A 70,778-nucleotide genomic window follows, 5' to 3' on the forward strand; every position below is an offset into this window, starting at 1 on the left:
GCTCCGTGCCCAGGCCGATTGCTCCATTGAGTTAGGAAGCTTCTCCGGCACATCCACGACCTCGAGAGCAGGGGATGGCGTCTGTTCCTCCCCCAGGGCTCTCAGGGGTGCAGGGGGCTCCTCCAGGATGGAGCAGTGAGCTAGAGCAGTGACCACTATCTGCAGGGGCTTCGCCTCCCCAGTGGGCACCTCAGCGCGGGCTGAGCCCTCAGCCCCAGCAGCCAGGATGGCCTCGATCCCCGCAGGCCCCGACGGGGCAGCAGGCCCCACGGTCGGAGCTGGGGCGCGCTCCTGAGCTGCTTCAGGGTGTTTTCCTCGGGCCAAAGCTGTAGCTCCAAGAAGACAAAGTATCACCATCAGGACGGACTGTCCACATCCCTCCCAAGTCAAGGCCACTCTTCCCACCGCTCCACGTGTGTGAGGGCAAGAGCCCTGAGAAGTGTCCCCAGGCTGCAGCCCGTGGGGTGGGGTGTGAGCCCACCCCCTGCTACCGACCCAGCTGAACAGAAGCTGGATCTGCGGGCCCCCCCCCATCCTCAACTTGGCCACCCCCAGACCTCCTCACTCCCAGCCTCTGGCTCCGCTGCATGGAGGCGTCTGAATTGCTGGAGGTAACGCAGGGCACAGAGTTCCATGTCTGAGCCTGGCATGTGCTGCCTTAGGAATTGCAGAAGTTTTATAAGGGAGGGAAATTCTGGGAGCTGACAAAAGTCATCCCGGTAATAATCCAGCCATATTTCCAGCATGCAGGAGATGGCCCTGGGGAGGGACAAGCAGGCACAGGCATCAGAAGACAGGGCGCCCTCACTCACAGATGTCCTGAGGGAAGCCCTGCAGAACCCGGGGCCCCGGCCTTCCTTGCGGATGTTGGAGGCAAGTCCTGTCCTTGTCCCCCTGCCACCTGGTGGTCCTGCCTGCCACAGGCCTGCTCCCTGAAGAGGGGCTGGGATGCAGCCTCTGTTCTGGGGAGCCCATGCCCAGTGGGGTGACCATCACCGTCTCTCCTGGGGAAGTGGGGCTCCCTCCTCAGCCTGGTCCCTGCCCACCTGCCCCTTGAGTCCACCGGCAGGCGTCCGGAGACGGGGGGTGTCTGGCCTGTCATTGCTCTCACTGCACACACTGTCGCTCTGGGAAGCTCCAAGGCAGGAGGGCTCGGGCTCTGTGTCCTGCCAGGCCTTGCCAGGAGCCGCCTGGGACTGCCACCTTCCCTCCTATGGCTCTGCGCTGCCTCCCTCACGAGGGCCCCCAGGGGTGTCCTTCCACTGACTCTAATATCCCATCTCTCACCGGGCGGGGCTGCCTGGTCCGGGAGCCCTCACCGGCCCTCCTGAGCACCTGCTGTGCCCCCGGGTCAAGGTGCCACCAGATTGGGGAATGCGATGTTCCCGACCCCCACTGATCTGGGCCCCTGGTGTGGGGCAGAGAGAGGGTTGGGGGGCATAGAGAAGGTCTCCTTAGGGGTCCCAGTCCCTCCCACCAAGCCCGCACCCCATCCTGGCTCTCCTGCCCTCTTTTCCAGAAGGGGCCTTAGACCTTTACCCTGTCACAGGAATTGCAGATGTGTGGGGTGACGGTGCAGCCCCCCCACCCCACAGCCCCCTCGCTGCCCTCCTGGAGAGGGAAGGCCCTCCTGCAGGAGCCGGAGTCACTCACAGTTTCTAGCACTGCAGGACCACGTCATTGTTACCCCACGCATCTACGATGCACCCATACCTAGGGGAGGGCGGGTGACATCCCATGAATAATCTTCTGGACGCCAACTCTCATCATGGGGGCTGTCACCGTCTGACCCCTGACTAGCCCGGAGCCCCGGGGGCTGTCAGCTCTGTGCGTGTGGCCACGGGCAGCTCCCAGAGAAGCGCCCGCACCTGCTGGGTCCTCCTGAAAGCTTGAGCATGAAAGGGCTCTGGCCAGGCCCATGGCACACTATCCGAGTGGGCCCGGGGCACCCCGGGGTCCCCCTGTCTTGTTGCCCCAGGACACAGACCCCCAATGGACTCTTAAAACTCCCTTTCAGTGGGGAAACAGGCTGCTCAGGACACTGGTGACGGGGGGGAGGAGGCACAGGTCTGGTCACGGGGAGGAGGACGGCTGCTGAGCACAGGCACAGCCCCTCTGGCTGACCCGCCACAGGCCAGGCCCCGGGGCTGCCCTCCAGGACCCCGCTATGCCCTGGGTGACCCTGCTTCAGGCGGGGGAGCAGCCCGAGGCCGGGAAGCTCACACCATCCCCAGCCTCCCCAGCAGCAGGTGGCCCAGCCCTGGGCTGCGGAGGGGCAGGTGCTCACTCAGTGAACAGGAGGTCCAGCACCTCGTCCGTGGTGGCGAATCCATGATAGTCGTCTAAGAAGCTGCAAATGGAGATGATGTCCCTGCACTGCAAGGCGAGCAGCAGTTGTCGGACTTTGTGCTCCAGCAGCTCCGTCCGGCTGGACTTCATCGGGGCGATCCGATGCCCCTTCCCGGCTGAGGCCCCTGCACCCTGAGGACACAGGGGACGTGCAGCCTGCAGGGAGCCACCGGGACCCCTGAGAATCTATTTGCAGAAGAGAAAATTGACATTCCACATGGAAGAGTAGCCTTTGCCACAGTGCATGGATTTCCCTAAGAAACGTGCAAGGTATGTTTTGGGGGTGGGTCCCTGGCCCCAGGGGCATGAGAGGCAGCTCGCTGTGGACCCGAGAATTCCCATTCAAAACAGCTGAGCAAGTGCTGATTCCCCACATGAGTCCAGGGGGGGCCACGTCCTCAGGTCCGCAGTCACCCCGTCAGGGTGCAGTGGGGTGGAGGACAAGGGTCCAAGGCCAGAAGCTGGCTCATTTGCTCTCACTGTCTTCTGAGGATGAGGACACCTGTAGGTCACCGTGGAGGACACTCCAGGGGTCACAGACACAGGCTCCGTCCGACAGGTGGGGGGCAGGAGGGCCCTGAGCAGGGCCTGGCTTCCCGGGAGGAAGGAATGAGGGAGCTGCAAGGAACCGGGAGCTCCAGCAGCTTCTGTCCAATCTGGTGAAAACCATTCTCAGGGGCTGAGTGGGGGCCCGCGCAGAGGGCGGCCGTGGGGGCTCGGTGCACCGCTGCTGCATCTCCAGGTGAGGTGTGGCAGGTGTGGGCTGGGGGCCCTTGCTTGGACGGAGGGCAGGTGTCTTCCTGGTCTGCGGAAGCGCGGCTGTGCATCCACGGGCATGTCTGCTTCCTGGAGGACACAGACTCCCCAAAATCCCCACATGGGCTTCCTCAATGCCTTGAGTTGTGCTGGGAGGGCCTCCATTGCGGTTTCTTTTGGAGGTTCAGGGTCCTCTCTAGGGGCATCGGGGCACATTTCTTGCCTGGAGTCTGGAGGGGCATTTGGGAATTGTCTGCCAATGCGTTGCTGACAGTGGGACGGGTGTTCTCCTCAGGATACTTGGGTGGTGCCTGGGTGTGTCCCAGCCCATGGCCCTTGGAGCCAGCCTGGGGACCCTCAAGGGAGATTCTGCAGGGCCTCTTGGCTCTCTGCTGCACACCCAAGCTGTCAGCCCTGACACAGGGTTGGCGAGCCAGCTGAGGGGTGTTAGCGATCGGCACTTCCTGGGCACCAAGAGGTCCACCAGGTGGGCTGAGGCTAACTTTAGGGCTACTCAGAGGAGATGTGGAATGGGACTGGACAGTCTCATCGGGGGTCTCAGTACGTGCCTTCATTGGCAGGGAAGGCTCAGGGATTAAAACTTTCAGGTAAAAATGGAGATATCATATCGAGATTCCTACACAAGTTTTTATTGAACTCCATGGGTACAGAATCAATATCCTAAAACATGGTGGCTTCAGAGATGACACTTTTATTCTCTTAGTGTCCAGGGACGACAAGTGAACATCAAGAATTCAGCAGGGCCCAAGGGCTTGTGAAGCCCAGTCACTGACCAAGGCCTGGCAAAATGTTCCTGTTTCTCTTGGCCTCTGGTCAGTAAAGAAGACACATAGACTTAGGTTTCAACCTTTCCTAAGACTTATACGATTTCCTAAACTTCATTATTCTTCACTATTCTATCCTGCACAAAGATGCCTCCTTTCCCAATGCAAAGGATCATGGTCACAAGTAGGAATTAATTGTCGTGTCGACTCAAAAATGTTTCAGCAGACACTACCAATTCTGTGGGCGGAAGAAGCCACAACGACACTTTCAAACCACAAGCTAACCAGGTGCCTTCCTACCTGCATCTACACCTGCCAAGCCCACAATGTGGAAAAAGGCACAAGCCTACAACATATTCCAACTGAATCAAGAGAATATAAAGGATATTGTGGTGGAATTCCCCGAGGAACAGTTAAAATGAGGCATATAAACACTGGATTGAGGATATAGACTCTTGTAGGAAAGGGAGTTTCAAAGGAATGTTTCCCAAAAGCATAAAACCAGCCAGAGAATTTCTCTTGTGGTGGACCCGGACCACACCTAGGCAGAAACTGGTATTCATCAAAACCTTCACAATCTTTGTAGATTGGGATCATAGTCCAGAGAGATGGAAGTGTAGAAGCCAAGCAATGGATGCCATATTCCCAAATGATTGGTTACAGCTACAAACATTCTGGCTGGTGAGGAGAACCTGTTCCTATGTGATACCTGTGCTCCTTTGGGAGAGTGATCTTCCCTGTCCTAGAGCACTGACATCTAACACTCCTTGGCTTGCTTGAGGTTACTGAGGAAGAAAAAGGACATTCATAGAGATATATCCATTGAACATAGAAACTGATCAAATTCGGTTCAGAAATGAGCAGGGGCAGTTAGGGAGGTTGAGAAAGACCTGAAGGTGCTGTCTGATGAGAGAGTCAAGATTAGGACCTGGGCTGGCCTAAAAGGTCTCTATGAGAAAGGGACCACACCCAAATCCCTTAATCCAATCAAGCGATTATAGCCGATTGGAAGATCTTGCTCTTTACATTTCAGTTTTTAACTGAAAGTTAGTTGACAAAATGGATATAACATCTTGAATAACCCCAAACCCTGACCCCATTTTTAATACCATTAGGTTTAAATTCAGCAGAAGTGTTGGTAAAATACCAATAGTTCAGGAAACATGAGTCCTGAGGTTAATTCCCACGCTAAAATGTACCAATATAATTTCACTTGCAGAAATTTCAATCTCCACCAAATCCACATGGACTCACACCTCCATTCACAGAGACACACACACACAGGCACACACACGGAGTCATAGAAATCGCTCTCATGAGGGCATCATTAGCCTGTTGAAGCTGCTGAGTGGCTCAATCCCTGCAGCAGCTAAGAGGATTAGGTGGATGTCTTTCAAGTGGCTGAAACGTCACGTGACCTTGGGGCAGTATAAAAGTCCGGGAGCAACGGAAGTGGCCATTCCTGACCATCCCTCTCTCCCACGGGACACCCAGTCTCCTGCAGTGGAGTGTCCAGGACCTTTCTCAGCCTCTCCTGATGGGCGTGAGGACCACAATCGCACTTCAGGTGAGTTTTCGGGCCACTGGTCCGACCTTCCCTGTCTGAGCAATGAGACAGTGAGGAAATGATGGAGGGATTGACCCTTCCTCCACGGGTTAAGGACTCTTTCTGGTCTAACATGTTCTGAGAACAGAGACTGAGCCAAGGCATGGCTGTGAATGCCCTGGACACCCGGAGGTTCCATGCCAGTGGAATGGGGCCTCAGGTGTCACATTGGTGTGGGGTGGTGGACGAGCAGGGACAGAAGGCCCCTAAATGTCTCAGTGGGCCCTGCAGGCCTAGAGAAGACACAGGATCAGGGTGCCTGGGCAGCTCCATTGTTTCAGGGACTCACTTGGGTCGGGTCATGATCTCAGGCTCTGGAGATGGATCCAGGCCCTCACTGGGTTTCTGATAACTGAGTGTCTCCATCTCCCTCTGTCCTTCCTACAGCTCAGGTGATCACATTCCCTCATACACACACACACACTCTCTCTCCCATAAATAATTGGCCTTTTTTTCAATAGAAGAATCACCTGGTTCCCAAGGTGAAAAGAAATTCACCTCCCAAACCTTCGATGGCAGTTAATTGGGGGCACTGCCACGAACACATGGAATGGAAGTGTTCAGATGGGCAGCTTCCCATCGAGAAGAGGAGAATGTGTTTTCCCAATGAATTTGGACTTAACTATGGCTTCCTCTGCTGTCACAAGGGGCATTCAGATATGAGAGAGGGAAGCCGACTTTCCTGACGTTTTTGCCCTTTGCGTGCTCCATGGTGCATCCCACTGGACCTCAATCGGGAGAGGTCCCGTCCCTGGTTTTGCTCCCACAGGGCATTTGGAGAGACTTTTTTTTTTTTTGATAGTCACACAGAGAGAAAGGGAGAGAGGCAGAGACATAGGCAGAGGGAGAGGCAGGCTCCATGCACCAGGAGCCTGATGTGGGATTCGATCCCGGGTCTCCAGGATCGTGCCCTGGGCCAAAGGCAGGCGCCAAACCGCTGCGCCACCCAGGGATCCCGGATTTGGAGAGACTTAATGATAGTGTCAACAAGATTCTTTCCTTAAGGGCGGCCTTCCTCAGAGCGGGGATGTGGCTTGGCTAAGAGAGCGAGGCAGGAAGGAGGAAAGAGAAGTGACAGGGGAAATGTGTGTTTCTCTGGCAGAACTGTCCTGAAGCTCGCTAAGACCTCCTTGGGAAGACGGAACAGGGAGGATGCCTAGGTCAGGATGAATAGGACTCTCTTGTTTCTTTTCCCTCAGGCTACCAGAAACCCATCCCTGAAGCAGACTTACTTGTCCCTCCAGAACGTGGGACTGTTGGCGGCCAGTCATGCCCAGCTTGGGCCCGACAGTCCCTTGAGACCCTAGAAAGACAAGAGGCCTCAGAAAGCAGGACTGGCCCTCAGAGTTCCCAGACTAGAGGAGGAGGATCCCAGGGTGAGTGGGGAGGCTGGCATGGGTTTTGAAGCAGGAGCTCTGCCAGGAGTCTTGAGACAGTCTAGGCTCCCGGAAGATCGTGGCCCGGACTCAGTTGTCCATCGTGACATGGGCAGGAAATCCCCCCAGGCTACACACTGGGACACTCAGAGGCTCTGAGCATCAGCCCCAGGGCACCATAAGATCTGATCGAGCCTTTTGTTTGTCCCCAGTCTTAATGATGTTTCCACCTGTCCTCAACCTGACACCTCCAATCCCTCTTGCCCTTTCCTCCCTTCCACGGGATGGGGAGTAAGCATCCAGAGGTCTTCACTATACTGACACCTCACTAGCCAGATAGGATGTCCCCTGTCGTCATCCGATGTGCCACTCCATGAGGATGGCCTCCCATTCGTGTGCTTGGCAGGTTCACTGGCATTTGATTGGATGCACTGACCCCTGCCCCTTCCTCCCCCAGGTAAAGTGCAAGGACTGTGGGGCCTTTGGACACAAGGCATCAAGCACCAGATGCCCCATAAAACACTGGGGCATGACCCTCGTTCCCATGGCTTTGGGCTCCAGGAGGCTGAAGGAGAATGTGGAGCCGGGGAGTCAGCAGGACCCAAGACACCAGGCTGGGTTTTTGGACCAGGCTGAGAGGGAGAAGGCAGGGAGACGAAGGTGAGGAATGGGGCTTGTGACGCGAACGCCAGGGCTGACACGACAGACCCCGAATCCGTGTGCATGCACAGTGTGCAGGGCGGCTGCGGGCAGAGCCAGGCTGGGCGAGGCAGGCAGAGGAGCTCCCAGGCTAACAGGGTCCACATTTGGGTGATGGAGCTGTCCCTGCTGATTTGGTGTGGGGTTTGTGGCTGGACAAGTGTCCCTGCACCAGTGAATGTATGGAGCTTGGCACATGCCAAGGCAGACCCTTTCAGACTCTGCATGCAAGAAACTGCCTGGACGACCTGTTCAGCTCCCTGTAGTTAGGATGAGGGGAAGATATGGGCGTAGAGTGGCTGAGGACGGAAAGGACCAGGTTGGCCCAAGCCCCAAGCAGGTGTCCGGCTGGAAGCCAGGGAAGGGAGTTCCTTCTCCTTTCTATGCCTTGATTTCTGGTGCAGGCAAGAAGCCGAGCAGAGGAAGGGCCCTGCTCCACAGGTTCCCCAGGAGACCCCGGGAGGGGCAGAAGCGCACCTGGAAGGAAGACACGGAATCTGGTGACTATGTGAGGGTGAGTGTGCGCTGCATCCCGGGCTGTGCCCTTGGGGACTCGCTGGGCTCCATGGGCCTCCTGGGGGAGGCGGGGCTCCACTTCCTCTCTGACCAGTGGCAGTTGAGTAGCGTGGTCTTTGCACCCTTTTTTCCCTTGGTGCCCATGATGTTGCCTTATGCCTCGTATGTGTGTGAACAGTGGCTGGTTGGCGTGTGAAGGTCATTGGTGGGCACTCCTGGAGCACATACCATCCTCAGAGAACAGGCCTCTGTCCTTCATGACACGTTACCCCACTGCCCATCCCCACTCAGGAGCTCCCACCATGACTCTCCAGCAGCAGGACTCCTATCGCCTCATGAGCAGAGAGGATGGAAGAGCTGGTCCAATGGAGAAAGCATCGCTGTGAGGCAGGACTTTCCTTGTCCCCCCACCATGTTAAAGGGCATCAACAACATCCTGTCATTCTCTGGGAGGATCCAAACATCCTTTGTTCCAGAGCAGCCCTGCAGCTGCATTCCCTACTCCTAGGTCAACAGATTCCATCTCTTTCTTTCCCTGTTTCGGAGCAGGAGGTGGTTACTAAGGTCGTGGGCATTTATTGGTTTCTTTCTTTCCTGAATGTTCATTTTGCCTTGGTGCTGAGGCCAAACTCATGGTGCTGTGTCTTTTCTTTTCCCACAGCGTCCACACATGCTGATGCCCGTCATCCCTCCTAGCGGTCTCTGCTAGCCTTGGACGGAGATGGTGTGCTTCTGGTTCAATCTACTCCCTCCCCCTTAATTTCTCATACAAACATCTTCCTGGTCAGAGCTCTCATAATTGAAGAGACCCTGAAGAATAATGTCCCTATGTCCCATTGCATTTCCTCTTAAATGGCTGCTGGCGCTTCCCCTATATTGAGCCAGTGAGTAGGAGTGAGATATTCCCATGGGGGGAGGATATGAATTTGAGCTGCAGGTGACCTAGAGGTGGCTGTGGAATTCCACTCAGGGGAAGCAGGCAAAGAAGCCTCTGTGAGGAGCCAGCCTGGAAATAAAACAACTGTTTCAAGGTTCTGAAATACTGGGGAGAAAAAGCCTGCACACCAAATCATATGTGGGAATTTTTTATTAAGAATAAAAAACCACACAACTTCGTAATAACATTTTAGAGCAAAAACAAACAAAGCAGATGCAATATTCTGCATAACAATTTCAGAGAAATAATATCAACAAGCACAGAAAATGTCTTCTAGGAGAAAACATGGTGTAATTTGCAGAACTCTGGATGGGATCTTTTTCTAAATCAGAAATTCAGACATTTATAAAACAATTTCAGATTAACTTGTTAATTTCTGTTTACAACCAAGTTACAAATTGCCAGGATGATTTCCCTACATTTGTTAGAAAATGGATTTCACTAAGACAAATTTGACATCCGGATTGGGAAGCACGCTTTCACATTCCTATAGATTTACCTAAAGAAAAACTGTAGCATCTGTGTAGTGGGGGGAGTGTATGTGTAGGCGCACAAAAGCAGGACACCCAGCACGTTGTGGACTTGACCGTTTCCATCCAGTTCAGTGGAGGAATTGCTGGTTCACCACAACAGTCCAGGTGGAGACATATCCTCATTCCCACAGACACCTCCTCAGGGTCCTCTGCTGTGGAGGACAAGTCCCCGAGTCCATGAGCTGTCTCATTCCCTATGACAGTCTTCAGAGGACGGGGATACCTGCAGGTCCTCTTAGGGAACTCTTGGCAAGACATGCACACAAGTTCCCTCACTTTTTATGACACAGTAAACTGTATTGGCCAAAAGAAACACAATTTCCAGACATGAAAGAAACCCTGACACTTTATATCTCTAATCTGTTTTTGGTACATGAAAATCTAAAAAAAAGCGTGATTTCTTCTGCACAGATCCTATTGTCCCTTACTCTCCAGTAAGGGTGCATGTCCAAGTTTGGATACAGAGTGAAAATAACATTATGATGTGATGTTACAACTGCACATCTACGGTCACACTCAGAGGCGTTTGCTGGTCATGCAATAATTTCCATTCTATAAAGAACTTGTCAAACTCCTCTGTAAGAAATGAAATGATAACACGAACACCTATAACCTGACCTCAAAAAGCTTTTGCTAGTTTCATGAACTTGGCACTGTTTTCCAGAGGTATCAACCCAGGTCCAAATTTGAATTTGAACTGGTCTGAAATCCAGAGTCCACTGCTTCTGGGTCAGGAGGTGCCACAGAGCAGATGGTAGCAAAATAGTCATAAAAAGTTATGTTCAGTGGGAGGCTGGGCATTTCCCTTTGGAATAAGAGTCCTTGTTAGTTTGCTTCTCTTCAGTCTTAATGTGGGAGAGAGTGAAGGGAACATAATAAAATCACTGTGGTTCAATCAGGTCTGGATGCAGTTATTGCCCCAAATGCAAGCACTTAATTTCCTTCCTACAATTTCCAAGCATTGACCAAGACACATCGCTAGCAACACCCAATACATACTTATGTGTTCAGACAAAATTTTTTCAATATAAATAGAAGAAAAGCATTGGGAAGTGGGGAGCATGAGGAGAGGGTCAAACATACTGACTTCAACCCCAGGTCCTCAGCATCATATCCACTCTCAACCCTGACTGCTCACTGCCTCTCACCTGCAAGTGGCCCCCACTCTCCCCAAGGCTGAAGGAGAGGCAGGTTCCTCGATACACCCCATATGAAATCCACACGATCCCAATATAAGATCATGACAAAGACCCAGGTTTAAATATCAGTGTCCTCTAGGTTCAGTTGAAGGCCATATCCCATGAACACACCAGATAGATGGTTCTTCCATACATACAGAACACACACTTCTCACAACACAAAATATTTCCAGTATGGGACTGTGTTCGGGTTTGGAGTGAGTGAGTGACGCTGTGTGTGTGGGTGTGTGCGCCCATGTGCACCAAAGTTAGGAGACACATCCCTGGACTGCTTCCCCAGACCTCTGTCCCTTCTTGCTCATCCTCTTGGTAGGTCTGGCTCTCCCTGGCACACGTGGGACCTTGGCCACGTCCCCGGCCACCTGAGGTGGGAGCATCCCAGCTGCAGTGGTGAGCAGGTCGACGGTCTGCTGAGGATGATTCTTCGGCATCTCAGGTCTGTATTTGGAGTGGTGAAGGATGACTGCGTTCGCAGGAAGAGCAATTTCTCTTCTCCTGACATTGAGTTCAGGCTTAGGGCGGTTGCATTCTTGGAGGCATCTCCACTGGTCTAATGTCATTTGTTGCCTTGAGGTCTCTTCCCCACGCTCCTCCAACTCAGGAAGGTTCACGGAGGGATCCGTTGCCGGCTCTCCTGAGGCCTCACCCACCACTGTGGGGTCTGCCTCGGGAGATGCGAGTCCTCCCTCCTTGACTGACTCCCTCCCAAGGTCTCTCTCCAGATCAGTCTTCTGCATATAAAAGAGGACATAGGCAGGTTGGCGCAGTACACAAGTCACATCACAGGCGCTGACCTTAGCATCATCCATTTTATACCACTGGCCATTTCCTGCCTTTACAAAACAGAAGTAATGTCCGCTGTGGCAACTCCTCCCAGCGTGCACCAGCACGGCATAGAGCACATAAACCAAGGGTCCTGCCCTCTGCTCAGACAGGTAGTGTTGCATGTCAAGGCGCTCAGGATATTGCACCTCCTTAGTCATTTTGTTGCCTGTCAAGTCTGAGAATCGTCTCAAGACCAGGATGAGGACCTTCGGGGAAGTGTGCAAAGTCAACACCTTGGACGCAGGCACCTTCTCCAGACACTTACTACAATGGTAGGCATTTTCACCTTCCAGCAGTTCGGGCTTCACCAACTGCTCCAAAGCTTGGTTGACGCTGTGAGCAGCCCCGATGTCCAGGCTGATGTCCAGGTAAGGTTCCAGAGTGCTCGAAATGCCTTGGCAGTGGAGACACTGGATTTGAGACCTCCAGTACCCCCCAAAGAGTTGCTGGATGAGGGTGCTGTCCTGAGGATGCTCAGGGTCTGAGGGCTTGTCCTCAGGCAAGCATGCTTGCTGCATTGCATCCAGAATGAACATGAGATACTCATGGGCATCTTCCTGCTTGTGTCTGTGGAAGGCGACGAGCAGGAGTGGCAGGGGCCAGAGCACACGTCCAGGATGGCAGAGAACCCGCGTCAGGTGAGCCTGCAGGGTACACAGCATGCAGGATGTCTGCCTCCTACAGGTGGTCCCGTGCTGCTGGGACAGCATGTAGCTGGCGAGGGGCTCTGTGTAGGTCAGACACTGTAGGGTCGCATTCACATAGCAAGTGTTGCCCATGTTCTGAAGCCCGGCTCCCATCTGGGAAAGGCTCTTCCAACTCAGAGGCGTCTTGGTGGGAGGCGGCCCTGCTGATGCGGGAGCCAACGGGTCAGTCGGGGAGGAGAGAGTCTTTGATGCAGGGGATGTCGTCTCGGGCACAGAGGGTCCTCCGTGGACTTCAGCACCGCCTCTCCTTGACCAGTATGACTGGGGTTTGGGAGAGGCGCTGAACTGAGGCTCCTCTGAGGGGTGGAGGTGGGCAGCCTCCATGTCTGCAGAAACAGTGTCCACAAGATACATTCAACCAGGAGCTTCGGGTCGCAAAGGGATGCTCCTCTCACTGAGCCGTTTTCAAATGGCAGATAGTGATTCTCACCTCCACCTTTATGGCTTTTGGGCCCTGGGATAAGGCACAAAGTCCTCTAATCCACTCTAATTGCTTGATTGGATTACGGGATTTGGGTGTGGACCCTCCCTGACAGAGACCATTCAGGTCAGCCCAGCTCCTATTCTTGCCTCCCACAACATGCAACTTTCAGATTATTCTCAACCACCTCAACTGTCCCTGCACCTTTCTCAACAGAATTTGTTCAGAGTTTCTATGTTCAGAGGAAACCTTTTTGAATGTCCTTTCCTTTGAGTAACCCCAAGGGAGCCAAGGAGTGTTAGACGTTAGTGCTCTAGGACAGGGAAGATCACTCTCCCAAAGGAGCTCAGGTATCACATAGGAACTCGTTCTCCTCACCAGCAGAATGTTTGTAGCTGAAACCAATTATTTGGGAATATGGCATCCATTGCTTGGCTTCTCCACTTCTATCTCTCTGGACTATGATTCCAATCTACAAAGATTGTGAATGTTTTGATGAATACCAGTTCCTGCCTTGGTGTGGCCCAGGTCCACACAACAGGAATTCTCTCACTGGTTTAATGTTTTTGGGAAACATTCCTTTGAAACTCCCTTTCCTACAAGAGTCTATATCCTAAATCCAGTGTTTATATGCCTCATTTTACCTGTCCAAGACCGCGGGACCTTGAACACAAGGCACCAAGCACCAGATGCCCGGTAACACACTGGGGTGCAACCTTCCTTCCCCTTGCCTTGGGCTCCAGGAGGCTGAAGGAGAATGTGGAGCCGGGGAGTCAGCGGGACCAGCGGCACCAGGCTGGGCTGTTGAACCAGGCTGAGAGGGAGAAGGCAGGGAGACGAAGGTGAGGAATGGGGCTTGTGACCCAAACGCCAGGGCTGATACGACAGACCCCGAGTCCGTGTGCATGCACAGTGTGCAGGGCGGCTGCGGGCAGAGCCAGGCAGGGCGAGGCAGCCAGAGGAGCTCCCAGGCTAAGGGGGGCCACATTTGGGTGATGGAGCTGTCCCTGCTGATTTGGTGTGGGGTTTGTGGCTGGAGCAGTGTCCCTGCACCAGTGAATGTATGGAGCTTGGCACATGCCAAGGCAGACCATTTCAGACTCTGTATGTAAGAAACTGCCTGGACGACCTGTTCAGCTCCCTGTAGTTAGGACGAGGGGCAGAGGTGGGCGTAGATTGGCTGAGGACGGAAAGGACCAGGTTGGCCCAAGCCCCAAGCAGGTGTCCGGCTATAAGCCAGGGAAGGGAGTTCCTTCTCCTTTCTATGCCTTGATTTCTGGTGCAGGCAAGAAGCCGAGCAGAGGAAGGCCCTGCTCCACAGGTTCCCCAGGAGACCCCGGGAGGGGCAGAAGCGCACCTGAAAGGAAGACACGGAATCTTGTGACTATGTGAGGGTGAGTGTGCGCTGCTTCCCGGGCTGTGCCCTTGGGGACTCCCTGGGCTCCATGGGCCTCCTGGTGGAAGCGGGGCTCCACTTCCTCTCTGACCAGTGGCAGTTGAGTAGGGTGGATTTGCACCCAGTTTTCCCTTGGTGCCCATGATGTTGCCTCCCACCTTCTATGTGTGTGAACACTGACTGTTTGACGTGTGAAGGTCATTGGCGGGCACTCCTGGAGCACATACCAACCTCAGAGAAGAACAGGCCGCTGTCCTTTGTGACACATCATCCCACACTGCCCATCCCCACTCAGGAGCTCCCACCATGACTCTCCAGCAGCAGGACTCCTATCGCCTCTTGAGCAGAGAGGATGGAAGCGCTGGTCCAATGGAGGAAGCATCGCTGTGAGGCAGGACTTTGCGTGTCCCCCCCATGTCTCAAGGGCATCAACAGCATCCTGTCAGGCCTTTGTTCTGGACGAGCCCTGCAGCCAGATTCCCTACTCCTAGGTCAACAGATCCCAACTCTTTCTTTCCCTGTTCCGGGGGAGGGGGTGGTTACTAGGGTCCTGGCCATTTGTTGGTTTCTTTCTTTCTTTCCTGAATGTTCATTTTGCCTTGGTGCCGGGGCCAAACTCATGGAGTCCTGTGTGTTCTCTTTTCCCACAGTGTCCACACATGCCGATGCCCGTCTACACCACCAGGAGGCCTTCTATCCCTGAGCCTGCCCTGCTGATGGAACCACGTACTCAGCCCCCTGACATAAGACTCCCGTCCCATTCCACCTCTCATCTCAGAAGCCCTAAATTTAGCCTCAGCCCACCTGGTGGACCTCCAGGTGCCCAGCAAGTGCCGATCACTGACACCCCTCTGCCGGCTCGCCAACCCTGTGTCAGGGCTGACAGCCTGGTTGTGCAGCAGAGAGCCAAGAGGCCCTGCAGAGTCTCCCTTGAGGGTCCCCAGGCTGGCTCCAAGGGCCATGGGCTGGGACACACCCAGGCACCACCCAAGTATCCTGAGGAGAACACCCGTCCCGCTGTCAGGAACGAATTGGCAGACAATTCCCAAATGCCCCTCCAGACTCCAGGCAAGAAATGTGCCCAGATGCCCCTAGACAGGTCCCAGAACTCCCGAAAAAAACCGGGATGGAGGCCCTCCCAGCACACCTGCAGGATCATTGAGGAAGCCCCTCTAGGGATATTGGGGAGTCTGTGTCCTCCAGGAAGCAGACGTGCCCATGGATGCACAGCCGGGCCCCCGCAGACCAGGAAGACACCTGCCCTCCATCCAAGCAAGGGCCCCCAGCCCACACCTGCCACACCTCACCTGGGAACGCTGCAGCCGTGCACCGAGCCCCCACGGCCGCCCTCTGTGCGGGCCCCCACTCAGCCCCTGAGAATGGTCTTCACCAGATTGAACAGAAGCTGCTGGAGCTCCGGGTTCCTCGCAGCTCCCTCATTCCTTCCTCCCAAGAAGCCACGCCCTGCTCAGGGCCCTCCTGCCCCCCACCTGTCAGACGGAGCCTGTGTCTGTGGCCCCTGGAGTGTCCTCCACGGTGACCTACAGGTGTCCTCATCCTCAGAAGACACTGAGAGCGAATTAGCCAGCTCCTGGCCTCGGACATTATCCTCCACCCCAAGCACCCTGAGGGGGTGACTGCGGACCTGAGGACGTGGCCCCTCCTGGACTGATATGGGGAATCAGCACTTGCTCAGCTCCTTTGCATGGGAATCCTGGGTCCACAGCCTGCTGCCTCTCATGCTCCTTGATAGGTTCAGGGGATACGTAGACATTGAGGGTCTCCTGCACACCCAGTGTTCTGTGTGAAGTACTAGCCAGGCAATGTGGATCCCTGAGCATCCAGTATGGGTGCCATGTGCTCCACATGGGGCCGCGGTCGCACATGGTCTGTAATGGGATGAGTTGACAGTTTCATTCTTTATATATCCTGAAACCCACTTCAAAGTTGGGTAATGATGCTTCCTTTCAGAGGCCTGAGCATGGAGATTTATCTCTCTCCAGATGATTTCCTAAGAAGGCAAAGTTTGACTAGTGGGCATGTAATGGTCCAAATAGCACAGGACCCAGGACTGGGTAGTTCCCTCTGCCTGTCTGTCTTTCTCTCTCTGTCCCTCGTTCTCAGGCATATCTCTGAAGTGGGCCAATGGAAACAATACAACACCATGTGATACCAAACCAAATGAAACTCAGCAAAACCAAACCAACCCAAACGAAACCAAACCAAAGCACATCCATAGTTGTGTCGTGAGGATTTGTTTTTTAGGAAAAACAACTGACTGCTCTTTCCTCACTCCAGAGCTCCTGTTCAAGGGTGTTCCCTCTCTCTGTGCATATGGAGGGTAGAGGAGCTCCTCGATGTGCACACTAGGCTTTTAAAAGTCAGAGGGCAGTAGAGAAGCCACGGTGTGGGATCCTTCTCCCACCCTCAAGCCCTAAGTAACTCCCATTCATGCAATCATTATGTGACCCGGGTCAGATTCTGGTCCCTGGAGCCTCAGGCCCCTGTCTCATTCCATGAAAGCTGCCCTATTGCTGCCTCATAGCTTCAGAGGAAAATGCAGCTTCCTGGGCACTCAAGGGATGCATGCCACAACAGAAATATTCCCTACTTTCTGGAAGCCTATGAGGATCCCAGTGGTCCAAGGGTAGGAAGGCCTATCCTCACAGGGGATGTTGGGATTGGAGCTAGTGAAGTAGCCTAAGGATCCTTGGACCTGCAGGTGTATAGGGCACAGGGGTGAGGATGCAGGCAGGCTTGAGCAAAGGGCCTTCAGGCTGGGCTCTCCAGCAGAACTGGCACTTCATGTGCTTGAAGGGGATTTGGTCCATGTGCCCAGGGAGACCAGGGAGAAAGGCTAGCGGAAGAAGGTCTGAGCAGGCCTGTGATCTCCCCTCTAGTCACCTCACGTGTCTTTTCTTCCCTGCCTTCAAAACACCAAACCAAAGCAAACCAGACCAAATCTATCTTCCCAATGGAAAATCCACTCTCATCCAGATATGGAGGAAGACAGAGTTATCTGGACAAGCTGGCATAGGTTATGGATATACCATGACCCTGAGACACTAAATCTCAAATTGTCAAGAGGCAAAACTTATATATAGAGAACAATAAAATTCATTCCAGTGACAAGAACCAAACATAAAGAATGTATCTATAAAATATGAGTGTAAAAAATTGAAGTTACCAAATGTCTTAAAATCAAAGAGTTGAGAAAACACGAAACCAGTGGAAAAGGGGAAAAAGACAAAAAAGCATCACGGAATTTTAAACTGCAGATATAGGAATCATTAGATGAACAGTCAAATTCTCTATACTGTGTTGTCCCACACCTGGAATATGCAGCCCTTTGATGTCCATACACATGGTGTTCATGGCATCTTGTGAGCTGATCTCCTGGGGTAGGGGCCTGCTGCACTGATGCTCAGGGTCTGTTCCTGGTCCGGCTTACACGTCCCCTTGCCTCGGGGCTGGGCTCACTGTGAGCTCTTTCTGGTTTTCCTGCGTGGCTTTGTTCCCTGAAAGCCCCCTGTGCCTCTTTAGGAGACCAACACCAAATGGCTGGAATCTGATCTCCAGCCTCAGAGCAGAAAGATCAGGGTCCCGCTCTTCAGTAAGCACTCAGGGCCAAGCAGGAGTCACTGGGGTGTGCCAGATGCTGCAGACGCCTGTGGTGGGCGCCCAGACCAGTCTGCCAGAAGAGAGAGGGTTGCCCTGTTACTGTTCCTTCCAGGGTCTCTGCACTGAGACCTGTCCTCCGGTGGTGCACCTACACTCTCTGCCTATCCCAGGGGAAGGGGCAGGGTCCCCACTTCCCTGTCCTTTGCAGGATTCCCATGTGGAGAGTGGTCAGCTGATTAGGCAAAGTGGTTCCAGTTTTAGGGCCAACTGAGCTGTGAGGCACCTTGCACTCTTGTTGGCCATGACCAGTGTCCACACCCCAAGGCTTGGGAACTCCACCCCCGTGGGCACCCCCATTCTTTCTGGGACTCTGAGAATTCTGAGACACTGTGTCCAGAGTAGTGTCTGCCCATTTCACCACCTGAGCTCATTTCAGGCAAGGTTGTGTCTCACCGGATCAGATTGCTAAGGCAGATTGAAATGTGGGCTCTGTGGCCCTTCCCTTTCCCGATTCTGGGGTGCGTAAACTGCCCGCCCTGCCATTCACCTTCTGATATATCACTTTGGATTCACGTCTCGCATCTCCCACCTTGCAGAGGGTGGTCGCTTTTCTACTGAAGAGTTCCAGCAATTCTTTTATTAAACGTCAGGTGGGATTCCTACCTTTTCACAACGATCGGATAGCATCTACCTACCATCAAGGATCCAGCTGAGCGGAGGTCCCCAGTTTTCGACAATCTTGCCCCTTCACTATCTTATTTCTTTGCAATTGTAATTTTGCCAGTGTTTTACACAGTTGAGCTCACTGAATTTTTAAATATATTTATTCTTGCGATAACAATAATCAATTATCTCAGGTTCCTCGGGGAGTTGGTACATACACAAAGCCTAATATATTCAGTAAGTAATTATGAAAATACAAGTATTGTGATGAATCAATTTTGAGTTTATGATGTGCATAGGAACAGGGTTAGAGGATGACATACCTTATTTCAAATCCAACAGTAGATACAGATGCATTTATGGGAAGCCGGAACGCCCACCGTCCTCCTAATTTCTGTTAAATGCACCGAATCCTATTTGGGAATTTTCAAATCGGATATAGAATACGCTTCTTGCTCAACTGTTGTTTAACTGATGTAGCAGGATCTGATGACTCTACCTTTGCTTATTTAATAGAGGATGCTCAGGCATAGCTGGTGGTTTTCCTATCCTGAGGAATCCACACACATGTAGAGAAAGTATCCTCTTCTTTTTTATAACGTAAAATAAATATGTGTCACTTGCTTCAAAAAGTTAAAATACATTGACACCAGACCTAATGAGGTATGAATACATGTGGAAAACCATTTGACTTTCTAAGACAGCATTTATAATCATTCCTTTATGTATGAATGTGTGTATTCTTTGAGTATCTGTGTGTGTTGGGGGTTTGTTTCAGGAAAGAGGGTCTACCTGGAGGAAGAGCAGACCTTGCCCATCCCACACCCCTGTCCTCCAAAGCCCCAACTACCTTGAAAATTCTAGTGATGAGTGACCTGTCACTCTTCCTGAAATTTTCTCTCTCCGACAACAATCATGTCTAAGTCGAGTTGTGACTCTGAGGCTGGGCTGTGGATCTCCTCCTAAATAGTTTCCTCTGTGCCCTGAAATCCTGTGTCTGTCATTCTGGCCGGAGCCGCTTTGGAAAACCAACCATCCTCTACAGCCCTGGATCCAGGAATTCTAGATGAATGAAGACTGACAAGTATTTTTGGAATTAAAGGGTTTAAATTCACAAAGTGGAGTTAGATTTTGAATGACTACATCCAATGAAGTGTCTTTTATTGTTGATTTGATCTGAACTGACAGGAATCTTAAGTGAAATGGCAATAGGGCAGGACACATGAATGATGAAGGAAAAAGCCACAGAAAAATCCACATACGCAAGTCAATGTGTATAAATTTCTGTATCCAAACCTCTGCTGGATTAACATCTGCATTCAGACACACACACACACACACACGCTCACACACCCACACTATGAAAACCCACAGAATCATCCATTCAGCTCCCTGCACGCTGTGGCCAGCACCTCCTGGATGACCTTCTCCCACCTGTGCTATCCACACCTGAGCAAGTCCACCCACCTATTCCCATTGCATAGGGGAGGTCACAGGAAGGAGCCTTGCACCGTGAGCTCAGACCAGCAGAGGGCGACGCTGGCCAGCCCAAGTTGTTCCTAGGCTTCCAGAGGACCCCACTTTGTGCAGCTGCTCAGGCTGGCAGGTGTGCAGCTCCACACTTTGTGCTGCAGCGTGTGCATTTGCTAGAGCTGCAGAGGCATGATGAGTATTGACAGAAGGTCTGGGGACGTGGTTCCCACCTTGCAACTCTAATGTTGCCACAGCTGGACACTGCCTGCTGAGGAAAGGAGAAAAATCTTTCCTGTGTTGTGCTTCCAATGCTCCGCAGTCCTTGCTCATCCCCTGTGCAGCCCCTGCACCTGGGGAAACCATGGCTTTCATTGGAAGCCTGGAGGCCCTCCTGGGAGGTCAATATTGGTTTGGAAAAGAGTAGATCAGGTTGTGACCCTGTAAGTGCCAGGAAGTTTCTGATAATATTGCCCTGCGAGTAATGGGTCCTCCTGCTTCACCCCTGGCCAGGACTTTCCAAGCAGGGAAGGAAGGCTGAGGAATAGCTCTCAAGAGCAATGTTACTCCCTATCTATTTCTCCATCGACTGTGTGTCCATCTATCGCTGACGAGCCTCCCTGTCATCCATCTCTCCTCCATCATCTCTCCATCATACACCTAGAAATTTCTCATTCCTCACAATGCACATATTCACTTTCACATAATAGGAGATGAGATGACTTTCCTGCCGCTCTGCACCTGATTTCACAGAAACTACTAAGGCAGGACTGTCTTGGCCCAGTACATGGTAGTTTTTAAACGTAACTGTCTTGTGTTTTCAAATGACTTAGCCTGTGAATAAATCCATTGAAAATGACATTGGCACAGGCATGTTGACTCCTCTCTTTCCTAGAAAGTCCTGCCTGCAAGGCTGCTGCTTCCTGGTGAATAGCTCCATGTCCAAGAGAAGAGAAAAAGGAAACACAGGAGCCCCCGTTTGGACAAACACCACAATGTCCTCCATTAACCTGGTCATGAACATGTCTGCACGTGGCCTGGCCCAGAGCCTGATCCTTTGTCCTCCTGAGCGCTTGCCCCATGGCCCATAGCCTTCCCCATCGCTGTGACAGTCAGCACACACTAGCTGCCCTGGAGCTTCAGTTCTGTGAAAGCAAGCGTTCCAGAAGACAGGACAACCACCCCCTTCTGGACTATTCTAAATAGCACATGAGATAGTGAACATGCATGTCAGCATAGATATCATTAAATTTGGAATAATTTGTGTGGAGTCAGTCTTCTTGGATGTGTAACTCATGAATCGAAGGTTGAGGAATAGATCGGTTTTCTGAAATAGCTGCAGTTTTGAACACCTGACCCAGGGTCACAGGGCACAGAGGGTCCCATTCGGGAGCAAATCCACAACCCGAGACTCAGAATCACAACAGGAGACCAGACGACACCTTCTGCAGGGTTTGCCTTGGATTCAGGAGCCTAGGATCCTGGGAAGCTGTTGCCCATCCCTGCCCAAGGGGACTGTCACCTTCTGGGCCTCCAGAATGAGGGTACCGGTGCCCACGTGTGTGTACAGAGGACCTCGTGGACCTGGACGCATGTACACACCAAGGAAGAACGTGTGGGTGGAGGTATGTCCTGCAGGTGACACCCGCCTCCAAGGTCATAGATATGAGGCCACAGTGGCCTGGGGACATCTGGGGGAAGCACCCGCTAGGATACTCTCTGTCCCACAGTCAAGACGCCGACCATCCCCATGGGCACAACGGCTTATTGGTGTCAAACCGGGGAAGACTGGACAGTCATGTCTGAACCCAGGCGTGTGTCCAGGCTGGGGTCCTGGGTGCACACAGTCCTTCCCTGGGGCCTGTGGACAGGGCTGCGGTCGTGTCCCTGTGTGCACAGGCCATCGTCTGCAGGGAGGGGGGAAGCATTGGCAGCACGAGCACTGCCCCTGCAGCTTCCTCCAGGAGTGGGTCAGGGAGGGGGTCCCAGGGAGTGAGGTCACTGCCGTGTCACAGAGCCCAATAGAACTGGAACCCCCGTAACCAGGCACCCGCATCCAGTGCAGCCCCAGCTCAGGCTCACTTGGCTGGAGACATCTGCTACTGGAGGATGTTCTCTTGCTGCCGGCCCACCTCTCGGGGCTCTGGCTCCCAGGAACCCCGGGGGAGCCGCTTGTTCCAATGCTGTAGGCATTGGCTCCTGAATAGATACCAAGGCGTCAGGGCGGTGATCCGGAGGCGCCGTCAGGTAACACAGCGCAGGCCAGGCCAGGCCCCCTGTGCCACCATCCTGGGAGCCTCATCCCCTCCTCCTCAGTTTCAGGGTACCAGGAATGTGTGGGCAGGTCCCATGCAGGCTGGGGGACGCTGCAGGGCGGCACATTCCCCGGGGATCCCTTCAGGGTCACCCTGATGTCACAGTGGGCAGGGGGGAAACAGGGTTCCTGAGGTCCTCTACCCCCCCCGGAGTCACCCCGAGGCCCTGCAGCCACATCCCTTTCCTCTCTCCAGGGGCGGTGGGTGCTGCCTGCGCTGTGGTGTGTCTGGGTGGAGGCTGCTGGGGGTGCGGCCCAGCCGAGGGGGCCAGACCAGGCGCTGAGGCCTCCTGCCTGGCTGCCGGGCACTGTCTCCACAGAGCTCCACCCGGGACGTGGGGCGCAAGCGGGAGGAAGGGGTCTTCTGCCCCACCGCTTCCAGGAGCAGGGAGGTGCCCTGCGCAGCTAACAGAGGCCAGCGCGGGCTCAGGGTGAGTGCAGGGGCTGGGACCCCCGACACCCAGGCCCTGATGTGGCAGGAAGGGCACCGGGTCCCAGAAGCCAGCCTGCTACCCCCTGGGCCCCCCGACACTCCTGCTCCCACATGAGTCTGGATCCCCTCCTACCCATACCTGCCCCCATGGCCCTGCCCCTGCCTGGGCCAGATGCAGAGTCTCTGCGCACAGATGTGTGGGAACATCAGAATAGAGCCCTCAGGGGAGGCCTGGTCGCCCGGCGGTTAGCGCCTGCCTTCCGCCAGGCCTGATCTCCGAGGCCCAGGATCGATCCCCGCCTGGGCTCCCTGCACGTGCTGCTTCTCCCTCCGTCTGTGTGGCTGCCTCTCTCGGTCTCTCTCTCTGTGTCTCTTGAGGTCCTCGTATTGATCCAAATATTTTGAACATTTATCCTCTGTGATTGTTTCTTTATTGCATAGTTGGTCCTGTTTGTGTAAGAGACAGGCAGGGAGCTTGAGCGGGAGAGGGAGCCCCAGCTCCTCAAGCCCACAGGGCCCCAGCGCAGGGCCTGCCGGGGCGGGATCCCAGGCCTCCTGGCGGCTCCCTGCAGGCTGCACGTCCCCTCTGTCCCACCTCAGGGTGCTGGGGCCGCGGCCGGGAAGGGGCATCAGATTGTCCCGAAGAAGCTCAGCCGGACGGAGCTGCTGGGGCACGAAGGCCGACATCTGTTGCTCGCCTTGAAGCGCAGGGACGTCATCTCCATTTGCAGCTTCTTAGACGACTATCGTGGATTCGCCACCACGGAGGAGGTGCTGGACCTGCTGTTCACCGAGTGAGCACCTGCCCCTCCGCAGCCCAGGGCTGTGCCACCTGCTGCTGGGGAGGCTGGGGATGGTGTGAGCTTCCCGGCCTCAGGCTGCTCCCCCGCCTGGAGCAGGGTCCCCCAGGGCCTAGCGGGGTCCTGGAGGGCAGCCCCGGGGCCTGGCCTGTGGCGGGTCAGCCAGAGGGGCTGTGCCTGTGCTCAGCAGCCGTCCTCCTCCCCCGTCACTAGGCCTGGGCCTCCTCCCCCCCATCACCAGGGTCCTGAGCGGCCTGTTTCCCATTTGAAAGGGAGGTTTGAGAGTCTATCGGGGGTCTGTGTCCTCGGGCAACCAGACCGGGGGACCCCGGGGCACCCCGGGCCCACTCGGTTATGGGCCATGGGCCTCGCCGAGCCCTTTCATGCTCAAGCCTTCAGGAGGCCCCAGCAGGTGCGGGCACTTCTCCGGGAGCTGCCCGTGGCCCCACGCACAGCGCTGACGGCCCCCGGGGCTCCGGCCTAGTCAGGGGTCAGAGGGTGACAGCTCCCATTATGAGAGGTCACGTCCACAGGACGATTCATGGGATGCCCCCGCCCTCCTCTAGATATGGGTACATCGTAGCTGCATGTGGTGACGACGACACGGTCCAGCGTTGGAAACTGTGAGTGACTCCGGCTCCTGCAGGAGGGCCTTCCCTCTCCAGGAGGGCAGCGAAGGGGCTGTGGGGCGGGGGGGCGGCTGCACCCTCACCTCACACATCTGCAATTCCTGTGACAGAGTAAAGGTCTAAGGCCCCTTCTGGAAAAGAGGGCAGGAGAGCCAGGATGGGGTGCGGTCTTGGTGGGAGACACTGGGACCCCTAAGGAGAACTTCTCCATGCCCCCCAACCCTCTCTCTGCCCCACACCTGGGGCCCAGAGCAGAGGGGGTGGGGAGCATCGCACTCCCCAATCTGGTGGCACCTGGACCAGGGGGCACAGCAGGTGCTCAGGAGGGCTGGTGAGGCCTCCAGACCAGGCGGCCCCCACCCTGTGGGAGATGAGAGATTAGAGTCAGTGGAAGGACACCCCCGGGGGCCCCTCTGGAGGGAGGCAGGCCAGAGCCACAGGAGGGAAGGTGGTGGTCCCGGGCGGCTCCTGGCAAGGCCTGGCAGGACACAGAGCCCGAGCCCTCCTGCCTTGGAGCTTCCCAGAGCGACAGTGTGTGCAGTGAGGGCAATGACAGGCCAGACGCCCCCAGTCCCCGGAGGCCTGCCGGTGGACTCAAGGGGCAGGTGGGCAGGGACCAGGCTGAGGAGGGAGTCCCGCTTCCCCAGGAGAGACGCTGATGGTCACCCCGCTGGGCGTGGGCTCCCCAGAACAGAGGCTGCATATCAGCCCCTCCTCAGGGAGTAGGCCTGTGGCAGGCAGGACCGCCAGGTGGCAGGGGCACAAGGAGCAGGACTGGCCTCTGACACCCCGCACGGGAGGCCGGGTCCCCGGGTCCTGCACGGCTTCCCCGGGACACCTGCATGTGACAGAGCCCTGTCTTCTGACACCTGTGCCCGCCTGTCCCTCCACAGGGCCATCTCCTGCATGCTGGAAATATGGCTGGATTATTATGGGGACGACTTTTGTCAGCTCCCCGAATTTCCCTCCCTTATGAAAATTCTGCAATTCGTAAGACAGCACATGCCAGGTTCAGACGTGGAACTCCGTGCCCGGCGTAACCTCCAGCAATTCAGACGCCTCCATACAGTGGAGCCAGAGGCTGGGGGTGAGGAGGCCTGGGGGTGACTGAGCTGGGGACAGGGTGGGCCCCGCCGATCCAGCCTCCATGCAGCTGGGCTGGGAGCAGGGGGTGGGCTCACACTTCACCCCACGGGCTGCAGCCTGGGGACACCTCCCAGGGCTCATGCCCTCACGCACGTGGAGCAGTGGGAAGAGTGGTCTTGACTTGGGAGGCACGTGGAACGTCCGTCCTAATGGGGATACTTTGCCTTCCTGGAGCTACAGCTTCAGCCCAAGGAAAACACCCTGAAGCAGCTCAGGAGCAAGTCCCAGCTCTGACCATGGGGACTGCTGCCCCGTCGGGGCCTGCGGGGATCCAGGCCGTCCCGGCTGCTGGGGCTGAGGGCTCGGCCGGCGCTGAAGCGCCCGCTGGGGAGGTGAAGCCCCTGCAGATAGTGGTCACTGCTCTAGTTCACTGCTCAGCCCTGGAGGAGCCCCCTGCACCCGCGGCCACCCCAGAGGAGGAGCAGGCCCCGGCACCTGCAATCGGGGTCCCCAGAGTGCCAGAGCCGCCACCTGCATCTGGAACAACTGGCTTCGACCCCTGAGCTCGCCCCAGCTCCCAACGCAGGGCTCGTGGTAGCTGCAGCCCAACGGAGGCTTGCCCTCCCCTGGCATTTCACTGTTTCTATATTTTCCATTTTTCTTTAACCTTTAACCTGTATAATGGCTTATGAGTTTTATTGTAATAAAGGATAAGTTAACTTCACACAAAATTGACTCTGATGGTTTTAAATGCTACATTGTACTTAGGTCCTTCACAGTGTGGCAGGCTCGGAGCCCAGGGCACCGGGGGACACAGCCCAGGATCCGGTGCTCCCCTGGGAAAGGCAGAGGACGGGAGGACACAGGACATCAGGTCACTCCTGCCGCCGGGCCGCGGCAAAATTTTGAGGGTACTCAGGCCCCTGCTAATTTGTTTTCCAGTATTTTTGGATTGCAAGAGCAGTTGCAGGGCACCCAAATGACATTAGAAATTTTATGCGGGCTCTAGTGAGGCAAGGAGGGTTGTGTGACTCTCCCAGGTCTACAGGGAATGGTGCTGATCTCTGGACGGAACGTGTACATTTTTCTAGGATCTGCCAACCTGGGGACATTATCCACTTGGCTTCCCTGCCCTCATGGAGGGTATATGCCTCAGGAGAGGAATGTGGAACATGCTGAGAGGGTTTCCGCATGAAAGGAAACCAAGCAGTGGAGTGGGAGAACTGTAGCCTTGTTGTGTAAAAGTCTTCTGGGGAACAATCAGAAATGGTCTCCAAATATCAGACCCTCCTCTTGAATAGAAAATGTAGTCAGTGTTTTATAACAACCACCCATGAACAATCCATAATAAGAGACATAATAGTAAAAGTAATAATCAAGAGCAATGTAATGATTGGAGGACGATCACAGTGACTTTAACGCTATTAAAGCAATTAATACTGCCAAGTCTCCTACAACAAACCTAAGAAGTTGGGAGATTCCGGTACATATTTCTCAAATTCCTTGTCAAATCACAAGATATCAGGAACATCTTCCTGGGGTATCTCAGGCTCTGAGCCCCATGTTCTGTTCAAGAAAATTATTTCATAAGGCCAAAACAGGTAGCCTGTGGCATAGAAAGTCATACCAACTAGGTCCAAGTAATGGGGGATCGTGGGAATTTGTGTGCATATCCCAGTGGGGGAGCTTTAAAGAATGGAGGTGGAAGGGGGGAGCACCGGATCTTGGGTTGTGTCCCCCGGTGCCGTGGGCTCCGGGCCTGCCACACTGTGAAGGACCTAAGTACAACAATGTAGCATTTAAAAGCATCAGAGTCAATTTTGTGTGAAGTTAACTTATCCTTTATTACAATAAAACTCATAAGCCATTATACAGGTTAAAGGTTAAAGAAAAATGGAAAATATAGAAAACAGTGAAATGCCAGGGGAGGGCAAGCTTCCATTGGGCTGCAGCCACCATGAGCCACCCACATGATACCCATCAGATTTCAAGTATTTGGCCAGCCCAGGGTGCATGCAGAGAAGGCAGGAGCCAGACTCACAGCCAGGGTGCATGAACCATGCTATGACTCCCAATAAACCCCAGCATTTTCTTAGCCTTAGCATCCCATTGCCCTTCTTCCACCTCTTCCATCCAACCACTGGAGGTCCAGGTAACCATATTTGCATATAGAGGCTCTGGGCTGTTGGAGTGTGAGCCTCTGTCAACCAGACCAGCAGGGGTGACAAAGGCCAGCATAGGAGTTTCATACTGCTTTTGGGTGAAACCAGGAAGTGCTGAAGTTGCTGGAGTAGGTGGGCAGTCACCACCCGGTGCCTTCAAAGGCAAGTTCCCCTTTTTTGGAACAAGGAGAGGACTTTAAATATTTAAACATTTCCAGGGACTCAGGCTGGCTGAGATTGCCCAATGGTGGTTCCCTGACGCTGAGCTGAAGTACAAAATTCTAAGGATATTTGGGCAGGTGTCAAATGAAACCTCTCCAGGAAGACAAGAGCTGCTCCTTGGTTCCCAAGTAGACTCAAATCATTTGACGACTCTGGCCATCCAAGAACAAAATCCCTATGTCTTCCCGCTCATCACAGGAGGTATCTGGACCTACAGGAGCTCTCATAAAGTTTTATTAGAGATTCAGTTAGGTCATGGGAAGCCTGGTTGGATTTCAAGTTTTGACACTATCGGTTCTCAGGGTCTGAGCTGAAGCAGATAATTCTGAGGATGCTTCAGTTCAGGATAACTTTCTCCATCGTCTTCAGGGAGGCGAGTGATCCCTGGGCCCCCAAGTGTTCTTTAAAAACTTTGTGGAGGTTCTGGTGGACCAAGGATGCCCGGAAATGGCCGCAGCTTGCTATGTGGAGAGGGTTTCTAGGAGGCGTTCAGAGGGAAAACCAGGCATAGCCCAGTTAACTCCCTGAAATGAGGATGGAGTAGAGATGGAGCAGATAAAAAGAGAAGGGAGAGCTACTTGGGGAGGGAACCTGAGCTCCATGAATAGGGACCACCAACCCCAACTGTCAGAGTAGACAAGCACATCTCCCCACCCCTCACCCCTGCCCCCAGCCTTATCCCCTGGGTGTTCAGGCACAGCCGCGGTCAGTGCTTGCTTTGGAAGTGGTGCTGTTTAGAGAGCGCTACAGAGTTCCTGTCCTGCTCGACGTGACATTCTCCCCAGGGCTCATTCTTTTCTCTTTTTTAATATATCTGATTTTGTTTCCCCCTTTTCTGTGTTTCAATCCTAAGCTCTCTGCCTATTGTTCGACCCTCTTAAAAAGTTCAGTCTGATCAGGTATGTCCATCAATCTCATCATCTTGTAGAACTCTGTCTCAGAGATTTCTGAGGTGTCACAACCAATATTGTTGCCAGCTGTGCATGTTGCTCCCTGTCGCATGGAGATGTCTCTTGGCTCTCATCCTGGGATTCCCACCAGAGTGTTCTCTTGAGTTTTCCACTACTTTCCTATTGTCACTGTAATGAATTACCATACACTTAGTAACTAAAAACAACAGAAAATATTTCTTTTTTTTTTATTACAGGTTTGGAGGCCTAAAACCTACAATGAGTCATTTTAATAGTCGTATGGTGGTATTTCACTGGAGAAACCCCTATGGATTCTCTATGTTTCTTGCATACTTCATTGTCTCATTTGATGAAAATACTTTGCTGCAGTTTTCACAATTGGCCTTGGTTCTTTAAAAGCAAATAACTTTGCTGAGTAAAATTATATATGGAGAAAATATAGAAGTGATGTATACAGAATTGTTTCATTGAAGATCTAGTAGGTTCCTTGAGACTAGAGAGTGTGCCCCATTTGTCCATAAGTCTGCAATGTGTGTTAAGAAAAAACTCCAGGACCACCGTCATCATTACTCTTCCCCCATTTTGAGTTACTACCATTGTTAATTAAGCACTGTTGTCACCTCTGTGTCTACTTCTTACATTTCAGCAAACCCTAGGTTTCTGTTCATCAAAACAAATGAATAAATATCCTACCTCAAGTGTAATAATATCGCCTATTCCTCCTTGAATATACTTGGCCAGGACTTTTAGATACTGGCTGTTCTCTTTTATACTTCCAGTTCTTTCCTTGATCAAAAGCAGGGAGTCTGATGCAGGCTATGGTAAGGAATGGCTGGACAGGATGGTTAAGAACTCTAATTCCTGTTTCTACCCTAAATGTAAAAGGGCACATTCGGTTTGGGAGTCAGCTGGAATCTCAGGAGGAATCCATTTGAGAAGACCAGAGTTGAAAGGTAACAGGGGGAGCCAAGGGTGACTTAAGCCCCATAAAAATGACTTAAGCCCCAAAGATCAGTTGTATGGAGCTAATGTTCTTAGACTCAGTTTTCCTATAAGTAGATCCTTATCATTTCCCATTGCCTGGGCCCCCGAGCTGTATCATGGCTCTGCCATGCTATTATCTGAAAGTCACTAACTCTTAGAGAATATAAGCAGAGGAGGTTTGGAGACAAAAAACACTGTTAGGAAAATGCCCCATTTTCTGTTACCCATATCCTGTTCTGTTTCACTGATGAAGCACAGATGGTTCTAAACACCTGGAAAGCCCCTGACTGCAGTTCATCCAAGTCCATCTTACCAGACCTAGGATGTGATGCACACAATCAGGAGGGAGCATTCAGGTACCAGGGAACTATGGTTCTCTCAAACACTGACTATCCCATAGGATGTAGTGGGATGTAGGTAGTATAGGTCGTGGAGACTTTGGCCTATGTGTAGGATTCTCTCAAGTGCTCAGTTTCTCAAACTGAATAAGTCTTTTATAAATTTGTTTTGTTACCTGAGGAGACTTGTTCAAAAAAGAATAGATTTTCACGAAGATAGTAATGGTTCTCATGGGTGAAGGTGTCCATACAGACAGGTGGAAAATGACTTCATTTCAGTCCGCACTCACCAGGACTAGTAGAATGTCTCTGCATCATGAGGACATTTCAATACCTCCCTACAGGTGTCTGGGGACAGGGGTGTCCTATGATAGCAGAACGGCCTTCAAGGGAGGACAGAGAGTCCTTGTTATTTTGGATGCTAATGGAAGTGGGCAGTTGTAAATGGAAGTAATACTCAAATGGGAACATAAACTACGGACACTTTGGCAAAAGAATGGAACAGCAATCTTTCAGGTCAGTTAAAGTGATTTTGACTAGATTGACAAGAAGGTTTGAACGAGGACAGGGTATTTTGTCTGAGAACTTGTTTCAGACTCTGCTAACTACAGTCAAACTCAGTCATTCTGTTCTGAGCTCCCACAGGCTTCCCATCAGGCTGTGGAAACTGCCATGTTCTATGTTGTTTGCTGGACATGTATCTTCCAATGAAAGTCTTAGCTTCTAGGGCACCTGGTGACTCAAGTGGTTAAACATCTGCGTTTGGCTCAGGTCATGATCCTGGAGTCCAGGGATCCAGCACTGCTTTGCTCAGCAGGGAGTCTGCTTCTCCCTCTGCCCCTGACTTCCCACTTGTGTTTTCCAGCTCTCTCTCAATTGAAAAATAAATAAATAAATAAATAAATAAATAAATAAATAAATAAATAAATCTATCTTTAAAGTCTGAACTTCTGTTCCCCGAACAAGGAGGTGAGCCATTTGTTCAGTTCCTCTCAATATCTCCTTTTCAAAAGTGTAGGACAGTGAAATACCACTGGGCTCAATGGCAGAACTTCTAGATTTTAGTTCTGAAGCTCCACTCTGGCTTCTAACTGGAAGTGTGGGACACAGAACCAGGGCACTATCAAATCTCAGATGCTCCTCTGGTCAGTGAGCTATAGTTGCCAAACATCACTATGCAGGAGATTTGATTGGACATGTCGTTTTAAAAATTCAGATTCTTAACTTAAAATTCCGAATATGAAAGTGTGAGAGTCGGGAACAGACCTCTGATTTTCAAAAATATTCTAGGTGACTAGAATCAACTTTCTAAAAAAGATTTTTTTTATTTATTCATGATAGACACCGAGAGAGATGCAGAGACACAGGCAGAGGGGGAAGCAGGCTTCCTCTGGGGAGCCCGATGTGGAACTCGATCCCAGGACCCTGGGATCATGATCTGAGTCAAAGGCAGATGCTCAACCATTGAGCCACCCAAGCATCCCTAGGTGACTGGAATCAATTTGGCTCTAGAAACACTGATTTATATTACCTCCAAGGCCACTTCTAGCTCTAACATTTTAACATTCTAAGAATTCTTGTAAATCTGAGTGTGACACTTATCCTTAGTTTTTATGATTGAACAAGAAACCCGGTGTGTGGGTGTGTATGCGTGTGTGCATATATGCATAATATGTAGCATGAAACGTAGAACCATATCCAATCCCTAATTCTTGGTAAATGAGAACAATGTTAGTGAGGAGAGAGAAGGGAGGAAAAGGTATGGCACAATTTGCACACACTGGGGAATAATCTATGTACATTTATGGTGTGAAGGAATTGTGTGATTTGTAAGGGACAAGAAGCCTGACGAAGTCATTTTTAACTTGAGTGCCTGAGTAAGTGGTAACAATATTTACTAAGATCTAGAACAGTAAATGAAGATCAGTTTTGGAAAGGAAGGGATAAAGTGCAATAAAAACTAGTTATTTGTGGGTGCCCATCAGAGATCCAGTTAGGGCAGACCAATGCCCTGTAAAACTTTAGCATGAAGTTGAAGTCGGAAATACAGTGTAGGATTTTTATCAGACAAAGCTCATTTAGGTCAACAGAAATCATGCTGGGTATTCAGAACACGAAATTTAATGCAAAGGATTGCTTACACAAGAAGCAGATGGTCAAATGTCCACAGAGATTAATAACTACGTGCCCGGAGGAGAAAATGGGAAAGGCGCTATCAGGGGCAGGGGTTGGAAATCCTGGTGTTAGCGACCTACAGCTGGGGCTGGATGTGTGAGTATGGGACACAGCACAGCTGGTGCTCAGACCTCTAAGTCAGGAACAGCGCATGAATGATGCTTAAGACTTTAAGGAAGGAGTGCTCCATGACAGGGGCCCAGACAAGTGGGGTGGAGACATCCTGCAGCCAATGTTCACACTTTTGAGGAGAAGATATGGCCAAACAGGGGCCATGGAGAACCAGGGTACACAGCAAAACAGGTTGTGGCCCAGCTGGGCCTCTTAATGGCTGCACCCCCTGGGTGCTGCTAGTTCCTTCAAGGGATCTTGCAAGGCTGCTGAGAAAGCCAAAGGTTTATGTATACAATGGAATATTACTCAGCTATTAGAAATGACAAATACCCACCATTTGCTTCAACGTGGATGGAACTGGAGGGTATTATGCTGAGTGAAGTAAGTCAATCGGAGAAGGACAAACATTATATGTTCTCATTCATTTGGGGAATATAAATAATAGTGAAAGGGAAAATAAGGGAAGGGAGAAGAAATGTGTGGGAAATATCAGAAAGGGAGACAGAACGTAAAGACTGCTAACTCTGGGAAACGAACTAGGGGTGGTAGAAGGGGAGGAGGGCGGGGGGTGGGAGTGAATGGGTGACGGGCACTGGGTGTTATTCTGTATGTTAGTAAATTGAACACCAATAAAAAAAATTAAAAAAAAAGAAAGCCAAAAGGAGTTGGAGCCTGGAGCCAACCATCTGTTGCTGTTGGTGTGCTGCTGGCCAGAGCTGGAAATGGAAGGGACTGTCTTCACCCTTCATCTTAATTTCCTGCCTACTGCCAATGTCTTGCATTAAAGGGGCTAATGGGAAGCAACTGGCCTCAAGGTCTGGAAGATGCAGTGTGCAGGGCATCCATGCACTGCAGTGGAGTGGAGTAGAGAATAGAGGCTTGGAGCCTGGAAAGGCTGGTGAGGAGATAATGCCACATCAACAGGAGAGGCTGAAACCACGGGAGCTCCTGGAATTGCTTAGAGACATGTGTAATATGAAGATGGATGAATCCAGGGTGTGTGCAATCGCAGGAAAGGGAGAACATAGGACAACAGGGAAGAAGAGAAAGAAAGTAGCTGGAAGACTTGTATCTTCAAGGGCAGAGGAGACAGGAATGAAGGAGGAGACAGACCACATTGTGAAATGCTTGCGATGTATCGAGGTAACAAAAAATACCAACCATAGATTGCCGAGGGTGCCCCTGGAATCTCTACAAAGAGCATGGTGACCAACACATGTCTAAGAGGTCATAGTCTCCTCATTAAGAGAAATCCCAGCAGCATGTAGGTAGTAGAGGATGTTTCTGTAAGTCGAGAAGCAGAGGAAGACACTATACACACCACTGTTAATTTTGCAAGGAAAGAGGAGAGAAAAAAAAAAAAACAGAAAGAACAGGGTATGAGGCCTAAATACATTTAGATTCTCAAAGGCAGTTAGTTTTATCTGAGGCCTGGGTAAGCAACTTCTGGGAAGACCCCAGGACCTGTGATACTTGCAAAAAGAGAGCTTCTTCCACCCACTCATCTCTTGTGTAGTTTTCAGAATAAAAAAATCAGCCCATTAGCCATGAAGATATGTAGCAGCACCAGAACATTTTTTAGAAAAAATGTTTTGATTTCTTATTTTACAGCCTTTATAAATTGGCTCATCCTTGGAACTAAGTTGTGTTTTATTCTGCTCTCCTTTATTTACATCTCTACAGAAAGCAGGCTTAGTCAAATAGGTAAGGACATTCTCCAGACAGAGCCAAGGGACTGTCTTTCTTCTGTTCTGGAGCAGTGTGCTGTCAGTCTAGGATGACAGTGGCCTGTGACATATATATTGCTAGCCCTGAAAGCTGGGAGTCTGAATTTTGGCAAATAAGGGCAAAAGCAAACCTGTGTGCTGTTACCATCAGCCCAGACAAGCAAGGATCACAAGGTCACAGGAGGGATCTTGGAAAGTGTCCAACTCTTCTGCAGCTGTTTCCACTTCTTCTTCCACCCAGCTGCTCACCGGAGCTGCTATAAATAATCCCTGTTCAGGCTTCTGCTCTCAGCCAGGGCCCCATTTTGTGGACAGGCTAAGAACATAAGACCAAAAGCCAAAGTGTTGCTGTGACTAAGCCGGCAACAGTGGCATCTTCTGGGGTCTCTATCTCCTCCGCTGTAATGAAGGTGTTGAATTAGACTATCTCTAGGAACCCTGCTCTTGAAGAGGCCATGACTGCTACATTCTCACTACAAGAGGCCAGCATGAAGACGCTACCCAATCTTTGGCCAGCTTAAACTTTGACACAGGCCCTTTTCATTATGGCACTTGATGTTCCAGATTGAAGAGGGAGGGGAAGCCATGCTAACAGCTATCTGTGAAGGAGCCAGAGAAGCATGAGCCAGCAGGACTGCTAAGGTGGCCACAATTTGTGTCCATCACGTGGGCATGTACTATGTGGTTGAGTCGTCTCATATTACAGAGACCAGAGTCTGAACGACAAAGACCCAGGGTCACAGCTCTGTCTGAAGCCAGGGTTTTAGAACATTTCAACCATTGTCCCACCTTTCCATTCTACCTGTTTAATCTGTTAATCTGCTCACTCACTTTATCAATCCATAAAATAATTAAGGGGGCCTCTGCCAGCAAGTGAGGATTCCGAAGGTCAACATAACACAGTGCCTTCCCCCGGGCCCCTCACGGCCTACAGATCATATTTCTCTGCAGTGTCAGAAGCTGGATTGACAGCTTCATTCAAAGAATGCCCATGTTGGAGGTCAAGAGAATAAATCCAGAGATGTTTGCCGCATGGAGCTCACAGCCAGAGGATCTTTGCTTCTCACTTCCTGTAGCTCCGGCTTGGCTTTTAATTATTCTTCCTTTTTTTGCAGCAAAGTGGCATCAGTTCAGCTCTACAGCCCCCAATCTTATCTTCAAAGGAAAGGCACTCAACCTCACAGCGACCATCCATCTCTGACACTGCATCCTTCTGTGCATAGCTCCATGGGCTGTGTGGAGAAAGTAAGGCCTCAGTTATCCAGTACTTGGTGACCAGAAAGCAACATAACATCACCCAGGCCAAAATCACAATTCCCTATTACCGAGTCTCCTGCAGACACCGAGTACACGCCTGGTGATCAGAAAAAGCACATGTCACGTGAGCAGCTGTATGGGAGCTCAGATTCCCTGCACAACTTACACAGTGTCCCTACTGGGTATTCAATTCCTTCTGCCATAGTCATTTCTAGGATATCTAGAAGCAGAGTATGTCTTCCTGGGATGGAGGCAGTCTACTTTCTAATTTCAACAACATTCCTTCCTAATGTGTGATTGTTTTCATGTCTCCAAATTAATAGTCTCAGATATATGACAAAAGGTAAAGATGGTGCTGTTTATACTGTAGACAGGTCAACGATAGGCCACATGCAACGATAGACCACAGCCATGTGGCTGTGGAGTTTCAAGAGTTTAGGTGCAAAGATAAAAGAAACCTGAGGCTGATCCATTCTGTAAGAAATATCAATGAATAATGGGTTTAATTCTGGAATTCAGGGTGATGTGGACAACGAGTTTTTCTTCAGAACAAAGATTAAGCTGAAGAGAGTAAAGGTATTTTGAGATAAATGATTGAAAAAAGTTTTTGGTGACAGATGTTCTCAGGAGAAATAATACAAAGAACTGGCAGTCACTCTCAAAGGGAACTTGTTCTTGGAAAATACAGCTTTGAGGAGGAGAAAGAACACATATTGCTGTCGTATACCTGAGATAATGCCATGCTGAAGAAACACTGAACCTGTTCGTACCCCAGTTAGGACTCAGACCAACAGAAAGGAATTGCACAGCCTTAGATTTCTGCTCAAAGAGGAAATTTTTAATAGAGTCCAAAGTTGAACTGGGGATATTGTAATAGACTACTGAAGTTCATCAGGCATCTAGCCAATCAACTGACATGGAATACTCATAAGGTGTTTAAATACTTAATTGAGGCAGATAATAAGAATGAGAATGATGATTAAAAAAAGAATGATAAGCAGACAATAATAATATTGTACTTTCTCAGGCACAGAGGATGTGTCTGGCTTTGTTTAAGCAGATTATAGAAAGAGAGGGATTATTAAACCTTCCCAAACAGTTATTTCTCACGTCAAACAATGAGTAATGGGATCTCTGGACAACACGAGGAGACTCAGCAAAAGACATCATTCCTAGGCCCCATGTCTCTGTATGGTTGCTCAATTTAGAGCTAATGGCAATAAAAATGGGGTCATAGTTTGACGATATTCATGATGTAATATTCATTTTGTCAATTAAAACTTTCAGTTAAACACGGAGATATCATAAAGAGCATCCTACACAAAAGTTTTTTTAGACTCCATGGTTTCAGAATAAATATCCTAAAACATGGTGGCATAGGAGATGACACTTTTATTCTCTCAGTGTCCAGGGATGACAAGTGAACATCAAGAATTCAGCAGGGCCCCAGGGCTTGTGCAGCCCAGTCACTGACCAAGGCCTTGCAAAATTTCTCTTGGCCTCTGTTTAGTAAAGAAGACAAATGGACTTAGGTTTTCACCTTTCCTAAGGCTTATTCAAATTCATAAACTGGAAATGGTCATGGTCACAGTAGGAATTAATTGTCTTGTCGAATCAAAAATCTTTCAGCAGAGACTACCAATTCTGTAAACAGAATAAGCCATAGTGACACTTCCAAACCACGAGCTAACCCCGTGCCTACCTCCCTGCATCTACAACTGCCAAAACCATAATGTGTAAAAAAGGTGCAAGCCTACGACATACTCCAATTAAGTCAAAAGTATATAAAGAATATTGGTGTAGAATTACCTGAGGAAAACTTAAAATTCGGCATAATAACACTGGATTTAAGATATAGACCTGTCAGAAAGGAGCTTTAAAGGAATGTTTCCCAAAAGCATAAAACCATCCAGAGGATTTCACTTGTTGTAGACCCGAGACACACCTAGACAGACAATGATATTCATTAAGACCTTCATCATCCTTGTATATTGGAATCATAGTAGACAGAGATGAAGGTGTAGAAGCAAAGCATGGACACCATATTCCCAAATAATTGGTTACAGCTACAAACATTCTGGCTGGTGAGGATAAGGTGTTCCTATGCGATACCTGAGCTCTTTTGGGAGAATGATCTTCCCTGTCCTAGATCACTAATGTCTAACTCTCCTTTGCTCGCTTGAGGTTACTCAAAATGAAAAAGGACACCCATTAAGATTTCCACTGAACATAGAAACACTGAAGAAAGTCTGTTCAGAAATAGGTAGGGGCAGTTAGGGAGCTTGAGAAAGATCTGAAGGTGCTGTCTGTTGTGGGAGGCAAGATTAGGAGCTGGGCTGACCTGAATGGTCTCTGTCAGGGAGAGACCACACCCAAATCCTGTAATCCAATCTAGCAATTAGAGTGGATGAGAGGACTTTGTGCCTTATCCCAGGGCCCAAAAGCCATAAAAGGTGGAGGTGAGGTTCACTATCTGACATTTGGAAACTGGCACAGTGAGAGGAGCATCCCTTTGCGACCCGAAGCTCCTGGTTGAATGTATCTTGTGGACACTGTTTCTGCAGACATGGAGGCTGCCCACCTCCACCCCTCAGAGGAGCCTCAGTTCAGCGCCTCTCCCAAACCCCAGTCATGCTGGTCAAGGAGAGGCGGTGCTGAAGTCCACGGAGGACCCTCTGTGCCCGAGACGACATCCCCTGCATCAAAGACGCTCTCCTCCCCGACTGACCCGTTGGCTCCCGCATCAGCAGGGCTGCCTCCCACCAAGACGCCTCTGAGTTGGAAGAGCCTTTCCCAGGTGGGAGCCGGGCTTCAGAACATGGGCAACACTTGCTATGTGAATGCGACCCTACAGTGTCTGACCTACACAGAGCCCCTCGCCAGCTACATGCTGTCCCAGCAGCACGGGACCACCTGTAGGAGGCAGACATCCTGCATGCTGTGTACCCTGCAGGCTCACCTGACGCGGGTTCTCTGCCATCCTGGACGTGTGCTCCGGCCCCTGCCACTCCTGCTCGCCACCTTCCACAGATACAAGCAGGAAGATGCCCATGAGTATCTCATGTTCATTCTGGATACAATGCAGCAAGCATGCTTGCCTGAGGACAAGCTCTCAGACCCTGAGCGTCCTCAGGACAGCACCCTCATCCAGCAACTCTTTGAGGGGTACTGGAGGTCTCAAATCCAGTGTCTCCACTGCCAAGGCATTTCGAGCACTCTGGAACCTTACCTGGACATCAACCTGGACATCGGGGATGCTCACAGCGTCAGCCAAGCTTTGGAGCAGTTGGTGAAACCCGAACTGCTGGAAGGTGAAAATGCCTACCATTGTCGTAAGTGTCGGGAGAAGGTGCCTGCGTCCAAGGTGTTGACTTTGCACACTTCCCCGAAGGTCCTCATCCTGGTCTTGAGACGATTCTCAGACTTGACAGGCAACAAAATGACTAAGGAGGTGCAATATCCTGAGCGCCTTGACATGCAACACTACCTGTCTGAGCAGAGGGCAGGACCCTTGGTTTATGTGCTCTATGCCGTGCTGGTGCACGCTGGGAGGAGTTGCCACAGCGGACATTACTTCTGTTTTGTAAAGGCAGGAAATGGCCAGTGGTATAAAATGGATGATGCTAAGGTCAGCACCTGTGATGTGACTTGCGCGCTGCGCCAACCTGCCTATGTCCTCTTTTATATGCAGAAGACTGATCTGGAGAGAGACCTTGGGAGGGAGTCAGTCAAGGAGGGAGGACTCGCATCTCCCGAGGCAGACCCCACAGTGGTGGGTGAGGCCTCAGGAGAGCCGGCAACGGATCCCTCCGTGAACCTTCCTGAGTTGGAGGAGTGTGGGGAAGAGACCTCAAGGCAACAAATGACATTAGACCAGTGGAGATGCCTCCAAGAATGCAACCGCCCTAAGCCTGAACTCAATGTCAGGAGAAGAGAAATTGCTCTTCCTGCGAACGCAGTCATCCTTCACCACTCCAAATACAGACCTGAGATGCCGAAGAATCATCCTCAGCAGACCGTCGACCTGCTCACCACTGCAGCTGGGATGCTCCCACCTCAGGTGGCCGGGGACGTGGCCAAAGTCCCGCGTGTGCCAGGGAGAGCCAGACCTACCAAGAGGATGAGCAAGAAGGGACAGAGTTCTGGGGAAGCAGTCCAGGGATGTGTCTCCTAACTTTGGTGCACATGGGCGCACACACCCACACACACAGCATCACTCACTCACTCCAAACCCGAACACAGTCCCATACTGGAAATATTTTGTGTTGTGTGAAGTGTGTTCTATATGTATGGAAGAACCATCTATCTGGTGTGTTCATGGGATATGGCCTTCAACTGAAACTTGAGGACACTGATATTTAAACCTGGTTCATTGTCATGATCTTTTTTTGGGATAGTGTGTATTTCATATGGGGTGTATCGAGGAACCTGCCTCTCCTTCAGCCTTGGGGAGAGTGGGGGCCACTTGCAGGTGAGAGGCAGTGAGCAGTCAGGGTTGAGAGTGGATAGATGCTGAGGACCTGGGGTTGAAGTCAGTATGTTTGACCCTTTCATCATGCTCCCCACTTCCCAATGCTTTTCTTCTATTTATATTGAAAGAATATTTCTCTGAACATAAGTATGTATTGGGTCTTGCTAGCGATGTGTCTTGGTCATTGCTTGGAAATTGTAAGATGGAAATTAAGTGCTTATTTTTGGGGCGATAACTGCATCCAGACATGATTGAACTACAGTGATTTTATTATGTTCCCTTCACTCTCTCCCACATTAAGACTGAAGAGAAGCAAACTAACAAGGACTCTTATTCCAAAGGGAAATGCCCAGCCTCCCACTGAACATAACTTTTTATGACTATTTTGCTACCATCTACTCTGTGGCATCTCTTGACCCAGAAGAAGTGGACTCTGGATTTCAGACCAGGTCAAATTCAAATTTGGACCTGGGTTGATACCTCTGGAAAACAGTGCCAAGTTCATGAGTCTACCAAAGCGTTTTGAGGTCAGGTTATAGGTGTTCTATGTTATCATTGCATTTCTTACAAAAGAGTTTGACAAGTTCATTGTAGAATGGAAATTATTGCATGACAACCAAACGCCTCTGAGTGTGACCATAGATGTGCAGTTGTAACATCACATCATAATGTTATTTTCACTCTGTATTCAAACTTGGACATGCCACCCTTACTGGAGAGTAAGGGACAATAGGATCTGTGCAGAAGAAATCAGGCTTTTTTGGAGATTTTCATGTACCTAAGACAAATTAGAGATCTAAGGTGTCAGGGTTACTTTCATGTCTGGGAATTGTGTTTCTTATGGCCAATACAGTTTATTGTGTCATAAAGAGTGAGGGAACCTGTGTGCATGTCTTGCCAAGAGTTCCCTAAGAGCATCTGCAGGTATCCCCGTCCTCTGAAGACTGTCATAGGGAATGAGACAGCTCATGGACTCGGGGACTTGTCCTCCACAGCAGAGGACCCTGAGGAGGTGTCTGTGGGAATGAGGATATGTCCCCACCTGGACTGATGTGGTGAACCAGCAATTCCTCCGCTGAACTGGATGGAAACGGTCAAGTCCACCACGTGCTGGGTGTCCTGCTTTTGTGCGCCTACACATACACTCCCCCCACTACACAGATGCTGCAGTTTTTCTTTAGGTAAATCTATAGGAATGTCAAAGCGTGCTTCCCAGTCTGGAATGTCAGTTTGTCTTAGTGAAATCCGTTTTCTAACAAATGTAGGGAAATCATCCTGGCAATTTGTAACCTGGTTGTAAACAGAAATTAACAAGTTAATCTGAAATTGTTTATAAATGTCTGAATTTCTGATTTAGAAAAAGATCCCATCCAGAGTTTTGCAAATTACACCATGTTTTCTCCTAGAAGACATTTTCTGTGCTTGTTGATATTATTTCTCTGAAATTGTTATGTAAAATATTGCATCTGCTTTGTTTGTTTTTGCTCTAAAATGTTATTACAAAGTTGTGTGTTTTTTTATTCTTAATAAAAGATTCCCACATATAATTTGGTGTGCAGGCTTTTTCTCCCCAGTATTTCAGAACCTTGAAACAGTTATTTTATTTCCAGGCTGGCTCCTCACAGAGGCCTCTTTGCCTGCTTCCCCTGAGTGGAATTCCACAGCCACCTCTAGGTCACCTGCAGCTCATATTCATAGCCTCCCCCCATGGGAATTTCTCACTCCTACTCACTGGCTCAATATAGGGGAAGTGCCAGCAGCCATTTAAGAGGAAATGCAATGGGACATAGGGACATTATTCTTCAGGGTTTCTTCAATTATGAGATCTCTGACCAGGAAGATGCTTGTATGAGAAATTAAGGGGGAGGGAGTAGATTGAACGAGAAGCACACCATCTCTGTCCAAGGCTAGCAGAGACCCCTAGGAAGGATGATGGGAGATGGTTGGATAACACACTGTGGGGACTGTGGAGGCTGGAGTGTCAGCAGATGGATTCTCTGGTTAGGTGTCTGGACGTCAATGCTCATCCTGTCCAGGTATCCATTAGTCACTCGAGGGGTGTCTCTCTATATCAAGGTCTATTAGTCATGAGGACAGACCAAGAATCTGCAGAGCCTCCCACAGACCAGATTCACGAGTTCTTTTTCTTTTAAAGATCGATTTATTCATTTATTTGTTTATGATAGACAGAGAGAGAGAGAGGGGCAGAGACACAGGAGGAGGAAGAAGCAGGCTCCTGATCCTGACGTGGGACTCGATCCCGGGTTTCCAAGATCACGCCCTGGGCCAAAGGCAGGTGCCAAACCACTGAGCCACTCAGGGATCCACAGATTCGTGAGTTATTTCCTGAGAAACTGGAATTGCCAATCCTGGATGGAGTTCTAGGGGGACCTCATAACTGTTTCCAGGTTACTATGTGTTGAGACCTGGCTCTATCAACCTGTGGCAAAATGTCAGGCTGGAATTGTTTTCACAATAGAAATCTGGGCTGCAATTGGATTTTGGGGACAGCCCCAAGGGTAGATTCCATGGCAGTATATGGAGGTTTAATCTGGGAGGCCACATCCAATCAATGATCTGTGAGCTTGACAAGGAGGGTAGGTTCCTGGCCATGGTGGGTGAATGTAAGCAGAAGGATTACCTGACTCCCCTTCCTGAGCTTTTGTGTTGTCCAGCAGGAGAAAACAAAGTCAGGACTTTTCACAGGAGATATCCTAGGGCATGTGTCTCGTGGCAGGTTTGAGCTCAGGCAGGAGACAGAAAACAGCTTCTAGGGAGCTTGCCTCCTTCTGTGAGGTGTGCATCATCCCAATAGAAGCTGCTCCAATAGAAGACACCACAGATGGACCACATCTTAGCTCTGCCTCTCCACTTCATAGAAATCAAGCACAGTAAAGGCATGGAGATGAGAACAATCCATTCCACGGTGATATTATTAAAAGTGCTCATTTTAATGGGAAAAGAACCCCACCCCTGCAGTGATTAGGGGACATAAAATACATTAGCCTCCTGTTACCAGAGGGCAAGAGGAGAAGGTTTCAGTACAGTGTTTTAGTTTCTTTTGAAGAAGCCATTGCATTCACTCTTCTGGCAGTGGACAGAGCTAATCCTGTCTTCAGAGTGTAGGATAGAGGGGACATTCCTCAGCATCTTAAAAGCCATCTACGGAAAGCCCACAGCAAACATCATTCTCAATGGGGAAACACTGGGAGCATTTCCCCTAAGATCAGGAACAAGGCAGGGATGGCCACTCTCACCCCTGCTATTCAACATAAGATACCTAGGAATCAACCTCCCCAAAGAGGTAAAGGATCTATACCCTAAAATCTACAGAACACTTTTATGGAGATGGAGGGAGACACAAAGGGATGGAAAAATATTCCTAGCTCACGGATTGGAAGAAGTAATATTATGAAAATGTCAAGGGTACCCAGGGCGATTCACACATTTAATGCAGTCCCTATCAAAACACTGAGGACTTTCTTTAGAGATTTGGAACAAATCATCTTAAGATTTGTGTGGAAATAGAAAAGACCCTGAATAGCCAGGGGAATATTAAAAAGAAAACCATAGCTGTCTTTAAAATTTTTAGTGATACTTTGTGTGATACACGATTTGGAATATATGTGGAATCAATACATTTTGTTGCATTAGGGCTTTTTCCATTTGGAGACATCTCAGTAAATCAGTTCCACGTGGTGGCTCTAGCATGTGGGGGCTCAGGTGCCAGCGATCACACAGAAGCAAAGAATTGAAGGACACATGGAACCTGAAGACTCCATAAGCAAGGGAGGGAACTCGGGGAGAGAATGGAATTTTAAGAAATCCCTCACGGAGGAAGAGCATGGAGTGAAGACACTCTGGGTGCACAGACGGGAGACGGTGGTGGATAAGGAAGAGCCCCGCCGTCAGGAGGGAATCCGATGCTGCCAATTCCTTCCAATGTGGTTGCTTTTGCCCTTGGAGTGTTCTAGATAATGTCTGCTTGAGGGCAACCTCCCAACTCAGTGACATTTTCAAGACTTTTCCAACAATGTGGTTTGGTTCTGGAGTTTTCTGTGCACAGTCTGGATCCCTGCTCAGTGAGAGGCTCCATCTCACTCTCCAACTGGCACAGATCTATCCGCTTAGCTCTCTACTCAATCTGTCTGATGAATAAATAATATTTAAAGAAACCCTGATATTTTCTCCACAAAATTCAAACTGTCTCATTATTTTCTAATAACTGTGATTCGTGAATGTTATAATTCATTCTGAAAGGAAATAATGGAAACATTAAATGCATGTATATGTGACCAAAGTTTGAAAGAACACGAGAACGCTGCCCAAATCATAAGAATCAGCATAATCACACATTAATTACCTTTCAACAATGCATTAGTCAATCGTGCCCCAAAGGAATATAATTGTTACATAGCACCCATTAGTTAGCCTCAAAACCCACATTCATTTAGTGGAGAATATCTTTCTGAGGTGTCACCCAAGGACCAAAATTGGAGTGGAAGTGATCTGAAATCCTGTGCCCACCTCTTCTTTGTCAGGAGATTGTCACACAGATGGATGACAGTAAAGTGTCTGGACAAGTTAGAGTTGCTGGGATATGGAGCAATTCCCTGCGGGAGATGGGTCCTTGCCAGGCACCTGCTCTTCAGTCAAAGGTGGGGGTGGATTGTGAAGGGGCTGTGATTCAATCAACATGATCTAATCAGGCAGGATGCATTTAACTCCTGAAATATAAGCATTTCATTGCCTCTTTGCATTTCCAAATATTATCAAGCATCCGTGTTTATGGATTGACTTCTCAATATATATTTTGTGCCCATAGTTTCCTGAAAAGAAGTCTGTCGCCATGCAAGGCTGCAGGTCATCGACGTACATGGTAGTTTGTCATTTCTTTGTGTAGGTGCCCTGGGTTTTCAAATCGGTGCTGGTTGTATATGACCAAACACATTGCTGCCAACACTCCACCCATGGTGGTTTGGACAATTGGTCTTTCAATATAAAGAGAAGATAAGCAATGGGATGAGGGATGCATGAGGACACGGTCAGACATGCTCACACTGACCTAGGTCCTCAGCATCATTTCCACACTCAAAGCTGGCTGCTCACTGCTTCTAATCCTTTCACCTTCAAGTGGCCCCATTTTTCCGCAAGGCTGAAGGAAGGGAGGATTCACCCAATGTGCATCCAACTGTGCTAAATACATCTATTACTAATATCCATAACCTATACATGTTTGTTCAGATAACTCTGTCATCTTCCATATCTGGATGAGAGTGGATTTTCCTTTGGGAAGATAGGTTTGGGTTTGGTTTGGTTGTGTTTGGTTGTTTTAGGTTTGGTTTGTTTTGGTTTTTTGATGGCAGGGAAGCAAAAGACAAGTGAGGTGACTAGAGGGGGAGAACAGGCCTGCTCAGGACTTCTTCCGCTAGCCTTTCTCCCTGGTCATCCTGTGCACATGGATGGAATCCCCTCCACAGCGCATGAAGTCCTAATTGTGCTGGAGAGCCCAGAATAAGGCCCTTTGCTCAAGCCTGCCTGCCTCCTCACCCCTGTGCCCTATATTCTTGCAAGTCCAAGAATCCTTAGACTACTTTGCTAGTTCCAATCCCAACATGCCCCTGTGAGGATAGACCTTCATACCTTTGGACCTCTGGGATTTTCATAGGCTCCAGAAAGTAGGGAATATTTCTATTCATGTATGCATCTCTTGAGGGCCCAGAGAGCTGCATTTTCCTCAGAAGCCATGAGATAGCCATAGGGCGGCATTCATGGGATGAGACAGGGGCCTGAGGCTCAAGGGGCCAGACTCTGATCCAGGTCACATAATGATTGCATGAATGGGAGTTACTTAGGGGTTGGGGGTGGGAGAAGGATCACACACTGTGGCTTTTCTACTGCATTCTGACTTTTTAAACCCTAGTGTGCTCATAAAGGAGCTCCTCTACCCTCCACCTACAGGCATCTGCACAGAGAAAGGGAACACCCTTAAGCAGATGCTCTGGAGTGAGAAAAGAGCAGTCAGTTGTTTTTCCAAAAAAAAAAACAAAAAAACAAGAAAAGAAAGAAAAAGAAATTCTCTGAATACAAATATGGAAGTGCTTGGTTTGGTTTGTTCTCATTTGGCATGGTGTTGTATTGTTTTGTTTCCATGGGCCCATATCAGAGATATCCCTGAGAAAGAGAGACTGAGAGAGAATAAGAGAGAGAGAGAGAGAGAGAGAGAGACTCCGTGGCCTTGGTCTTGTGGTATTTAGACGACTTGTCAACCCTTGCCTCCTTAGGAAATCATCAGGAGGTTAAAAAATCTCCTTGCCCAGGTCTCAGAAAGGAGGCATCATGATCCAACATTAAAGTGGGATCCAGAATATGTATAGGGGGAAACCACCCACTCATCCCATTACAGACCAATGTGCGACCCAGGGCCCATACAGTACACAGGGCTCCCTCACAGGGTGCACACGGTCAATGTTCCCTATGCAGTACTTCACGAAGGAGACTGGGTGTGCAGGAGACCCTCAAAGTCTACAGATCCCCCAAAACTATCAAGCTGTTGTCCCGTTTCAGTTAATCAAGGATGGAGGAATTAAATTAACTATAGAGAGTTTCAGAATTGCTGAGATTTAAAAAAAAAAAAAAGAACACAAAATCTTAAGAAACACATGGACGCATTTCATCGGTGCTAATATTTTATTAAGGGAAATAAAACACTACACATAAATCTAAATTAACGCTGAGAATAACTGAAATGCACAGATGAAATATTGCCCACCACAATTCCCACAAAGCTACCATCACAGTCTAGAAAAACTCATCTCAAGAGAAAAAAGTATGTCCATTTGCAGGGCCCACAGTGGGTTCTCGATGCCAAAACCCCAAAGGCACACATGTGTACACCACGGACACATTAACATCTGAGATTCTATTTCCAATGGAGTAACAAGTGCTGATTCAAATTTCCCTCCATTTATTGGAAAACCTATTTACAGAAGAGAAAATTGACATTCCAGAGGGAAGACTACCCTTTGCCACAGCACACAGATTTCCCTAAAGAAAAGTGCAAGGTGTGTTTTGGGGGGTGGGTGTCTGTGCAGGGCCCCAGGGGCATGAGGGGCAGCACACTGTGGACCCAGGAATTTCCATGCAAAGCAGCTGAGCAAGTGATGATTCCCCACATGAGTCCAGGAGGGGCCACGTCCTGAGGTCCGCAGTCACCCCGTCAGGGTGCAGTGGGGTGGAGGACAATGTCCGAGGCCAGGAGCTGGCTCATTCGCTCTCAGTGTCTACTGAGGATGAGGACACCTGTAGGTCACCGTGGAGGACACTCCAGGGGCCACAGACACAGGCTCCGTTCAACAGGTGGGGGGCAGGAGGGCCCTGAGCAGGGCCTGGCTTCTCGGGAGGAAGGAATGAGGGAGCTGCAAGGAACCGGGAGCTCCAGCAGCTTCTGTCCAATCTGGTGAAGACCATTCCAGGGGCTGAGTGGGGGCCCGTGCAGAGTGCGGCCATGGGGGCTCGGTGCATGGCTGCAGCGTCTCCAAGTGAGGTGTGGCAGGTGTGGGCTGGGGGCCCTTGCTTGGCTGGAGGGCAGGTGTCTTCCTGGGCTGCGGGGGCCTGGCTGTGCATCCACGGGCATGTCTGCTTCCTGGAGGACACAGATTCCCTGAATTCCCCACAGGCCCTCCTGGATACTCCTGCAGGTGTGCTGGCTGGGGCTCCACCACGCTTTCTTTCGGGGGTTCAGGGTCCTGTCTAGGGGCATGTGGGCACATTTCTTGCCTGGAGCCTGGGGGGGGCATTTGGAATTGTCTGCCAATGCGTTGCTGACAGCGGGACGGGTGTTCTCCTCAGGATACTTGGGTGGTGCCTGGGTGTGTCCCAGCCCATGGCCCTGGGAGCCAGCCTGGGGACCCTCGAGGGACACTCTGCAGGGCCTCTTGTCTCTCTGCTGCACAACCAGGCTGTCAGCCCTGACACAGGGTTGGCGAGCCGGCTGAGGGGTGTCAGTGATCGGCACTTCCTGGGCACCAGGAGGTCCACCAGGTGGGCTGAGGCTAACTTGAGGGCTTCTGAGATGAGATGTGGAATGGGACCAGACACTCATGACTGGATTGTCAGTACGTGGTTCCATCAGCAGGGCAGGCTCAGGGATAGAAGGCCTCCTGGTGGTGTAGACAGGCATCGGCATGTGTGGACACTGTGGGAATAGAGAACACATGGGACTCCATGAGTTTGGCCCCAGCACTAAGGCAAAATGAACACTCAGGAAAGAAAGAAAGAAACCAACTAACGGCCAAGACCTTAGTAACAACCCCCTCCCCCGGAACAGGGAAAGAAAAAGATGGGATCTGTTGATCTGACTCACCCTGGGAGTAGGGAATGCAGTTGCAGGGCTGGTCCGGAACAAAGGTATGACTGGATGCTTTTGATGCCCTTGAGACATTGTGGGGGGACACGCAAAGTCCTGCCTCACAGCGATGCTTCTTCCATTGGACCAGCTCTTCCATCCACTATGCTCATGAGGCAATAAGAGTCCTGATGCTGGAGAGTCATGGTGGCAGCTCCTGAGTGGGGATGGGCAGGGGGGTAATGTGTCATGAAGGACAGAGCCCTGTTCTCTGAGGTGGTATGTGCTCCAGGAGTGCCCGCCAATGACCATCACATGCCAACAAGCCACGGTTCACACACATACAAGGCATAAGGCAATATCATGGGCACCAAGGAAAAAAAGGGTGCAAAGACCACGCTGCTCAACTGCCACTGGTCAGAGAGGAAGTGGAGCCCCACCTCCCCCAGGAGGCACATGGAGCCCAGGGAGTGCCCAAGGGCACAGCCGGGGAAGCAGCACACACTCACCCTCACATAGTCACAAGATTCCGTGTCTTCCTTCCAAGTGCGCTTCTGCCCCTCCCGGGGTCTCCTGGGGAACCTGTGGAGCAGGGCCTTCCTCTGCTCGGCTTCTTGCCTGCACCAGAAATCAAAGCAGGGAAAGGAGAAGGAACTCCCTTCCCTGGCTTCCAGCCAGACACCTGCTCGGGGCTTGGGCCAACCTGGTCCTTTCCCTCCTCAGCCACTCTCTGCCCACCTCTGCCCCACCCTGACTACAGTGACACACCAGGTCATCCAGGCAGTTTGTTTCATGCAGAGTCAGAAAGGGTCTGCCTTGGCATGTGCCAAGCTCCATACATTCACTGGTGCAGGGACACTTGTCCAGCCACAAACCCCACACCAAATCAGCAGGGACAGCTCCATCACCCAAATGTGGACCCTGTTAGTCTGGGAGCTCCTCTGCCTGCCTCGCCCAGCCTGGCTCTGCCTGCAGCCGCCCTGCACACTGTGCATGCACATGGACTCGGGGTCTGTCGTGTCAGCCCTGGCGATCGGGTCACAAGCCCCATTCCTCACCTTCGTCTCTCTGCCTTCTCCCTCTCAGCCTGGTCCAACAGCCCAGCCTGGTGCCGCTGGTCCCGCTGACTCCCCGGCTCCACATTCTCCTTCAGCCTCCTGGAGCCCAAGTCCATGGGAACAAGGGTCGTGCCCCAGTGTTTTATGGGGCATCTGGTGCTTGATGCCTTGTGTCCAAAGGCCCCACAGCTTCTGCACTTTACCTGGGGGTGGAAGGGGCAGGGGTCAGTGCATCCACTCAAATGCCAGTGAACCTGCCAAGCACATGAATGGGAGGCCGTCCTCATGGAGTGGCACATGGGATGAGGACAGGGGACATCCTATCTGGCTAGTGAAGTGTCAGTATAGTGAAGACCTCAGGATGCATCCTCTCACAGCCAGTGGGAGGGCGGGGCAGGGAGGAGGGATTGCAGGTGTCAGGTTGAAGACAGGTGGAAACATCATTAAGATTCGGGACAAACACAAGCGTGGATCTAATCTTATGGTGCCCTGAGACTGATGCTCAGAGCCTCTGAGTGTCCCAATGTGTAGACTGCTGGGATTCCAGCCCATGTCAGGATGGACAACAGGGTCCGGTCAATGATCTTCTGTGAGCCTAGCCTGTCGCAAGACTCCTGGCAGAGCTCCTGCTTCAAAACCCATGCCAGCCTCCCCACTCACCCTGGGAGGCGGGACAGGGGGTGGGGGGTCCGCTACATGAGAGGGGGTGCTGGCTGCAGATGGGGGGCCCCGGCAGGAGGATAGGTCCTGTGGCTGAGGGTCTTCTCTCTAGGGACTCCTGACGCTGTTGCTCTTTTTACAGGTTTGCTTTTATGTCAAACTCAGCCCATTGTGAGACCCTGGCACAACCTGGATGGCCCCAGGACCCTGTGGAGCGCTGCCTCCCTGTTGCGTCCTGGACACAACCACACTGGCCCAGGCACACGGGACACACGTCCTTGAGGGGAGACGGCTTGGCTGTGCACCTCAGGAGGCCGAGGGGCCACTGTGGCCGTGCACGAGAGTGTGAGCAACAAACACTGGTGGCGTGATTTTAAAAACCCCAAACAAGAAAAAACTTAAAGTAGTGCCTTCCATCCTCCACGTGGGAGTAGCGCCTTCCACGGACCTTATTTCTTTGCCCTTTTGCAATGTGCAGGAATGAGTGAGTGGCTGCCTTCCGATGCTCTCTAGGGCAGACTCCTCCCTGGCACAAGAAATTACAGTCACGTGAAGCAAACTGCCCTTTGAACTCAAAGAAATTGTTTCAAAAGAAAAGTTTTTTAAAAGATTTGCTTGATATTATCTGCCTTGTTCTTATTGACTTGAAATGTTGGCATTTTCTAACTGTGCCTTGTTGGCTACAGTAATTCATTATTCCTGTCAAAACTGAAAAGTGCCCTAATTGAATGTGTTTGAATGTTATCCTTGCACAGTTCTTTAAATTGAGAGACAAAATGTTTTACCTCACTGTTGGACATACATTCCAAGCTTTTCAACTTTAGGAGAAAAAAAAATAATCATGTTTTCCGGTATTGTAAATTTTAGACTATTTCGTATACATTGTATTAAAACTGCCACATCAATTTTAATGTAGAGATTTTGCAAATCCTAGGGGAGGTGGTGGCCCTGGTGAGCCAGAGCATGCAGGAGGGAGAACGGGACTTCAAGGTGAAAGTGAGGTCCATCCTGTGCCACCTGCGCCACCAGCCCAGTTGGCCCCTGGAGGTGGTGGAGCTGTGTCCGAAGTACCAGCAGACTGTGGTGGCCATCGACCTGGCAGGAGACGAGACCATTAAAGGGAGCAGTGTCTTCCTGGGACACGTGAAGGGCTACCAGGAGGCTGTGAGGAGAGGCATCCACCGCACTGTGCATGCAGGGGAGTGGGCTCAGCGGAGGTGGTCAAAGAGGCTGTGGACACGCTCAAGACGGAGAGGCTGGGCCATGGCTACCACACGCTGCAGGACGAGGCCCTTTATGACAGGCTGCAGCAGGAAAACATGCACTTCGAGATCTGCCCCTGGTCCCGTTACCTCACAGGCCCCTGGAACTCGGACACGGAGCATGCAGTGGTTCGGCTCAAACATGACCAGGCTACCTACTCCCTCAACACGGATGACCCACTCATCTTCAAGTCCACCCTGGAACGGATTACCAGATGCCCAAACAGGGCATGGACTTTGCCGAGGAGGAGTTTAAGAGACTGAACACCAATGCGGCAAAGTTTAGTTTCCTCCCAGAAGATGAAAAGAAGCAGCTTCTTGATTTGCTCTCTAAAGCCTATGGGATGTCATCTTTGGATGCTTCAGGGCAGCATCCCTGAAGACATTATGGCCACTTCTCCAAGCCCTCCCCCTGGGGATGGAGCCTCAGTTCCCTGGGTTGAACGACACTTACCTTTACTCTTTCAAGGAAGATGATGATGCCCATAGTCAACTTCTGCTGCTCTTGAAGCCATGTGCCTGTTTCTAGACACAGGAATACCTCAGCACACCACATCTCTCCTGACTACGGGCCAGAGTCTGGTTGAATCTGAAGCCTCCCTCCTATAGTGATGCATGTGAAAATCTGGTGCTTAATAAAGAACTCAAAGGCTGGTATTGTTGGGGGAAAAAAAAGGAGATGATCATATTTCTTTCTTTTTTTTTTTTTTTTTTTGGAGGACTGACTTTGTTTATTAAGGGAACCGAGAACAGATCACGTACCCTGGAACCTGAGTTATGCAGGAAGGTAGAAAATATCTACAGTGACTGGGTGACAGAACGGAGCACAGCACAAGGTCCCAGGCCAGCCCACCATGGGACACTGCCCCACTCCCTGCATGGAATACTAAAACCGAGTGGTTTTAGCAGCTGCCCCAAGACTCCAGTAATGATGCAATGGAACAAGGATTCTATACGGCTCCCCTCAGCTTCCCCGGAGAGAGTGGATGTGAACAGGTCAGAGGCCTGTCCGCGACAAAGTGGGGCAGCCAAGGCTGCCTCTGTCCTGGCCACTTGGGGCTGGAGCAAAGGCAAGCCTGGCCTCCTGCCCGGGGTAGATGGCAAGGCCAGTCGAATCCACAAGCTGCCTCATGGGCTGGGGGAGGTTGGAAGATGTGGCATCAGGGAAGCATTCCCACACCAGGCATCCATACCTCAGAACAGCTGTGGATCCACGGTGACCCCACTCACCCCACTGCCCCCACAGGGGTACGGAAGCAGCCCCCGTAGCCCACACTGAAAGTGTGGCAAGGCTGGAGGGGAAGGTGGGAGGCCAAGGAAGCCTGGGGGGTGGACCCACCGATAGTAGCAGAGCTCTGGAGGCTTCTGTGAAATGGGCCGACAAGTGTCCCCATTTCATGTCCACCCACAATCCCAGAACAGGCCCTTGTTTGGAAAAGCAATGAGGGTGACAGTGATGACACGGACCTGCAGATCTTCTGCGTCTCCTGCGGGCACCCTATCAACCCACGTGTTGCCTTGCGCCACATGGAGCGCTGCTGCCAAGTATGAGAGCCAGACGTCCTTTGGGTCCACATACCCCACACACATTGAGGGAGCTACACGACTCTTCTGTGATGTCTACAACCCTTAGAGCAAGACATACTGTAAACGGCTCCAGGTGCTGTGCCCCGAGCACTCCCGGGACCCCGAAGTGCCAGCTGATGAGGTATGTGGGTGTCCTCTTGTGCGTGATGTCTTTAGCTCGCGGGTGACTTCTGCCTCCTGCCCAAACGCCAGTGTACCCGCATTACTGCTGGGAGAGGTTGCGGCTGCTGGAGTGGCCCTGGAGCGTGTGCACACGTGGTACAAGCCGGACGAGCTGTTTGAGCAGGAACGCACCGTTCGCACGGCTGGGACTGACGGGCAGGATCACTGGCCCTGACGCTGCACCTCACGATCCAGCATGACCCGCTCACTCCCGAGCCGCGCTCCAGTGCTGACCGCTGAGCCTCACTGGCCCCGAAGTCCCCACGCTCTGCATTCCAGGCCCGGGAGCCGCCCGAATCCCCCATTTGGCTGCTCTGCCATTCATCTGTTTCTCCAGTGGTCCCTGAGTTTCTCCCTGTGCCCACCCACCATTTGACTACCCCGCTGCCGGTATCAGAGGGTCTCAGGATTTTCTTCTGTCCTTGTCTGTCCCTCTGTCTCTCCGTTCTCTGTGCCTGGGTGGGACTGTGCAGTTTGCTCACTGTTGCCTCCCCTCTCCCTGGTTTTGTTAATAAAATTTTGAAGAACCAGAAAAAAAAAAAAAAGATGATCTCTACAGGGATAAACTCTGTAAAGCCTGAAGCTCAATCAATTGATGTTGAAAACTCTCAAAAGGAGTAAAGGCTTGATCTGAATGGTCTAGAACATGTGCTGTAATTTAATAGAAGAGATGGTCGTCTTAATATTTAATGATTTAAAAGAACTTCTCAGTCCATGCGAAGAGTATAGTCCAAGGATAAATCAAATTTCTGAACGCATTTTATGCTACATATGTGTATACTTTGCAATCCTCAGGTGTTCGTGCCAAATATTCTCTTTCAATAAGTCCTTCTATAGGTTTCTTAATAACAACTGTACTTGGGAAGAATCGAGCCTTCACCTGCTGAGTTACCTCTGATACTAACACACTGTGCTGCATCTTCTTTCTGGATTTCGTTATCCGCAGGATAGCAGCTTTGATCTCATGTTTCCTGTCGTCATCTACTTTCTGCCTCGTTTCTTTCCTTTCTGGGTCAGATTCACCTTGTTTGGCAGCAACTGTTTGAGTCTTGACTCTGTGTACTTTGGATGTGAACTGATCATTAACTGTGAATCTGTGGCCATTTTCTGTTTCCTTGGACTTGGGTTCTTTTGTAAGAACCCGCTGTGTTGGTTTACCACAGGCGAGGGACTGCAGGGCTCTACCAAGTTCTCTTTCAGGGATATCTGTTTCTTGTTGAATTTCCTCAAACGTGTATTTTTCTCTGTATGATTTAATTCATACATCTTTTATTCTTCTTTTGGCAAACATCAGATAATATGAGCAAAACTATATTTCTTGCTCACTATAGTTACCTACATTCTTTTTTGCTTTATATAAGTTTGTAAACATATGTTAAGTGGATAAAATTCTTGGCTAAGGACATACTCCAAAACTCTGACATATACTTTTCTGAGTTAGGGGAAAAGAAAGCTTATGAAACTTCCATTAGACCATAATCACACAGCAAACTAAATTAGTATATGCTGTTTTTAAATTAACATCTGCCATTTTTTAAAGACTTCAGGTTTTGGTTACAGCTAAAATGATTTTTATCTGAAGTTTATGAAAGAACAGAAGCTGACCACACAAATCTTACTCATAAGCATATTGGCCGTTTCAAAATAGAAAATAATAAAAATAAACCTATAATCAAGGAAATTCCACTCATCTTATTAGAAAAAAATTGCTACCAATGTTATTATAAATACAGATGGCAATTTGTAATAACTAGGTTTCATGATATTTGCTTTATTTCTTTTTTTTAAAATTTTTTATTGGCGTTCAATTTACTAACATACAGAATAACCCCCAGTGCCCGTCACCCATTCACTCCCACCCCCCGCCCTCCTCCCCTTCCACCACCCCCAGTTCTTCTTCTCTTTTGATTTTAATGTAACGGATTGGGATCCCTGGGTTGCGCAGCGGTTTGGCACCTGCCTTTGGCCCAGGGCGTGATCCTGGAGACGCGGGATCGAATCCCACGTCAGGCTCCCGGTGCATGGAGCCTGCTTCTCCCTCTGCCTATGTCTCTGTCTCTCTCTCTCTCTGTCTCTCTCTCTCTCTGTGTGACTATCATAAATAAATAAAAAAATAAAGTAACTGATTACTTCATAATAAAGGCAAGCCATTTAGCATTTTATAATTTAATTCTTTTATAAATTTCAGACCCCAAAAATTTCAGATCAAGTATTACAAAACAGCCAGCCTTCAGAATATATTTTGTTTGGCAGACAGAATGGTTTTTCTTCTTTTGAATTGGAATACATTCATGCAGTACTTAACTTGCTCTAAGCTGACCCATCCCTACTAGCTTCCCACATTGTCACCAGCTGGGCATGTGAGGCTGACACCCGTTTTTAATATTATAAAACTCAGTATTAACTTACAAAAATTAAGTTGCATGCATGGAGCAAAAATTCAAATATATCATAAACTTGATGCTAAATCTTAATACTCATTCCTAATTTGGGAAAAAGAGATCAAACCAAAAAGGACTCATCTTCATAATACTTAGTTACATAAAACATTATCGATAAGAAATGTTTCTATATATGGATACTGTCTTTTTAGAATAGTGTTAACAGTAACCTGAAATCTGAGATAGATAAATCATTCATATCACAAAGTATTATATACTGTCTTTCCTATACAGTCTTGGCTCCCAAACAGTGGGCTTCAACTTCATCCCTACATATAATATAAACATTCTCAAATATTTGAAATAAAGGAAAGGTGTCATTAATAAGGCTAACTAAAATTACAACAAAGGCTTTCTTCTAATCCTAGAGAATGAAACAAAAAGAGAGGTCTTGTAAGACACATTGGAAATGAGGAAGAATTTGAAGTCAAGTTGGCCCTGGACCCTTTTACATTGCTACTCCTTCTGTTTGTTCAAGTTAAAGAATAAGAGAGGCCACCAACTGCTCCTTAGTGGAACAGGCTGCAAAGAAAACAAAGCAGCTAAGTGATGATGAGGAAAACAAAGAATATAAAAAGTTGTAGTTATGAAGATAATCAATGAATAATGGAGCTCCTGGCTGGCTCAGTTGGTAGGGCATGCAACTCTATCTATCTCAGGGTCATGAATTCAAGCCCTATGTTGGGCAGAGAGATTACTTAAAAGAATTAAAAATAAAAGACATTAAAAAAACTGTAAAAAAAATGATGGTAGTAATTCTATTCTGAAGTTTAAGAAACAGCAAGGAGTAACAAATAAATTAGAGAGACAGTAATCTCCCTATTTTTTTCTTCCATTCCCTTTTAATTTGAATACAAATACAGAAAGAATCATGTCGTCTGCTCATAACTCACTCTTTGACTATAGAATAAGTCAAAACTTGTAAATGCGTCATTGAAAACATATTAACACTCCATCTGCAGCCTTTGAGGTTTCAGCCATACTTCACTACCAGCGTTGTGTGAGCAAGCCATATAATTTCATGTCTCCTTGTGTCTCTTTATGCTGCTCTGCCTCAGAAACCCCTTTTTTCCTCTCCTGGGTAGCTCAGTGGTCGAGCACCTGCCTTCGGCCCAGGGCGTGATCCTGGAGACCCGGATCGAGTCCCACATTGGGCTTCCTGCATGGAGCCTGCTTCTCCCTCTGCCAGTGTCTCTGTCTCTCTCTGTGTCTTTCATGGATAAATCAATAAAATCTGAGTGGCTCAGTTGGTTACGCATCCCCCTTGATCTTGGCTCAGGTCATGATCTCTTGGTTGTCGGATAAAGCCAAATGCCAAGCTTTGCATGTTCGGCAAGAAGGCTGCTTGGAACGCTTTGTCTCTCCTTCTGCCTTTCCCCCTGCTCGTACTCTCCCTCTTTCTCTCACTTTTTTTTAAGTGTTAGAAACGCTTATTTGTCAAAATATTTTTTAAAAAGTGGGAGGAGTGAAATAAAACAAGGCTAAATTTCAGCTAATGCTGTACCACGATCACAGGTAAGACATAAAGCAAAACAAACAAAACAACTACCACCCCCAAAACCCCAATGGTCCTAGCAGTTTCAGAAGATTAGCCTCACGTTAGGGCCCAGAGCTAACAGAAGAGTAAAAGGTCTCGTGCCACTACATGGTCATTTTAAAGGGAAAGGAGATGTTGCAGGTAGACAGGGAGAAGGGCTCAATTCCTAAGGAAAGCAAGATAAGAGGGGGATCCACGGTACAGGAAAAAGGGGATGCCAGCATAATCCTTACCTAGGGCTGCTCAGAGGCTGAGAATATAAGGAACGGAGTGAAAGGCTACAGGGACTAGTATCAAGAGGAAAGAAAAGTCAACTGATAAGAATTAAATTAAGAAAGAAAACACAGTTGGTCACAAACTCCTTTGTTTACTCAAACACGAAGCAATGGAAACATCGTGGCAAGGGGACACGCGGAGCAGGTTCTCATATATGACCGCAGCCCAGGGTTCAGTCCGCAATGACCCTACCTCCAGTTTCTAAAGGCTGAGCACCGTGCTCGGTCCACATGTGCTCCCGCTCACACTGGGCCATGCCATACAGAGAATCCGTGCAGCTGCTGAGGCCTGCGGCAGCTCACTCTCTGGCCCATAACCGTGGGGAGCACAGCTGTGGCACGACGAAGGGGGCTCCTGTCCCTTCCATAGTAGGACGAGGTGTTGGCAGCGGCAGCAGCCACAGAGCCGAAGTGGCAGCAGCCCCTGAGCTCGGCAACAGGTGTCTGTCGTAGGGATCAACAGAAGTGGGGTTGGGGTGACTGGTCCCAGCTGTGCTCTGGTCGTGAGGCAGATGGGACATGGACTGCTCCGCGCAGTTGTACGCAGAGGCTGCTGCTGCCGCCGCCACTGCCTCATAAGAGCGGACCCGGTAGCGCTTCTAGGAGTCGATGCTCCATATGCATCGTTGTAACACGTGGGTTCCCCGCAGCCCAGGGTGTACGGCGAGCGCACTGCTCCATACTGTCCGTTATGCTGCTCAGTAAAGTCCGCCACACGACCTGTGCGATCTACTGGACACTCTTTGGACCAGTGCCCCTCTTTCCCACGCCGATAGCAGCCACTCTGGTCTCCCATCCCAGGGGCAGTCCGAAGTCGGCTTGTGGATAACTGCACGTGCATCCTTTTGTCTTGAAACTCTGTGTTGTCAAGGCCCCTGATGGCCTCCACTGGAGGCCCGTTTGACACCTTGAAGCTTAAATAGGAGTTGTTTGAGGAGACCAGTGTGTGCCTCTCAGTTCCACTGGCTGCTTGTGGTCTCCAGGGGAGGTGGGATTTTACTTATTGAGTCCCTCCTGTAGGGCCAGCATTATGTATCCTGAGAAGCAAAATGAGCGTCTGGCCACGATCTGTAATGTTGGAACACCAAGGAGGACAAGTGGTGTCCCAGGGAGGCCTTGCATTGTGTCCTTACTGCATGTGGGGACATCTGTGATTTTGATTTACATTTGGGGTATCTCTGAGGCAAGAGTGCCCTGAGTTCCTTACCCTAAAAGGAACAACTCTTAGACAGTGGCCCAAGAGTTTGTAAGAGGTGCTGATGGAACCATTTGCTGACCAGGGCATCCAGAGCTAAATGGCAGCCTAAAGCTTGGCTTCTACTGCTGACTGTTGGGTGGGTTGTGTCCTTTATTAGGGACATAAATATTCCACATGAGCTCCCCCCCTGTAGCATGGTGCTCATACCATCCATAAAGTAGACAAACTCCATTGCAGTTCACTCAGTTGATGTCATGGGGGCTCCCTACATAGCCAAGGGGACTGGGGAGGGCTGACCTTCTCTGGTATTGTGGCATCCAGCAAGGGACTGAGGAAGAACAGGGGAGACCTCCCCTGCAGGTGGGATAAGCCCGCGGCCTCAAGTTCGACTCTCTCCTGCATTGAGGAGACCTCAGTAGCTATGCCTCCCAAGGCTCAATGGACAGCTGGATGTGGACGGTCACACGCCAGTGTCTATAGGAACCTCTCTTTCCAGGAGAGCCCAGGATGTGGCAGCAGTTGTTACTTGGCTGGTGTATAGCATAGACAAGGACGATATTTTCTTGCATCTGAGGGCCTTGGGCACTGTATGTCCATTATGGATATGTAGTCCAGAAAAAAAAAGGCAAGTCCATTGCTTGTCATGGGAAACAAGTCCGACCTAGAGGAGCGGAGGCAGGTGCCCATCGAAGAGGCAAGGACTAAAGCAGAGGAGTGGGGTGTGCAGTACGTGGAGACATCAGCTAAAACGCGAGCCAATGTGGACAAGGTATTCTTTGACCTAATGAGAGAAATCAGAGCCAAAAACATGTCCGAGAACAAAGACAAGAACGGCAAGAAAAGCAGCAAGAACAAGAAAAGTTTTAAAGAAAGGTGTTGCTTACCGTGAAAGCCAAGATGGCGGATGAAGTCAGTCGCCACTAAGGACATAGGGCGGGCTCATTAAGAGAAGAGTATAGTTGACGCCTTGATGTGTTCCTTGCTCTCCCCAACCTCATTCACACATACTTCTTTAAAAGGGGAAAATATTTGTGAATCAGTGGCTGGCAGGAGAAATAAGCCCTTGTCCATGCATTGGAATGGCTACTTTGTTGGGAGGCTTTGGAATTTCCTTCTTCCCTTCTCCTTCCCAAAAGTTTTATCACATACGTAGTGCTATAGGTAAGAAATAAGTGTTAACTAAAAAGAAGTGTACTGTCATAGCATCTTATTTCCCTCCCTAGTTTTATAATATCACCATCTTTTGTTTTGAAATAAAAATGTCTAATTAGGTTTGGGGAAGGGAGTAGGATAAGACTCTCCCTAACTCTTATCAGCTTAACAGAAGTATTCAAATAAATCCATTAAGCTCTAATAAAAACTGAGAGATTTTTGGGATAAGTTTTTTGGCAATACCCCATGGATCTGAAGCACGGTGGATAAAATAAAAATAAATATGAATTGGGCCAAATAGGTCAGTAACAAGCTCACAAACCCTTCACACATATGAAAAATGAAAGTTGAATTCTTTGTATTTAAATATTAGCCAACTATAGCCTGTGTTAGCTATTTCTCTCCTGTGGCATCCTGATTTTTGTGTAGAAGCTTCTTTTTAGCAAGTAAGTGAAGACTCAAGAGTAATATACTTTACAAATGACACAGTTTTCTAACCAGGTCAAGACTATATCTTTGGATACACCATCTCCTAATTGCCAGATCGTAGGCTCATCCTTCTCTGTTGGTAACCAATGTATGTCCTTCTGGTCAACCTCTGCATGCAGAGGTGAAGAGAGCCTCTTTGTGTGTTTCTTTTAAGTATAATGAGTTCTTCTGAAGAATGTGATGAGTTGAAATTGTATTTTCAAATCATGAAGCCAGAGCCTGTGCCAGACCTTCTGCTACCTCTCATAGATTTGCTCTAATTCTAAATGTAAAATTAGGAGAAGTGGAAAAGGAGAAGATAAGCCATTGCCTTTTTACCTCTAGGAATTGGCTGCTATTTCTATGTAATTTTCTTCTGAGACAGCCATAGAGTTGGTTAGAAAAAGGCTTTTACTGATGAGATATTGTTAAGCATTCTTGTATCAATATTCTCAATTTAGCAACCAGAACATTTTTCCTCACGAAAGGAGTACTGTGTGATGAAAACCCAGTATTCAGCATATTTTCCCCCTTTTTTTGGAAGTGACATTTCACACACAGGTGCCAAAAGTGAATTGGGGTGGGGAGAGTGAGAAACTTTCAAATTTATAGTTATTACAGAAATTGTGGAAATTATGATCTGACTGGAAAGCAATCTTGTATCACCTCCCAAAGAATCATGGTCATTTTTTAAATAAAAAGCAGACAAAAAATTGTTGTTTCCTGCCTTGTTAATGTTCTCCATTCTCACTGGTGTGAGGTGGGATCTCATGGTGGTTTTGATTTGTATTTACCTGATGGCCAGTGATGTGGAGCATTTTCTTATGTGTTTGGTGGCCATGTCTATGTCTCCCTCTGTGAGATTTCTGTTCATGTCTTTTGCTCAATTCATGATTGGATTGGTTGTTTCTTTGCTTTTGAGTTTAATAAGTTCTTTATAGATCTTGGTTTCTAACCCTTTATCTGGTGTGTCATTTGCAAATATCTTCTCCCGTTCTGTAGGTTGTCTTTCAGTTTTGCTGTGCAGAAGCTTCTTATCTTGATGAAGTCCCAATAGTTCATTTCTCCTTTTGTTTCTCTTGCCGTCATGGATGTATCTTGCAAGAAGTTACTGTGGCCGAGTTCAAAAAGGGTGTTGCCTGTGTTCTCCTCTAGGATTTTGATGGAATCTTGTCTCACATTTAGATCTTACATCATTTTGAGTTTATCTTTGTGTATGATGTAAGAGAATGATCCAGTTTCATTCTTCTGCATGTGGATGTCCAGTGTTCCCAGCACCATTTATTGAAGAGACTGTCTTTTTTTCCAGTGGGTAGTCTTTCCTGCTTTGTAGAATGTTAGTTGACCATAAAGTTGAGGGTCCACTTCTGGATTCTCTATTCTGTTCCATTGATCTATGTGTCTGTTTTTGTGTCAGGACCACAGTGTCTTGATGACCACAGCTTTGTAGTACAACGTGAAATCTGGCATTGTGATGCCCCCAGCTATGGTTTTCTTTTTCAATATTCCCCTGGCTATTCGGGGTATTTTCTGATTCCACACATATCTTAAGATGATTTGTATCAACTCTCTGAAGAAAGTCCATGGTATTTTGATAGGGATTGCATTGAATGTGTAAATTGCCCTGGGTAGCATTGGCATTTTCACAACATTAATTCTTCCAATCCATGAGCATGGAATATTTTTCCATCTCTTTGTGTCTTCCTCCATTTCTTTCAGAAGCGTTCTGTAGTTTTTAGGGTATAGATCCTTTACCTCTTTGGTTAGGTTGATTCCTAGGTATCTTATGCTTTTGGGTGCAATTGTAAATGGGATTGACTCCTTAATTTCTCTTTCTTCAGTCTCGTTGTTAGTGTACAGAAATGCCACTGACTTCTGGGCATTGATTTTGTATCCTGCCACGCTACCGAATTGCTGTATGAGTTCTAGCAATCTTGGGGTGGACTCTTTTGGGTTTTCTATGTAAAGTATCATGTCATCTGCGAAGAGGGAGAGTTTGAATTTTTCTTTGCCAATTTGAACGCCTTTTATTCCTTTTTGTTGCCTGATGGCTGAGGCTAGGACTTCTAGTGCTATGTTGAATAGCAGTGGTGAGAGTGGACATCCCTGTCCTGTTCCTGATCTTAGGGGAAAGGCTCCCAGTGCTTCCCCATTGAGAAAGCTGCTGTGGGCTTCTCGTAGATGGCTTTTAAGATGCTGAAGAATATTCCCTCTCTCCCTACACTCTGAAGAGTTTTGATCAGGAACGGATGCTCTATTTTGTCAAATGCTTTCTCTGCCTCTATTGAGAGGGTCAGATGGTTCTTGTTTTTTCTCTTGCTGATATGGTCAGTCACATTGATTGTTTTACGTGTGTTGAACCAGCATTGCATCCCGGGTATAAATCCCACTTGGTCATTTTGAATCATCTTCTTAATATATTGTTGGCCTCTATTGGCTAGTATCCTGTTGAGAATTTTTGCATCCATGTTCATCAGGGATATTGGTCTCTAATTCTCCTTCTGGGTGGGGTCTTTGTTGGGTTTTGGAATTAAGGTGATGCTGGCCTCATAGAAGAAGTTTGGCAGTACTCCATCTCTTTCTGTCTTTTAAACAGCTGTAGTAGAATAGGTACGGTGTCTTCGTTAAGCGTTTGATAGAATTCCTCAGGGAAGCCATCTGGCCCTGGACTTTTGTGTCTTTGGAGGGTTTTGATGAGTGCTTCAATTTCCTCCCTGGTTATCGGCCTGTTCAGGTTTTCTATTTCTTCCTGTTCCAGGTTTGGTTAATTGTGGTTTTCCAGAAATCTGTCCATTTCTTCTAGATTGCCTAATTTATTGGCATATGGCTGCCCATAATAAGTTTTTAAAATCGTTTGTATTTCCTTGGTGTTGGTAGTGATCTCCCCTTTGTCATTCATGATTTTATTAATTTGAGGCTTTTCTCTCTTCTTTTTAATAAGGCTGGCTAATGGTTTATCTTACTAATTCTTTCAAAGAACCAACTCCTGATTTTGTTGATCAGTCGCACAGTTTTTCTGGTCTCTATTTCATTGAGTTCTGCTCAAATCGTTTTTAACCCTCTTCTTCTGCTGGGTGTAGGATCTATTTGCTGTCTTTTCTCCAGCTCTCTGACAATTGGCTTTCTGACATTGAATTGTAATCCAGATTTTGTAACTCTGTGGGAGAGAGGACTGTTTCTGATTCTTTCGAGGTGAGGTTTTCCTTCTAGTCATTTTGCTCAGTGCAGAGTGGCCAAAAACAAGTTGTATTGGGAAAAGGAGAAAAAGAGAGGAGAGAAAGAAGGAAAGAAAAGAGAAAAAGAAAAAAGAAAAAAGGAAGAAAAAAGAAAAAAAAGAAAGAAAAAGGAATAAAGGGAAAAAAAGGTGGGGGAAGCAAACAGAAATCAAAAGCAAAACAAGGGATTCCTGGGTGGCACAGCAGTTTGGCGCCTGCCTTTGGCCCAGGGCCCGATCCTGGAGACCCGGGATCGAATCCCACATCGGGCTCCCGGTGCATGGCGCATGCTTCTCCCTCTGCCTGTGTCTCTGCCTCTCTCTCTCTCTGTGACTATCATAAATAAATAAAAAAAAATTAAAAAAAGCAAAACAAAAGAAAACAAAACAAAGCAAAACAAAACCACGGGGTAGTATCTTCTGATTCTGTATACTTTAAGTCCCTTGAATTCCCCTGGAAGTTGTCCGTCTAGCTGGTCTTCTGGGGGAGGGGCCTGTTGTGCTGATTCTCAGGTGTTAGCACTTGGGGGAGCTGCTCTGCCCCCTGCCTGGTGCAGGGCTCAGTGGGGGTTGTTTACCCCGTGAGGCCCCTGGAGTAACAACCGCAGTGGCGGAAGCAGGTCTGGAGCCCTGGAGTCAGCTCCTGCAGTAACTACAAAGCTCTTGGTCTGCAGGGCCTTGAGGCTCCAGGGCGGGGCCGCTGATCTGCTCAGCCTGGGGCAGGAGCGTCCTCGCTGTCCTGGGCCCTCCGGGCCTCTGCCTGTCCCGGGGGAGGCCAGATCCTGGGCTGTGTCCTGGCGCCCTGTGCTGTGGGGCCTGCGCTGTTGGATTTGCGCTCCCGCCCCGTAGACCCCTCCGCGGAGCCTCTTCCTCTGCCCTAGCCCCTCCAAGCTGCTCCCTCCATGCAGCCCCCTCCGCGGAGCCGCCACCGAAGCCCCCGCCGAGCTGCTCCCGCCCCGCAGCCCCCTCTCTGGAGCCTCTTCCTCTGCCCGAGCCCCTCCAAGCTGCTCCCGCCGCGCAGCCCCCTCCTCGGAGCCGCCGCCGGAGCCCCCCCAGCTGCTCCCGCTCCGCAGCCCCCTCCGTGGAGCCTCTTCCTCTGCTTAAGATGCCGAGCTGCTCCCGCCCTGCAGCCCCCTCCGCTGAGCCGCCCCCAGCCCCTCAGAGCTGCTCCCGCCCCGCAGCCCCCTCCCCGGAGCCTCTTCCTCTGCCCGAGCCCCTCCAAGTTGCACCGCTGCGCAGCCCCCTCCGCGGAACCACCGCCCGAGCCCCCCCTAGCTGCTCCCGCTCCGCAGCCCCCTCCGCAGAGCCTCTTCCTCCACCGGAGCCCCTCAAAGCTGCTCCCGCCCCGCAGCCCCCTCCCCGGAGCCTCTTCCTCCACCGGAGCCCCTCTAAGCTGCTCCAGCCCCGCAGCCCCCTCCCCGGAGCCTCATCCTCTGCCCGAGCCCCTCCGAGCTGCTCCTGCCTCGCAGTTCCCTCCGCGGAGCCGCTCCCAGCCCCTCCGAGCTGCTCCCGCCCTGCAGCCACCTCCCTGGAGCCTCTTCCTCCGCCCGAGCCCCTCCAAGCTGTTCCCGCCCCGCAGCCCCCTCCGCGGAGCCTCTTCCTCCGCCTGAGCCCCTCCAAGCTGCTCCCGCCCCGCAGCCTCCTCCCCGGAGCCTCTTCCTCCGCCCGAGCCCCTCCAAGCTGCTCCCGCCCCGCAGCCTCCTCCCCGGAGCCTCTTCCTCCGGCCCAAGCCCCCCAGCCAGCTGCTCCTGCCCCATAGGCCCCCTCCGCGGAGCCACCGCCTGAGCCCTTCTGAGCTGCTCCCGCCCCCGCAGCCCTCTCCCCGGAGGCTCTTCCTCTGCCCTGGCCCCCCCCCCAGCTGCTCCCGCCCCACAGCCCCCTCCGCGGAGCCGCCCCCGAGCCCCTCGGAGCTGCTCTGGGTCCCGCCCTGCGTGCTGCAGCCCTTAGGGAGCTCAGTGCACTCTCCCGGGGTGCAGGTGTCTGTTAGTGTCTCAGGGAGCCCGAGGGCATCCCCGCCCTCCTGGGTCTTGCTCTAACTCCCCGCGAGCCCCTTTCTGTCCGGGAAGGTTGGTGCAGCTCCTGCTCCTCCGGGACGGGGCTCTCCTGCCCCGGGGAAACTCGCCCCGGCCTCAGCCCGGCTCCTCGCGGGGCCCCTCCCCCTTGGAGGCCTTTTGTTTCTTTATTTCTTTTTCCCCCGTCTTCCTACCTTGATAGAAGCCGAACTCTTCTCGCTGTAGCACTCCAGCTGGTCTCTCTTTAAATCTCAGGCCTAATTCGTAGATTTTCAGGATGATTTGAAGGTTATCTAGGTAATTTGGTGGGAACAGGTGATTTGGGGACCCTACTCCTCTGCCATCTTCCCCTCCTTCGATTTTTTTTTTAAATTAGGAAAAAATCAGGCAATAATGTGGGGTGTGACATACAAATGTCCCCACCCCCCGGGAGCTGAAGAAGCAGCAGGAAGGGGCCCCCCCCCGCTGTGTCCCGCTTAGAGGCCTGCGCCTTGCTCCGCTCTATCACTGTCTGCTGGGCAGAAAGTTGGGGCGGGAGGAGCAGGACGGTGCTGCAGACGGGACATCCCACGCGGTGGCGGGACAGGCTGATGTGCGCTGAGGACACAATCCTGCGGCAAGGCTTTGGGGCTATCCGCACAGTTAAAACTTGCTTGAAAGGAATAAAAAGCTTCTGGCTTCTTTTATTTTTTTTTTTTTTGTAAGATTTTATATATTTATTCGGCAGAGACCAAGCATGAGCAGGGGGCGGGGAGGGCAGAGGGAGAAGCAGACCTTCTGCTGCGCGGGACGCGGGGCTCGATCCCAGGACTCTGAGGTCACGGCCTGAGCCCAAGGCAGATGCTTCCCGCACTGAGCCCCTGGGCGCCCCAGCTCCTGGTGCTGAGGGGGCCCCACATCCCGGAAAAGGCCCCGATGCAGCCGCGCCGGCAGGTGCCCGCGGCTCACCATGGAAACTGCACCGTCTCCGCCTCCATGTCCTCGTCCCACAGCGGCCTTGAGCTGCGGCTCCATTTCGGGGCAGCGGGCGGCCGTGCTGGCCACAGGGTCACCCGGCATCGTGGGCCCCTGCAGGTGGAGCAGACCCTAGTGGACACACCTGCCGAGAGCAGCCTGATGCCTCCAGGAGCCCCAGGCCCACGTGCTCCTCTCCTGAGTGGCCCGGCACGTCCCCGGGCTAAGCCCCGCCGGTGCCTGAGCTCGGGGGTGTGGGCCCCTCCTCAGCCCGGGGAGCTCCCACGCCTGCACCTCCCTGGGCCGCTGCCCCAGGTCCCGCCGACCGATCCTGGAGATCGAAGGCTGGACCCACGTCACGCTCATTTCTCCTCTGCGGATTATCCACGGTTCTTTGCTGCGATGTCCTTAACCGAGGGATTTTAAAGGAAGGCCGTCTCGAAGGCCACTCGCTGGGATTGCCCCCGAGGACCAGGATGTGCTGGTTCTGCTGCCCCTCCGGCCCCTCTCGTTCTCAGAAGCGGGTTCAAGCCTCAGCCGTGCCCTGTGGGTCCCCGCAGCCCCGCCAGCTACCTCCCCACAACGGTGTCCTGGCCACGGGCCTGGACTGCGGTTCCCCCCTCCCCCCAAAGCCTGTTGCAACCGCTCTCTGCGCCTCACCCCTTCTGCTTCTCTCCGTGTCACTTGTGCGGACCCTTGGTGCTCAGACCCGGGGCCCCAGGAGCCTCCTAACCGCAGGAGCTCCTGCAGCATCTCGTCAGCGCTCGTCCCCCCCCCGCGGACGGGATGCTCTGTGCTCTCGCTCTTCTCCCAGGTGAGCCCTTGAGGGTGACACCTTGTCCCCACATCCCCGTCCTCCCAGTGGCGGGCACAGCTCCTGCCCGGCCGGCGGCTCCCTCCTCGGCTGAATGAAGGCACCACCAGCCCAGGCTAGGGCCTGGAAGAACCTGTGCGGCTGCGAAATTTCCGCTGCATGTCCCCTTTCATGTGCCTAATGAGGCAGTGCTGATGTTTGGGCTCCTAAGGACTCAATATCCATTCTCGGGTGTCATTTTCTTTTGATTTATTGTCTGTCTCTCTCTCTCAGCGTTTTCTTTTCTTGCCATTTCCTCCCTCTCGAAGGAATGGGAAGCCAAGTATTTTCTCCACCTGGAGCTCACCTGGGGAAGCAATCCCATCTTATCTGTTAAACATCTTCATGGGATCCCTGGGTGGCGCAGCGGTTTGGCGCCTACCTTTGGCCCAGGGCGCGATCCTGGAGACCCGGGATCGAATCCCCCGTCAGGCTCCCGGTGCATGGAGCCTGCTTCTCTCTCTGCCTGTGTCTCTGCCTCTCTCTCTCTCTCACTGTGTGCCTATCATAAATAAATAAATAAATAAAAAAAAAACATCTTCAGCCACGAAGAGGTTGCAAATTGCCAACTGCCCTCTCCAGCTGCAGCGGAGGCACAACACTTCCTTGCAACAGGGGACCGTCTTTCTATGATTCCCTCGCATCCTATCATTACAAGTGCCTGTGCTCAGATTCAGTATCATTATGTCATTTGCAATGCGGCAGCACGATGAGAACCAAATCAGAAAACACCACTTCCCGTCAAAACCGCAAATTGTAAACATGCATTTCTCTTTGAGTCTCGGAGATTCCGTGTATTTACCACCTGAAAATCCATACTTTGAGAGCTCTTTCCCCAACTTGTTGGAAGGTTAGAGAATATAAGAATGTTGAAATGTAAGATTTAGTGATGGCACGTTTGATAAAATGCCACAATGTCCCCAATGGCTGGGTTCAGAGAAGAGCAAAACAAAAAACACAATGAAAGAAAACAGAAACACAAGACTTCTGGCAATTCTCACAGCTCAGTGCACATTTTCCACGACTGTGGGACCACAGCCAGGTCGTGAGTTTTGCCCTCTGAGCATTCATGGCGCTTGATGAGGGGTTCCATTTCCGGCGGTGGACGGACGGGGATGACAAATGGACAGTCGTGTCTTTAGCTGTAGGCATCTTGGCATTCGGTACGTCCATTCCCAAGAGGACTGCAGGGCAAGAGGAAGCCCCCTCCCACGGGAGCCTCGGTGATGGGAGAACAGTGAACAGGAGGGTAGCAAGGGCTCGGCCGGGAAGTCTTCTGGAAAGAGAGAGGTGATGTTTCTACAAGACCCCGTTTTAATTCACGTCCCGCCCGAGGAGTGTTCTGTGGACCCACTAATTTCTGGTGGTCAGCCCAGCTTCTTCCCAAGAGAGCCCCCGCTTCCCTCCTTGGGTTCACACGACCCCAGAGAGGAAAGCCCGACTCTTACATGCGCCCCTGGGAGTCAAATGCATACTCAGGATGGGATTTGCATCCTTTTCAAACATCGAGCTTCTCCACGCACGTCAACTTTATAAAGAGGACATCGTGGGAGAACCCAACGCCCCCCCAAGCCTACCAGCAGCTACTCAGACTTGGTGGCAGGGGCGTGTGGATACAAGCCCCAGGTCACACCATTCCCCGGCGTCAGCATGGAATTGGAATGACAACACGGCCAGAGGACAGATATTACGAATACGAATTTTGAGAAGTTCTCTTTAGGGATGAAATGTCCCCATCTTTGTACTGTTCACCGATACTGTATTAGTCCCGGCGGAGGCAGCGAGAGATCAGGGCTCTAGGCTGGTCTCTGGCCCAGGGCAGCTGTCGCACACCCGCACCTCGGACCGAGGGTGCAGGAGATCAGGAGCGCGAGCTGCAGGATCCCTCCAGGGACCCCGTGGCCGTCCCACAATGCTGGTCTCCCGGGAAGATGCTAGGCGGGGACTTTCCCTGGGCCCCCTCACACCTCGGTTCAACCAGGGGCTCCGGTGCTTTGGACGCACGTGAGACAAGCTCAGCTGTCCCTTGTCTCAGATGACCTGCCTTGGGAAATCCCTGCGAGGATGACAGAGGATGATGAATATAAAGCAGAGGACACTTATTGACTCCACTTCTGCGTGTTTCCTCCTGCCGTAGCTGACCGCCCTGGTGGCTCCTCACTGACTTGGGAGCTGATATGGAGGCGTTTTACGGGAGGACAGACCGACCGTGGGAAGGAAACGCAGGCCGGGTTTCCCCGATGGCGCACACATGCTTCTTCCCTCCAATGGCAAAGGACAATGTTTGCAACAAGGAACACATCCCCCTCCTCGGTCCTGGCCACCGTCCTTAACGGTAGTTTAAGAGTGATTTAGAAGGACGTCCAGGGTCTTGTCCTTGCACGGCAAAGTGGTTTTCAGCAATAAGAATGACTCGATGTTTCAGGGAATAAAGATGAGTTTTTTGTTGTTGTTCTTTTTGCTTTTTGTTGTTCTTTTTGTTTTTGTTGTTGTTGTTGTTGTTGTTGTTGTTTTTTACCTCTTCGTTTGGTAATAAAGGCAAAGATGATGGTTGAGAGGGATTTTTTCAGACTTTTTTTATATAAATTTATTTTTTATTGGTGTTCAATTTGCCAACATATAGAATAACACCCAGTGCTCATCCCATCAAGTGTCCCCCTCAGTCCCCGTCACCCACTCACCCCCACCCCCCGCCCTCCTACCCTTCACCACCCCTAGTTCATTTCCCAGAGTTAGGAGCCTCTCATATTCTGTCTCCCTCCCTGATATTTTCCATGCATTTTCTGTCCTTTCCCCTTTATTCCCTTTCACTATTCTTTATATTCCCCAAATGAATGATACCATATACTGTTTGTTCTCTGATTGACTTATTTCACTCAGCATAATACGCTCCAGGTCCATCCACATCGAGGCAAATGGTGGGTATTTGTCATTACTAATGGCTGAGGAATATCCCACTGTATACAGAGACCACAGCTTCTTTATCCATCATCTGTCGATAGCGAGGCTCCTTCCACAGTTTGGCTATTGTGCACATTGCTGCTAGAAACATTGGGGTGCAGGTGTCCCGGCGTTTCATTGCATCTGTATCTTTGGGGTAATGCCCCAGCAGTGCAATTGCTGGGTAGGGCAGATCTATTTTTAACCCTTTGAGGAACCTCCACAGAGTTTTCCAGAGTGGCTGCACCAGGTCACATTCCCAACAACAGTGCAGGAGGGTTCCCTTTTCTCTGCATCCTCTCCAACATTTGTGGTTTCCTGCCTTGTCAATTTTCCCCATTCTCACTGGGATAAGGTGGGATCTCATTGTGGTTTTGATTTGTATTTCCCTGATGGCAAATGATGCGGAGCATTTTCTCATGTGCATGTTGGCCATGTCTATGTCTTCCTCTGTGAGATTTCTCTTCATGTGTTTTGCCCATTTCATGATTGGATTGTTTGTTTCTTGGGTGTTGAGTTTAATAAGTTCTTTATAGATCTTGGAAACTAGCCCTTTATCTGATACGTCATTTGCAAATATCTTCTCCCATTCTGCAGGTTGTCTTTTAGTTTTGTTGACTGTATCCTTTGCTGTGCAGAGGCTTCTTATCTTGATGAAGTCCCAATAGTTCATTTTTGCTTTTGTTTCTCTTGCCTTCACGGATGTATCTTGCAAGAAGTTGCTGTGGCCAAGTTCAAAGGGTGTTGCCTGTGTTCTCCTCTAGGATTTTGATGGAATCTTGTCTCACATTGAGATCTTTCATCCATTTTGAGTTTATCATTGTGTATGGTGCAAGAAAGTGGATGTCCAATTTTCCCAGCACCATTTATTGAAGAGACTGTCTTTTTTCCAGTGGATAGTCTTTCCTCCTTGATTGAATATTAGTTTACCATAAAGTTGAGAGTCCACTTCTGGATTCTCTATTCTGTTCAGACTTTTTGGTAAAACTAGAATCTGCATTCAAAGCTTTCATATTTGTATCTTTACCTAAATTCACTAGAAATGGGTTCCTTCTGCAAGCACTTGCTTCTCCTTTTATATAAAGAAAGGGAGGTGTAGCAGCCTTGAGAGAAATGCTACTGTTAACTCATCACCAAAGAAGAGGATCTTTATCACATAAGCAAAATAATAGCCCC

At 50.3% G+C, this 70,778-nt stretch overlaps 2 protein-coding genes and 1 pseudogene across 2 annotated transcripts; 1 reads left to right on the forward strand and 2 right to left on the reverse strand.

Moving 5' to 3' along the window:
* Nucleotides 1-8,843: 8,843 nt before the first annotated feature.
* LOC144285144 (ubiquitin carboxyl-terminal hydrolase 17-like protein 6) lies at nucleotides 8,844-12,612 on the reverse strand. Its single transcript, XM_077850392.1, has 2 exons — nucleotides 11,039-12,612; nucleotides 8,844-8,958 (listed from the first exon to the last, which is right to left on the reverse strand). The coding sequence occupies exons 1-2, from the start codon at nucleotides 12,610-12,612 to the stop codon at nucleotides 8,844-8,846; spliced, it is 1,689 nt and encodes a 562-aa protein (XP_077706518.1).
* Nucleotides 12,613-14,411: 1,799 nt separating this feature from the next.
* LOC144285145 (uncharacterized) lies at nucleotides 14,412-25,852 on the forward strand. Its single transcript, XM_077850393.1, has 7 exons — nucleotides 14,412-14,469; nucleotides 14,884-14,977; nucleotides 17,649-17,778; nucleotides 23,207-23,400; nucleotides 23,973-24,029; nucleotides 24,929-25,122; nucleotides 25,362-25,852. Exons 1-7 carry the CDS (start codon nucleotides 14,412-14,414, stop codon nucleotides 25,682-25,684), a joined length of 1,050 nt encoding a protein of 349 aa, XP_077706519.1. The 3' UTR covers nucleotides 25,685-25,852.
* A 27,466-nt stretch (nucleotides 25,853-53,318) lies between these two features.
* On the reverse strand, nucleotides 53,319-58,241 carry LOC144285146 (RNA-binding protein 4B pseudogene; annotated as a pseudogene).
* Between the last annotated feature and the right edge of the window lie 12,537 nt (nucleotides 58,242-70,778).

Source organism: Canis aureus, chromosome 15 (genome assembly GCF_053574225.1).
Source record: "Canis aureus isolate CA01 chromosome 15, VMU_Caureus_v.1.0, whole genome shotgun sequence".
Taxonomy (NCBI): Eukaryota; Metazoa; Chordata; class Mammalia; order Carnivora; family Canidae; genus Canis; species Canis aureus.

Bases quoted from the DNA above. Each gene is read 5' to 3' on its own strand.
- LOC144285144 (XM_077850392.1), bottom strand. From the start codon at position 12,612: ATGGAGGCTGCCCACCTCCACCCCTCAGAGGAGCCTCAGTTCAGCGCC. The intron at 8,959-11,038 runs GTCTGGGGAAGC...GGCTCAATATAG, and splicing joins ATGAGCAAGAAGGGACAGAG to GGGAAGCGCCAGCAGCCATT.
- LOC144285145 (XM_077850393.1), top strand. From the start codon at position 14,412: ATGACTCTCCAGCAGCAGGACTCCTATCGCCTCTTGAGCAGAGAGGAT. The intron at 14,978-17,648 runs GTCAGGGCTGAC...GTGCCTCTTTAG, and splicing joins TGCCGGCTCGCCAACCCTGT to GAGACCAACACCAAATGGCT. The intron at 17,779-23,206 runs GTGGGCGCCCAG...GTCCCACCTCAG, and splicing joins AGATGCTGCAGACGCCTGTG to GGTGCTGGGGCCGCGGCCGG.